Source organism: Tamandua tetradactyla, chromosome 1 (assembly GCF_023851605.1).
Source record: "Tamandua tetradactyla isolate mTamTet1 chromosome 1, mTamTet1.pri, whole genome shotgun sequence".
Lineage (NCBI taxonomy): Eukaryota > Metazoa > Chordata > Mammalia > Pilosa > Myrmecophagidae > Tamandua > Tamandua tetradactyla.
In genome coordinates this window covers 218,961,993-219,034,081 of record NC_135327.1, presented here as the reverse complement: position 1 = coordinate 219,034,081, position 72,089 = coordinate 218,961,993, and the positions used below count along the sequence as shown (strand labels likewise).

General features: G+C 40.4%; 1 pseudogene; it reads right to left on the bottom strand.

Moving 5' to 3' along the window:
- Positions 1-60,147: 60,147 nt before the first annotated feature.
- On the bottom strand, positions 60,148-60,858 carry LOC143682749 (ribosomal protein uL30-like pseudogene; annotated as a pseudogene).
- Between the last annotated feature and the right edge of the window lie 11,231 nt (positions 60,859-72,089).

The window sequence follows — 72,089 nt, the reverse complement described above, 5'->3', positions numbered from 1 at the left end:
GTATGGGTATTCTAAGAGCAGAATATGCCTGACAGAAACTTGTGTAGGTAAATTTCTCTTAGCTCACTGGGTGGGAAATCATTGCATTTTTTTTGTGGATCTCAAAGCAGGGGGACAGTGTCTAATGACAGAGGAGAGGAAAGGTTGAGGGAAATATTATCCCCAGGAAGGAAGGGGGTGGAGGTAAGATTTCACTTCAGAAAAGGATTAACCTTATTTATGAGATAAATCCCACCAGAGAAAATGGCATTTTATAATATATGAACCAACAAGAAGATAGCAGCTTTGTTCTTTGTTAAATTTTCTAATGCTTATACTTTTAAAAATTATTTATTTTAATTGATATATATTATATGTTCACATAACATGTCATCATCCAAAGTTTACAGTCAGTGGTTCACAATATCACCATGTAGCTGTGCATTTATCATCACAATAAACTTTTTTTCTTTTTTGTGTGAAAAATAACATGTATACAAAAAAAGCAATAAATTTCAAAGCACATCTCAATTAGTTGTAGAGCAGATTTCAGAGTTTGCTATGGGTTACAATTCCACAATTTTAGGTTTTTACTTCTAGCTACTCTAAGATACCGGAGACTACAAGAAATATAAATATAATGATTCAGCAGTGATACTCATTTGTTAAACCTGATGGTCTCTGTATAACTCCACTATCACCTTTGATCTTTCTCCCACTCTTTAGGGGTATTTGGGTTATGCCTATTTTAACATTTTCATGTTGGAAGGGGCTGTTGATAATATGGGATGGGGGATGGGACTAGTTGATGTTCTGGAGAGGCTGGGCCCTCTGCATTTCAGGACTTATCTGAAAGGGACCCATTGGGAGGTTGTAGGTTTCTGGAAAGTTAACCTAGTGCATGGAACCTTTGTAGAATCTTATATAATGCCCCAGGTGTTCTTTAGGATTGGCAGGAATGGTTTCGGTTGGGGCTTGGCAAGCTATGATAGGTAGCAATGTCTAACAGAAGCTTGCGTAAGAGTGACCTCCAGAATAGCCTCTCGACTCTATCTGAACTCTCTCAGCCACTAATACCTTATTATTACACTTGTTTTCCCCCTTTTGGTCAGGAGGCTAATGCCTATATTTTGATGTTCTCATCTTTAACTCAATGGTGAAGATTGCATATTTGGAAGGTTGAGCTTCAAGCCAATAAATGGCTCAGAAAACCCGTAGGTTTTTTTTATTATTACATTTAAAAATTCCCAATTATATTTGGTAATAGCACCTTTGAATAATTTTGCTATTATTGCCCACATAAAATCCATCCAATTCTGAAACACTGATCTCTAAAGAGTACTCTGCTGTGCTGGTTTGAAGATGTTATATACCCCTTAAAAAGCCACTCTTTTTCCTAATCCAATCTTGTGGGGACAGACCTACTGTTTAGGGTGGAAACTTTGATGGAAATGTTTCTATGGAGATGTGACACACCTAGCTGTGGGTATGACCTTTTGATTAGATGGAGATATGATCCCACCCATTCAATGCCGATTTTAATTACTTTCCAAGAGTCTTTAAGAAAGCCCACGGAAAGGGAAAGAGTTCAGAGCTGACCGAGGAGCAGACATTTGGAGATGCTTGGAGTGTCAGCAGAGAGAGCAGATACCTAGACAAGGATGTACGGAGATGCAGAGCCTAGCAGATATCGTCATGTACCTTTCCATGAGATGCTAAGCAAGCCAGAACCCAGAGTTTTGCTCCAGAGTTGCTAAGTGAAGGCCCACAGATGCTTAGAGAGGAAACCTCTGGAATCAGAAGCTAGAAGTAACAGACCAGGAATGAGGACCAACAGATGCCAGCCACGTGCCTTCCCATGTGCAAAACATTAGGCTTTCTTGTGTCAAGCTATCTTTCTCTGGTGCCTTAGTTTGGACATTTTTATGGTCTTAGAACTGTAAGCTTGTGACTTAATAAATCCCCTTTTTAAAAGCCAAACCATTTCTGGTATATTGCATTCCAGCTGCAGTAGCAAAATGAAACATTCCCTAATTCCATCCCTCCATATGCGGTATACAGAAACTTTAAAAACCTTTACTTTTAAAGGCCATTATTATTATTTTACATCAACACAAATCAAAGTTTTAAACTTTAGTTAGGCTGTAAGTTTCAGGGGGAAAGGGAGGTGCACTAATATAGCACAGTGGCCTCAGTTTTGGGGTCTGGAGTCAGAATATTTGGTTCAAAGACCTATTCTGTTAGCTGCATGAGTGACTCTGTGCTGGGCAAGCGACTTAGTCCCTTTTGAATCTCAGTTTCCTTAGCTGTAAAATGGAAATAATAATACCCATCCCTTGAAGTTCTAGTGAGGATAATACAGTGAGTTAATAAAATTTATTGCCCACCTACTATGTGTTAGGTGCTGAGAGTCCAGAGAACAAAATGTTCTCTGTCCCCCTCCTCTGTTTTATTTCTCGCCAAGAAATTTATTGCCCCTGACATATACTCATCTTGTTTTGATTGTTTTCTGTTTCTGCCCCCACCTCCAGAAGCAAAGGGGGGGTGGCGTTCTTCCTGAGGAAAGAGACTTCCTTGGGGGATCCCAAGACCCTGAGCTATTCCTAGCATAAAGTTAGTGTCAGAATGACTGGATGCATCAACTGGTGAGATGCTTCTCTTCTGGAAGCCCATCCCTGATAATGCTCAGAATCCAAGAGGCAGCTAAGGTGACAGCTTTCTCTTCCTCTGGTGCTCTTCTTTGCTATCTCTTTGGCTGCCTCAACAGGTGGGATCAGAAAGGTGGAGAATGCAGTCCCACCAAACACTGCCGATGCCTCAGACAGCCTTGAAGGAGGCAAGCATTCTCTTTCTTCTTCTGTCTTTGGGGCAACATTTTCTCATCTTCCGAGTGGGAAGATTAAAAAAAAATGCAGGCAAAAGAGAGAGAAGACCCTTCAGTTCTCCTTCTTCCAGGCTGTAGACTCGATCTAATGAGACAAGGCATTCTTTACATGGTTCATTAACTTCTAAGTGTTTGGATTAGGTCAAATCTCAACAATAACAATGCACCATTCACCACTGGCCTCTCGGCATTTATTTCCCTGGTTGGACTTTAGGGGCAGGAGTAGCTTGTCAAGGGCATGATTAGATATTCAGGGTCCTGGGGTACCCAGGTAGATACCATCATAATAGCATCCTACTCCCACACTGTTGGGCTAGGCCACCAACTCTCAAGCTCAGATTCTGTAGAGCAGTTGTCTTGCAATATGTGCCATGATAGAAGTATCTCCTAGTCACAAAACAGTAGGTAAATTTGGAAATTTTAAGAAAAACTGGATTCCTTTTTGAAAACTCTCAATCAACACTGGCTTATTAAAGGCTCTGAGAAGTCCTGCAGTCAGGAGGCCATTTCACCTTGGAATCCTGTTTTTGCACACAGCTAATGGTCTGCAGGGTGCACTGGGGAAACTCTATGCTGGGCAGTGAAAATACACTGAAGCGTAAGACCTACTCACTGACCTCAAACTTGAACATGCTGGGTTATAGGAAGGGAGGAACTGTTGTTTTCTGCAACATTTTGGCAAATACATGCATATCGCCCCACAAGACTTTAAAAATATGTTCTTAACAATACTATTTTGAGCTTCTCAGTGATGACCTGGATCTCCAGAACTGGACTGTGTGGGAACAGCGGGCAGCCCCTTACAGAAATCAGGTCATATATGATCAGCTTAGCGTCACTATATAACAGGAATAATTTTACTCTGGCTGTCTTTCAAAGTTTTATGAAGGAATTTCATTAAGTAGAACCTGGAACTCTGACAACCAATACATATATATTAGTTTTTTCAGCTCTGTCTAAATAGCCTCATGAGCTCCAAGCTATTGGTACATCTTTTGGGCCTGGGTTATCCATGGAATTTAATGGCTCAGGAGTCAGCTCTGGGTGTGTTATACCTTCTGTTATAATTTGCCTTTCTGTTACATTACATTAAACTAGTCCAATTCAATTGAATTTGTGACAAGAAATTATTTTCTTGCTCAAATATGTTTTTCCAAAGTTTTCCAAAGGCAGCAGTCACTTATTTATGTTTTTCTCCAAATAGGATTTGCTGAATAGAAATATAGAAAATGTTACATTTTCTTTTCAGATTTGAAACTCTCTTTAAAATGTCCTCAGCCTGAATAAAATATATATATAAAACAAACGCACTAAATATTCAACATCAGAGGACTGTTAAATAAGTCATGCTATATCCATGCAATGGACAACTGTACAACTATTAAACATTATTTTATAGAATAATGTTTTAATGACATGGAAAAGTTGTCAACATATATTTAGGGGAAAGAAAGCATATAAACAGTATGACATAGAAAAATATCTGTAAGGCTATTGTTTTGGTTTGCTAATGCTTCCAGAATGCAATATATCAGAAATGGATTGGCTTTTAAAAAGGAGATTTATAAATTACAAGTTCCAATTCTAAGGCCATGAAAATGTCCAAATTAAGGCACCAAAAAGAGGATACCTTCACTCAAGATAGGCCAATAGCGTCTGCAGTTCCTCTGTCACATGGGAAGGCACATGGTGACGTGTGCTGTACTTCTCTTCCAGTTTCTGATTTCAAATAGCTCTCCCAGTTTCTGGTGTCTCCTGGGGCATTTCCTTCTGTAGCTCCAAACATGGTCGTCTGAGTTGCCTCCAAAATGTTTCCCTCTTAAAGGACTCCTGTAAGCTGATTAAGAGCCTTTGAATGGGCTGAGTCACATCTCCATGAAAACAACTTAAACAAAAGGTCCTACCCAGCAATAGGTCTGCTCCCCCACCCCATAATTGTATTAGATGAGCATGGCTTTTCTGGGTAACATGTAACAGTCTAAACCCAGCGCAACAATACACCAACATGTTAATAATGCTTAGCTATAAGAAACAAGATTACAATATATTTTTTTCTGTTACTGGTGTTTATTTTTTGCTGTGGGATGTAAAACTATTATTTTTGGGTCTGTGGTGATTTTGCATATTTTGTTAGCAAAGGTGCTGATAGCCTTAGTTCTGGGCTGTCCTTTCAAGGAGTTTTGTATAATGAACAGCCTGGGACAATAGGCACAATGTCTCCCTCTGGAGCAAAGGGCAGGTGTATTAACTGTTCACTATAACAAAGATACTGTCTCCCTCTTGGACAAAAATCAGGAAGGTTTACTGCCCATTATAAAAGATTAGGGTTCCCTTAGATGAGGGTTCCGCTTCTGAAATGCAATACATTGTGTGTGCAGGTATCACTCTGGAGAAGTAGATGTTCAGGGAACTGGTGCCACTGCTGACATTCTCACCACTGCTATTGCCATGAGTAATAAAGTTCTTTGTCTCCAACCCAGGAGTCTCGTGTCAGCATCATGAAATTGTGGTATGCTAAATAATTAGCTTGCAAGCAAGGTAAAATCTCAGACCCATTAAGCTCATGACATAGTGAACATGTATTATTTTTGTATCCAGGAAAACAAACCATAATTACGATATAAATTTTGGGCAACCCAAGTAAATTTTTGGATAGGTGAGTAGAAGATTGTCAAAGGGACATCCAAGATTTGGACAAGTGATGAAATCTAATCTCAGTGGTGACCATGACAGGGCCTGATGCCATCCTGAGTAGTTATTTCTTAGTGAACAACAGAAAACCTTCAAGTGTAACTACGAAATGCCATCACTCTTCAAAAAGTATGTAAGATCAAGGTTGTTTTCTTCTGGGAAGGAAGAGGAAAAAGGTTTGAATATGATGCTAATCTGTGTAGCACATACAGGGCACAGTAAACATAAAGGGGGAGTATCCTTTGTCAGCCTCTGACTTTTGGTCCCCTCCATCTCCAGGTGTCTCTTACTGTCATTCCAACTACAATCTGCAGTATGCTTTTCATGTAGGCCTGGCTTCCCAAGTTTTGAATCTATCTTTCCTCCTCCCTTTTAATCCAAACTTCAGTGTGCTAACTCAGGCTTTCATGACTGATAGTGGCTTATCCCTCACCCCTCTCCTTAAGATTATTGCATTTTAACATAACACAACCTTAATAAAAAAAAAATAATTGCAAGTGCTGATATAAAGCATGGGAAGAAATTGGCAGGGTGGTGGGGGCTGGGCAGGAGACCCATCAAACTTCTAGTAGTCACACTGTGATATTAGGTACGGGGCAACCAAAACATTTATTCTCAGGTTGAAGTGAAGGTGATCATGTTACCTTTAAAAGCATTGCCAGATGCCCTGGTATCACAGGGATTTTCCCATGTTCTTTGCAGCTGCCCATAAGTCCCCACCCTGATGGTTATGGCACTATGGACTAGAGGTGGTTTCTTTAGCAGGAGGCCTGTGTGCCTGGGAGACTAGACTGAAATCCAAAGAGCAAACTTGCCCTACTGTGGGGCCGAGCTAAATTTGATCATCGTTTCAATTTAGAATCTTTCGACAGCTTAAAAATGTTTTTTTAAAATAAAAGGAAAAAAAACACAAAAGCTATAGAAACTCCTCAAGCCTGCCAGAACAATTTTCAGGTCATCACAGGAATGGATAGGCAGTGAATGAGGAAGTCTTAGAGCATATGAACAGTAGGCAACATGTGACCCCCGGCCAGCAGCCTCAGCATCATGAGGGACCTGGTAGAAGTTCAAATACTTGGGTCCCATTCTGGACTTACTGAACCTGAAACCTGAGGGATGGGGCCCAGCAATCTGTGTTTGAACAAGCCCCGTAAGTGACTGATACACGGGAAAGTTTGAGGGCTGTTGATTTAGAGTTTGTGAGACATGGCTGAACCTTACTTGAGGCCATGGCTCACTGCTCTGGTAGCTGCCCTGGGAGTTGGCCCTTCCCACCCCTGGAAGACCTTCTCTGCTCAACCTCATCTCCCTGTGATAAGCACAAACCAAAGGCTAACGCTGAGTGCAGTGGATTCCTGGGAAATGGGAGTTGGGTTGGCAGGACTCCCCCAACCATTAAAAGAATAAATAAAATTGCTCCCAACTTGCCAGTGTCCTCACAAAGGCAAGCAATTGCAAAGATGCATTGAGCCGCTCCCATGTGAGGTTCATTTCTGCCAAGACCCAGGCTGCTTAAAAAGTCCTTCCGCACCCACAGGCAGACAGCCCCCCCCCCCCCCCCCCCACACACACACACACACTTTCCTCTGGCTTTGGGAGAGTTGTCGGGAAGGCTGCTGGTTTATGCCATTTAGTTTTCCGGACAGACTGATTTTAAAAACCAAATCTCAACTTTCAAAATGTGACCCAGTGGTAAACGCGACATAGAAAACAGCTGTCCTCTATCTCTGTTTTGGTAAATCAAAAACGGAATTTTATCTGCTTATCCCACAGAAACACAAGAGAATTGAAACAGCTGCTCTTGTGTTGGCCTTAAAAAGTGCTAGCACTAGAAACTAGCCGAGCAGCTGTGGGTTTTGCTGGGTTGATTTAAAAACCCACTCCTGTCCTTTTTTCCCCTTGTGCATAGTCTACTAATCGTGGTGGGGGTGGGATAGGGAATGAAGATGAAAAATAGGACAGTAGCAGCAGAAAGATGGCAAATATGTAAAGGAACTGGGGGGCGAGCATAGATCTTTGTACCCAGGCAATGCTTCCCAAACCTTAATGAACGTGTGAATCACTGGAGAGTTGTTAAAATGCAGATTCTGATTCTGTAGGTCTCAGTGGGCCCCAGATTCTGCATTGAAATACCAGGATAATGCTGGGCCAACGGATATACTTTGAGAACTCGGAGATCAGTAGACATGATTAGGTCGCCCTCTAGTGACATTCCCATGGAAATCCAAGATGTGTTTCTACCTTAACAGAGAACCGGGTCAATTAAGATTTAAAAAAATAATAATTTAACATCAACCAGTTCCATCTGCCTATCTCATATTGTCGACACCCCTTTTGGACACACACACAAAAGTTAGAATGGGCATAGCCCAAATATTCCTGAAGACTGGGAGAAGGGTCAGAGAAGGAGGAGTTACAACACAGAAGTTAGATGTATCAAACAAATATGACTACTGAATCATTATACTGCTATTTCTTTTTACTCTCCAACAAAAAGTTTACATTTTTTTTATTCCACTCTTTTTAAAAAATCTACTACAAGCTTGTGGAAATTTCCCCGGGCATTGCCATAGTCCAAACTATGTATAATGTTTCCAGTTTTTTTCATGTGTTATTAATGTGCTGCTGTACACACATTTTTGGGAGAAGAAAGGGAAAGAATCTATCCTTTTGTACCCTAAAGTATGCTTGTACCCTAACTTAAAATTTTGGTGCACTTTGTCACTTGTTACATGTTGCCAGCTTGCTTTCCAGAGACTGAAACTATTTCTGGCTCACCCATAATACATTTGTGCCACTTTTTCACACGGTGCCTCCTTCTCTGGGTTTTACAATTTTTAAATATTTTTTGTTACTTTGACAGATGCGTTTAGGCTTTCTAGCCTATCAGTGCCTTTCTGCAAGTTGGAAGGTGGCAGCTGTAGAGTCAGAGCTTTGTGAAAAGTTAAAGGGGCCCTTGCTCTGGAAGGATGCAGCTCCTGGCAGAGCAGATGGTTTTGTGGTGCAGCCTGAGTTAGATTTCAGCCCTCTACTCCCACACCCCTAAAGTGCACACTCTGGACCTGCATCTGTGTGGTCTTGTATTTATCTAACAATCTCTGCTGAAATAGGTAAAATCGTAGCTTGCCTGCATATATAAAATGAACGTGTCAAAGATCTTATCCAACTCCTTAATTAATGAGGGTTCCGGAAAGACATTAATTTTGGCTCAAAAAACATTTGCACAGCTGGGAAGATCTAGGCAATTTAGCAAGGGAATATTAGGATAAGATTGCTGGGTTAGATAAAATATGGTTAATATCCTACAGGGTAATAAACCATAACTTTGGGGGTTATCTTTTCCACCAGACAGAAATGATTTGCATCTCTCCCAGACCTCTTTATGTTAACCTTTGAAGAGTCGTAAATGAACTGAAGCGTTGTAAACGAACATGCTCCAATATGGATGAACCTTACTGAGTGAAATAAGCTAGACACAGAAAGACAGATAATGTATGATTTGCAATTCCTGGAATAAGCAAATTCATAGAGACAGAAAGCAGAGTAGAGGTTACCAGGAGCTGGAGGGAGAGGGGGATAGAAATTTACTGTCTAATGGGGACAGTTTCCATTTGGTGTCTTAAAATGTTTTAGTACTGGAAGGTGGTGATGTTAGCACAACACTGTAAAAGTAATTAATGCCACTGAGAAATAATTAAAATGGCAAATTTATGTTATATATATATATATATATATATGTTGCCACAATAACAATGAGTTGCAAAATTATCAGGTGGTAGAAAGTCAAAAGAGAAAATCCATAATTGCAATGAGAGAACACTCAGAAGTGTCTTTTGCTTATTTCCAAGGTTCTCTGACACTTTTCTTCACTTGTAGTCAGAAATAAAGTACAAAAACTGTTCTCCATTACCAAAAGGGTGGTTAGCTTGCATATTTACGTAGGTGATACAAGCATATTAGTTAACCATGAAGCCAACTTGAGTTTGCTCTGTAACCCAGTTACAATATCCAGCAACAGCCAAGCCAGAGAAATAGGTCTGGAAATTTTCACAAGGAATCTCAGATTGTTCTCTTACTTGCTTTTCTCCTGGGAGGCTCCAAAACCAAGCCCAAGACTCTCTATGCACCCGACTTCCCCTGCAGTACATATACATTCTTACTTTCTTGAGGTCCCCAAAACTTGCCAAGGTTCCCAGTCTGCCAGGAGTGCCCTTCCCAACAAGTTGTTGGGGGGCTGGGTGGGGTGGGGCAGGTGGTGGGGCCGGCTTTCAGCCAGTAACGAGGCGAACTTTCCAGGCCTTGACTTCACATATCAGGTCAACACCAAGCCTTAATTGTGGGCTTGTCAGAGGTGACAGTGAGAATCATTCTCAAATATATCGCTCCAGGTATGGTCGGCATTGCTCAGTTGATTTTTTCCATTATTTCCTGGTAAAAAGGAGGATAAATTATCATCGAACCTGCACAAATGACTATAGTGTTAAGAAGAGTACGGAGATTCAGTTAAAGTTTTGTTTCAGAATTCTGAGAGGTCAGTGAGAGTCAGATACCATTAAAAAAAAAGGCTCCACTTTGGTTTACAAAAGTATAAGTTACTACCCTGAGAGTCAGTTTGAAAAGCATAAGTTACTACCCTGAGAGTTAGTTTGAAAAGCTTGAAAAGCAAAGGAAAGGCTTCTTCCTAGTTGCATGAAAAAAAAAATAAAGATTTAAAAATAGCACCCATAATATTCCAAACAAAAAACCCACAGTCACATTTCCCTCTTTAATTCATTCAGCCCAATGTAACTGAACCTTGGGTGGCTGAATCTTAGGTCAGCTGTCTGCTTTTAAGAAGTAGGTCTGGACCTGGAAGAAAAAGAGTCCTAGAAATCTCGACCCAGTTCATTGGTAAAGTGTGAACGTTGTCTAAGCAATGTCAGTTCAAAGCCTGTACGCAAGAGTCCAACCTTGAAGGATCAAGAGTTTAGACCGCATCACGGTCCTTTCTTGACACAAATCCTGGTCTACAGCAGATCCTTCAGACAAGGTCAAAGGCAGGTGGACACCTGTGTGACAGTGACACTGAATCGTGGTTAACTTATTACCCTACCCAATAGGCTCAGCATGGAAAAAAGCAAGTTCTCTATTGGGGTTACTAGAACACCGTTTCATAAAGCTTTAATCAACATATTGTAGACAAGCACTTTTACCTCTCCAAGACGTTTCCATAAAGCATACATTTTTAAATATTTACATTAGTAACCGTTTACCCATAAATTTATCTGATTGGACTTTTTTTTTTTTCATGCTGCTCTTATAATAGTTTTGAGCTAGCAAAGAAGTATTGTGACTACCACATACCTCATCATTTCTAGCATCTCTCATCTTATAGAATGCAAGAACAAATCTTTGTGAATTCCAAGAGCCATCTGGGAAATTTCAAAGATTATTTTCCGTGTAAAAGACAATCCCCCTCCCTTTAAAAAATGTTTAAGTCCTGATGTTGGGAAGACAAAAAAAACACGATAATCAGAAGATATTCAAACATTTGATTAACCTAGGATCGTAAGGGGCCTGGGAAGCAATACTTGTTATGTATTTAATCTATGTAGCCATAAAATATTTTAAAATGAACATAGAAGGAGGCAAAAGGATTGCTAGGAACCTTAGCTCTTTCACAAGTAATAAACCTTTTTCTTGTTTTGTTTTTAATGATGAAAGACATGAGATTATATATATATATACATTTACATAAAATGTAAATATAGCAGAGAAAGCTATTCTGAAAAGGTATAGAACCTCTGCTATACCTTAGCAAAGATTTACCTTTCTGTTATACCCTTCCCCTGGCAGATTACCCATAAAGTAAAGGATGACCTTTAACTACCCCTTGGAAAGAGCTCCAAGACAAGTGTGTCATTTAACAGCGAGAACACTAAGTTCTAACTTTGCATTAATACAGGACACGGCAGTAAACGGTCTGTGACACAGCAGTGACTTTGTGAATAAGCTCATCAACCCTACTCACCCCTGCCACCGACGGGGACTGAGTGGCCAAGATGAACCTGAAACAAAAACAAAACCACAAAAGCAGTGGAGGGGGAAACAACAACAACCATGGACTCAGTAAAGCTAAAGTTTCATCACTGCCTGAGAAGCCTCTGGAAGTCAACGAAGTGCAGCGAAGGCAGTTGAATTGCCTTGGGTGAGACCACGTGGACATCTCCACTGGACAACCTGTGAAACTGCTAAAGCAAATTTCCAAAAAGGTGAAATCATGACTCTGATGCAAACATAAAATGAACACATGCCAAAGATGTTATTACACTCATTAATTAATGGGGGAACCAGGAAGATGTTAGAATTCCCTCAAGGAGCAGTTGAGGGCCTGGGGACTTAGAAGCAGTTTAATAAAGGAATGTTAGGACAAGTTTGCTGGGTGAGGTAGAAAACTGGTTTATATCCTGTAAGATCATAAACTGCAATCTTTGGTGTTATCTTTTCCACTGGACAGTCATTATTTGCATCTCTATTGGACAAAAATCCACAAGTTAACCTCTGTCCCTACAGAGCTGTAAAATAGCCTAGTCAATAGAAAGTTAATCAAAGGTGCAAGCCAGCACTGCTCTAAAAGAACTTAGAAATCTTTGCCTATTCTTGTGCTTTAAATATTTTTTCTCTGTTCATCCCTGTTAAGGATCGCAGTGGGAACTACAGTTATAAAGATAATTAAGCAAGACATTTTCATTTATAGTATAGTTCTTTTAGCTGTTTTAAATGCCTTTCTTTTAAATTTTATTGAAGCTAATTACTTTTTTATTTGTTGATTTTGTCTCTGTTTCCTCCTATGTAAACTCTTTTTAAAATAATATTTTTATTGTGAAATAATACAGACATATACATATACAGACATATACAGTTCAACCATACTATACAATGACTCACAATATCATCACACAGTTGTGTATTCTTCACCATGACCATTTTTAGAACATTTGCATCACTTCAGAAAAAGAAATAAAAAGGAAAAAAAAAACCTCATACATCCCATACCTCTTACCCTTCCCTCTCATTGACCCACAGTATTTCAATCTACCCAATTTTTTCTTAACCTTTATCTCCCCCTATTATTTATTTATGTTTTTCATCCCCCCCCCTTTTTTTTTTTAACTCATCTGTCCATACCCTGGATAAAAGGAGCATCAGACATAAGGTTTTCACAATCACATGGTCACACTGTAAAAACTACATAGTCATACAGTCTTCTTTAAGAATCAAGACTATAGAAACACAGCTCAACAGTTACAAGTACTTCCCTCTAGCCTCTCCAATACACCATAAACTAAAAAGGGATATCTATATAATGAGATACAATGAGTTGTCCCCACAGTTTGAAAGAATATCAGGAATTCCCTAGATGGTGAAGTTTAATATTTTTTCCTTTCTCCCTAGTCCCCCAAGGGAACTTTTCAAATAATTTTTTATTCTCTGTCCAAATTACTCTGGGATATATCTGGGCATCACACTAGCCTGGACAAACCAACAAGATCTCACACCCTATTCAAGGTTCCATGTAATTATGGTGTTCAAGCAAACTGACCATACAAGTTAAATTAGATAATGTGCTCCCCATAATATACATTTTACACCAAATAAACATCTCTCCCTTTGATCTCACACAGAGGCTGACGTCTGAAAATATGGGCCATATCATCTTTTACCCAGCATTCTGATTTACCTTGGTCCTATCCAGATCAGCTTCATTCATATCTCTAGACCAAGTCTGAGTACTTTTTCAGCTTTTTAAACAGTTGCTGAATGAGGTAATACTGACTTTGACAGGTTCAGTTCTCTAACTTTGAGTCTTAGGTGTCACACAAATACCTGAAGTTTCAGGCAATGATCAGGTTATATGAAAATAGCTTAGTATCTCAGAATTTAGAAATATCAGTTACAATTCCTGAATATATGTGACTGCTGTAAGAGCGTACAATCTAGGACCCTTTACCATAGGCCCCAACCTGATAACCCATGCTTTTGACTTCAGTTCACCGAGTTTTTATATTCTAGTTAGTCCATTTCATTCAACGCATTGTCCTTACAGTTCATTCACCTAGTTACAAGTCTCACAACTTCATTCATTCTTGCAGCTGCTCAGTAGTCCATTTTATGTAAACACCGCAGTTCCCTCTTCCATTCCTTAGTCTTTGTACCCTTAGTCCACCTCCATCCATTGTAACTGGCCAGCACTGCCGCCATAAACAACAGTGCGCAAATGTCCATTCCTGTCCTCCCACTCAGTTCCTCTAGGTATATACTGAGCTACAGGGTTTCAGGATCATATGGTAACCCCACCCCCTAGCCTCCTGTGGAACCACCACACTGCCCTCTGGAGGAGCTGTACCTCTCAGCTTCCATACCAAATAGGTACATCTCTTTCTCCACATTTTCTCTAGCACTTGTTTCTCTCTGTTCATTTTTAACCAATTGTATGCACACATCATACAATCCAGCCTAAGTAAACAGACATGACTTCACCACCATACTCTCTTGAGGACATTTCCTTTTCTTCCACAAAGAATCCATACCTCTCCCCCATGCCACATGCTTATTGACATTTAGTTTTGGCATACTGCCTTTGTTACATTCAATGGAAGCATATTACAATGTTACTGTTGACTATAGACTCTAGCTTGCATTGATTGTACTTTTTCCTATATACCATTCATTTTTCAATACCTTGCAATGTTGACATTCATTTGTTCTCCCTCATGCAAAAATGTTTTTATATTTGTATATTTAATCACACTCATTGTTCACTCTAGGCATTCCTAAGTTACACCATATCAGTCTTCATCCTCTATCTTTCTTTTGGTTTCACATGTGCCCCCAGCCCTTCTTCCTCAATCACACTCACATTCAGCTTCACTGAATGTACTTATATTATTGTGCTACAATCAGGTAGTATTGTGTTATCCATTTCTGAATTTTTACAGTAATCGTGTTGCACAATCTGTAGCACCAATTGCCCAATCTCTACCCTCTTTCTATCTCCTGATAACCTGTGTTCTTAACTTTATCTGTCAAAGTTCACTCGTTAATATTAGTGAGACCATACAGTGCTTGCTCTTTTTTTTCTGACTAATTTCACTCAGCATAATGTCCTCAAGAATCAACCACATTGTTACATGCTTCATGACTTTATTCTGTATTACAGCTGCATGGTATTCCACTGTATGTATATACCACAGATTGTTTAGCCACTCATCCACTGATGGACATTGGAGCTGTTTCCATCTCTTGGCAATCATAAATAATGCTGCTATAAACATTGGTGTGCAAATGTCCGTTTGTGTCCTTGCCTTCAGTTCCTCTGAATATATACCCAGTAATGGGATTGCTGGATCATATGGTAATTCTTGCCTTGGCTTCCTGAAGAACCGCCAAAGTGCCTTCCAGAGTGGTTGTACCATTTCCATTCCCACCAACAGTGGATAAGTGTGCCTCTTTCTCCACATCCTCTCCAGTACTTGTCATTTTCTGTTTGCTTTTTTTTTATAACGGCCATTCTAGTGGGTGTCAAATGATATCTCAGTGTGGTTTTGATTTGCATTTCCCTAAAAGCCAGTGAAGCTGAGCATCTTTTCATGTGCCTTTTAGCCATTTGTATTTCTTCTTCTGAAAAGTGTCTGTTCGTGTCTTTTGCCCATTTTTTAATTGGGTTGTTTGCCTTTTTGTTGTTGAGTGGAAGAATTTCATATATTCTGGATGCTAAACCCTTACCTGATATGTGGTTTCCCAATATTGCTTCCCTTTGTGTAGGCTGCCTTTTTACTTTCCTGACAAAGTTCTTTGATGTGCAGAAGTGTTTAATTTTCAGGAGTTCCCATTTATCTATTTCTTTTTTCAATGCTCATGCTTTGTGTGTAAGGTCTAGAAAACCAACACCTATTGCAAGATTTGTAAGATATTTCCCTACATTTTCTTCTAACACTTTTGTGGTATTAATTCTAATGTTTAGGTCTGTTCTAGTTTGCTAGCTGCCGGAATGCAACACACCAGAGACGGATTGGCTTTTAATAAAAGGGGATTTATTTTGTTGGTTCTTCAGAGGAAAGGCAGCTAACTTTCCACTGAGGTTCTTTCTTACATGAAAGGCACAAGATGGTCTCTGCTGGTCTTCTCTCCAGGCCCCTGGGTTCCAACAACTTTCCCCGGGGTGATGTCTTTCTGCATCTCCAAAGGCCTGGGCTGAGCTGCTGGTGCTGAGATGAGGAATGCCGAGCTGCTTAAGCTATGCTACATTGTGCTCTCTCATTTAAGCACCAGCCAATTAAGTCAGACGTCACTCATTGCAGCAGACACGCCTCCTAGCTGACTGCAGATGTAATTGGCAACAGATGAGGTTCACATACCGTTGGCTTATGTCCGCAGCAACAAGGCTAGGTATGCTCACCTGGCCAAGTTGACAACTGAACCTAACTAACACAAGGTCATTGATCCATTTTGAGCTCATTTGTGTATAAGGTGTGATATATGAATCCTCTTTCATTCTTTTGCATATGGATATCCAGTTCTCCAAATGCCATTTGTGGAAGAGGCTTCTCTGTTCCTGATGGTTTTTTTTTTGAGTGCCTTATCAAAGATTAATTGTCCATAGACGAGAGGGTCTATTTCTGAACACTCAATTTGATTCCACTGGTCAGTATATCTATCTTTATGTCAGCACCATGCTGTTTTGACCACTGTAGCTTTGTAATATGCTTTAAGGTTAGTGGTGTGAGACCTCTCACTTCATTTTTCTTTATCAAGATATTTTTAGCTATTTGGGGCACCCTACCCTTCCAAATATTTTGGTTATTGGTTTTTCTATTTCTGCAATGTAAGTTGTTGGGATTTTAATTGGTATTGCATTGAATCTAGAAATCAATTTGGATGGAACTGACATCTTAAGTATATTTAGTCTTCCAATTCATGACCACAGTATGCCCTTTTGCTTATTTAGTTCTCCCATGATTTCTTTTAGCAAATTCTTGTAGTTTTCTGTGTATAGGTCTTTTGTGTCCTTAAATTTATTCCTAAATATTTTATTATTTTTGGTTGCTATTGTAAATGGAATTTTTTTCTTGATTGCCTTCTCAGATTGCTCATAATTAGTGTAAAGAAACACTACTGGGTTTTGGGTGTTGATTGTGTACCCTGCAACTTTGCTGTACTCATTTATTATTAGCTCTAGTGACTTTGCTGCAGAATTTTAGGGGTTTTTGACATATAGTATCCTATCATCTAGGAGCAAACAGTGAGAGTTTTAGCTCTTTCTTTCCAATTTGGAAGCAAATGCTCTGGCTAGAACTTCCAGCACAATGTTGAATAACAATGGTGACAGTAGGCATCCATGTCTTGTTCCTGATCATAGAGGGAAAGCTTTCAGTCTTTCTAACATCAAGTACGATGTTAGCTGTGGGTTTTTCATATAGCCCGATTATCATATTTGGAAGTTCCCTTCTATTCCTATCCTTTGAAGTGTTTTCATCAAGAAAGGATGTTGACTTTTCTCAAATACCTTTTTCTGCATCAATTGAGATGATCATGTGGTTTTTCTGCTTTGACTTACTGACATGGTATATTACATTATTTGATTTTCTTGTGTTGAACCAGGCTTGCATTTGGAATAAATCCCACTTGGTCTTGGTGTATAATCTTTTAATGTGCTGCTGTATTTGATTTGAAAGTATTTTGTGAAGGATTTTTGCATCTATATTCATTAGAGGTATTGGTCTGTAATTTTCTTTTCTTGTAGTATCTTTGTCTGGCTTTAGTATTTGGGTGATGTGGGCTTCATAAAATGAGTTAGGTATCTTTCCCTCTTCAATTTTTTTTTTGAAAAGTTTGGGCAGGACTGGTACTAATTCTTTCTTGAATGCTTGGTAGAATTCCCCTATGAAGCCATCTAGTTCTGGACTTATTTGTTTTGGAGCTTCTTGATGACTGATTCCATCTCTTTACTTGTGATTGGTTTGTTGAGGTCTTCTATTTCTTCTCAAGTCAATGTTACTTCATGCCTTTCTAGGAAGTTGTCCATTTCATCTACATTGTCTAGTTTATTAGCATATTATTGCTCATAGTTTCCTCTTATTACCTCCTTTATTTCTCCAGGGTCAGTGGTTATATCTCCTCTTCCATTTCTGAATTTATTTATTTGCATCCTCTCTCTCTCTCTTTTTTTTTTTTTTGGTCTACCTAAGGGTTCATCATTTTTATTGATTTTCTCAAAGAATCAACATTTGGTTTTGTGGATTTTCTCTACTGTGTTCATATTCTCAATTTTATTTATTTCTGCTCTGATTTTGTAATTTCTTTCTCCCATGTAAGCTCTTGATTCATCTTCTTTGAATCACTCAGAATGAAATACGAGCATTTAATAAATACTTTTGGTTTGATTCTTTATATGTTCTGAACAGGCAGCTTTTGTCATAAATTCTAATAAATATAATTTCTTGACTGTAGTTTTTCTTTTCACCTGTACAAAATATGTTCCATTATGCATTTTAATCAATTTTTAAAATATCTACACATCCCAGAACAGTTAGTATCTTTCATTTCTTCATCCATAAGTTTATTTCTCTTTCCCAGCTAGATGAAACTAACATTTTATAGATTTTAAATGTTCAATTTTCCAATCCCACCTACAATATTTTTCAGTTTGGGGAATAAAACAATTTCCAACAATATTGATTAACTAGTGCTTCCTTTTCCCCTGTGCTGTGTTACTTCTCGTTTAAAATTCATTAAGTCCATATAATTGCTGGAGTCAATTTCTGGAGAGTCTTTTTTTAATACACAGTTTTCATTGATCAACTTTCTTGGGCCTTAAGTTAAATTAATATTCAAGTACTTTGATTTTTTTTATTGTGGGGGAAGATCATTAAAAATTGAATCTCACTTTTTAATTATATTTTCTAGCTGCATTCGATTGATATAAAGAATGTGGCAAGTTTTCTGCTTTTCATGCAGGTGACTCCATTGAAGATGTAAATCCAAGTTAAGATTCCAGATCTTTAGGCCACAAAGCTTTTCCTTCCGCTTAGAGACAGTAGAACAAGGCAGTAGGGAGTTCCCAGGTCTGAATCCTGACTTTATTGTTTCTGGCTTTGTGACTTAAGGCAAATTAGTAAACCTCTCTGTGCCTTGATTTTCTTGGCTTAAAAGTGCCTCAATTAGTCTTAATCTCTTAGTTTAATGTAAACCTTTTAGAGCCATATCTGGCTGATAGTAAGCACTAAATAAATATTATTATTATCATCACTATTATTAAGGAATATCTAGCCCTTAACTAAAGTGAGGGCAAAAAACAATGGGCAAACAGAGCAGAGGATGAGGGAATTGGGTATCTTTGGATCACTGGCCCTGACCTCCCATTTGAACTTGATGTGAAGGATCTGCACACACTTGCAAGGCACAAAGTTAGCAAAATCACCTTCCAGAAATCAGGGACAGCCTTATCACAACCCTTTGTGCCATCCTTATCGCTGTTTTCATAGGCATGAATTTGTACTTAAGGATGAACAATTAGTAAACGTAACTTACAGGTAGTTCATTTTGTGTGTTCCACTTAAGCTAAAAAAGAAAAAAAAAAAGACTTTAACTACATGTTCCAAGAAGGAAACCTGTTTTCATCCTCCATATGCAAACTTGCTGTCATGGTCATCAGTTTTACCAGCGTTTATTGTATATTATGTTTTGCTTCAACGGGCATAATTTCATGCTATATAAGCCATGCAAGGAGGATTTTTTGGCAAATGCTATCAAATGGTTTCAATTAGCAAAGATGCCAGGTGTGTGGTGTTGGAAAATTGTAATGGGAAGATTCCAACCTTGTTCACAGAGCACCCGAGTTACCCAAAATGTAATTTTAACATCTGTTCAAGTCCTATTCATTAGAGGCCGTTTGCAGTATTGTGAATAGAATACTGATTTCCAAAGACAAGGCAATCAACAGTTGCTTGATTTGGAAACCAACTGGTTCCTGTTATTTTGCATGACAGCGTCAGTCTGTGGCTGCAAAAGATGCTGTTGTGGTTGGAATAAGAGAAAGTGGAACTGACTGCAGAATCATCTAGAAATCTGGTAGGTTCGATGGGAGAGCTGGAGAGAAGCCTTCCACATCCTTCTTATCCCCAGGTCCAGCCGTCTTCCACCTGCGCGCGGCTCGTCTCTACCCGCCCTGTCTGCTTTGCGGCATGGGCGCAGCTGCCTGCCTCTCACCTTGTCCCTCCAATGCCTTCCTACCTTGCTCCCACCTGAGTGATTTTTCTGACGTACAATTCTGATAATGTTACTTTCGCGATCCAATTTATCAGGCGCTCCCTGCTAACCACAGAATACAACTTAACTTAAACTTTGCCTGGCACATGCAAAGTCCTAGGAGCTAACCCTGTCTCCTTTTTCAGTCTCATCTCCCTGTCTTATCCCCCAGAGATGCAGAGCTGCCTGGGAAGCCCTTTATCGCCCTTCCCCTCCACTCAGATGCTTTCCTCTGGAGAGAATTCCCTGACCCTGCCTGGCAGACTTGGGGTGGAGAGGTTCCCTGTGCTCCTACAGCTCGTTGTACATTGCTCCATATTATTATCATTAATAAATGGAACATTATGTTGATACCGGTTGTTTGGTCTTTTTCTCACCACTAAAATGATAAGACCTTGAAAGTAGAGGCTCTTTCACTCATTTTCATCTTTGAATTCCCAGGGCCTGGCATGTTGTAGGCAGGCAACATCTACTTGTTGAATGGATTTTAAATTTTGAAATAAATAATGTAAATATAGACTTTCACAATACTTTAAGTAACAAAATATAAGTAAAAAATGTTTAAACAACAGTAGCCATCGTTCATTGCATATTTACTATCTGTCAGGTACTTGCTAAAATACATCATATTTGTTACGCCAGTGTTTCCCAAAATTCAGAGTTTTGTATGCCATCTTCATGATTTTTACCACTTATACTATTCATTATTAAATGTAATTTTCTTTAATTTGATTCATATTTTACTAATATAAATGTATTTTAAAAGAGAAGTTTATGTTTCCACCACATGCGGAAAACTGTATCACTTATACATAGAAATAAAGAAGTACAGCATGTAATATAAACAACAGTACATTTAATCAATTTACCAAAATGCTCCCCCATAAGATGGAAACTTTTTAAAGATCAGTCCAAGAAATAAAGGTTCCCAGCTCAATTTAAACATTGTGTCTGAAAAAAAAATGAGGCTTTACATCAATGAGAATTTTTTTCTAGGTTTCATGTAAATTAACACCAAGAAGTCTAATTCATACATATTCATAGTTAGAAAGGTGATTACCTATAATTTACCCTTTTGACAATTCCTAAGCAAAGTGATGTGACTTTTGTTCCAAAAACTTTGGTTAAAAGAGGCCATTTGAAGAAATTGCTAGACTTTGTATTTGTGTCAAGTTATTTGGTGATGATGCTACAAATGCTGGAGAAAAATATTTTGTATGCAACTCAAGGCTGCCAGTAGGATTGGAAAAAATGCTTATGAAAATCTATTAAGTTGCTAAAGTCTTTATTTCATTCAAATTTTTCTCAGCGGTATTGACTGAGATAAAAACCAATTTGTTCAGATACCAAAAGGAATGAAACGCACCTCAATCAAGGGGGTGTCCCTCCCCAGATCTTGTTTTATGGCCATTGTGCACACTTTGCCTTGCCTAGGAAATGCTTTTTTTGTGGGAATAAATTCAAGTATCTCCGATATGCAAATGTATCTGTAAGTTCTACTAATTTGCAAAGCCACCCAATGTGCATATCAGACGAAATAGTAAAGGTTTCATTCAGACTTTCTTCTCATGATTTGGATGGTAGAACCAAAAATGTGAAAAAGTGGCTATCTGATGTCCCTGCCCCTTTCCACATAAAACTGAACAAAATTTTTGGAATTCATTTAAACTGAATTTTAACATCTTTATTAACCACCGAAGTACTTCTTGTTACCTTTAGATATCTGAGGGCTTCCCTGTGCATCGGATAGTGTGCAGATTTTGTGTCTGGAGTGATAGCTTGAATAAATGGACCAGGTCCTTTTGATCTCAGCCCTAATTGTGTTCAGCATATGATCATCAGTGTTCATGCTAATAACCCACACTCACTGTATGACATTCTCGTGCTTGTAAGGAGCATGGCAGAAGATTTAGTTGCTGAAAATTTAAGACACACCTTAAATGTCCCTCTCTCAGATGACGTATCCTAATCCCTGGAACCTGTGGATATGTTAGTTTACAGGGCAAAAGGAATCCTGCAGATGCAATTAAGGTTAAGGACTTGGAGAGCTAGAGATTATCCTGAATTATCAGCATGGGTCCAATCCGATCACACGAGTCCTTAAAAGTGAAGAATATTTAACGGCTGGAATCAGAGAAAGGTGACAAGGAAAGAAGAGTCAGAAGGGTGTGACTTCGTATAGGAAAATGACACAACCAAAAGAATGTTTTGATTCCAATCATTACCAAATAAAGTACTCAAACCAATCATAATAACCACCCCTCGTTCCTCTGTTGTTTTAAGTAATAAGCACGCCAAACCAATACTGATGTGAGGATTTTCAGCCATTACAACCACCTCTCTGGAGTCCTCCCCTCTCAATTTAAATGAGATAGCCAGAGAGTTCTACACCCCATCAGGCAGGGCCTACATCCCCCAACAAGCCAGAAGCAGCTACAGAAGATGGACCTTCATCCCTCAGCATCCCTTACAATTAAGGGGCAAGAACTCTCTTTGGGGGAATTTGAGGCAGGCTAGAACAGGGGGAGAGGGGAGAGAAAACCGAGAAGGAGCCCTCAAACAATGTTAAGGCCAGCAGGCCCTGTGCCTGGCACAGACACCCCACCCAGGGGCTATCCACTTACATGAGACACTTGTAGCAGCCAACCATCTGAAACCAAATGACCCCCACCTGAGTGAGTCATCTACAGAGAAGGTGGAACCAGTGGACCCACCCAAATGCACTATACCACCAGGCACTATCCTGGAGAGAAGGGGGCATAGGAGAAAAAGCCCAGTAAGGAAGCTTTAGAGGGGATGGTGTAGAAATTGGGGGATGTGGAACATTTTTTTAAGATCTCAACCTTGGTCATATCTCAGGGTTTCTCTGGTGGCCGTGCCATGCCTCTTATTCACTTCCACTTTGTGCCTTCCTTTGGTCCTCAAGTAGTTGGGGAGCTCAGAGAGTCCAAGACATGGGCCAGAAGGAGCCCTTAAGATCCTCAGTGGTCACCAGCCTCACCCATCCTGGGTGAAGAATGCCCAGGACAGTGTTGGGTCTCTGAAGGGAGGGAGTGGAGCAGGGAAGAATGGAATAGCAGTCGATGTGGTGCAATTCTTTGTTTACAACTTTTTCTTTTATAAAGCCTTGCTTCTCAGCCTAATACACTGATGTGACTAAATTAGGGAAAACTAAAGTAAGGTGTTTTTAATTCTGGCTAACTAAAATTAAAATGCATTCCCTTCATAGTGAGACATAGCAAAAATATTTCCAATAAAAAAAGAAGACTTAATGGGGAAGTAGAAAAAGTGGCAGTGAAAGAAAAGATTTAGGTGTGATTTCTTTTCAAGACTTAAGAAATATGAGCATATTTATTAAAGAAAAGAAGTCACTGGATAGGGAGCAGTTAGAGAGATATAGGAAAAAGAGGGAATACTTGAGAAGCAATGTGTTTGAGGAAACAGACAGAGAGAGAGATGGATCCAGAGCACGAGAGCCTATCTCAGCCTTTGATGGAGGGAGAACCACCTCTTTCCTTATGGAGGGTCAGGGGCAAAGGAGGTATGTATAGGTTCAGATAACAAATAACCAAGTGAGAAGGGGACAGAGAATTAGGAGATTTCCTGCTTGAAAGATCTACTTTTCTTCATGAACTAGGACAATGTTCCATGCGGAGAGAACACGGCACAAACGGTTGAGAGCATTAGGAGGATAAAGGCGGTAGCCACTAGGCAGGAACATGAACTAGTACTGCTGACATGTTGAGGACACTACTGAGAGGCAAAACCAGAAATGCGTAGCGTGTATAGAGCTGTCAGGATCCTAAGCCATTCTACTCAAACAGCCTCGCACTTCCAAGGAGAACGGAAGATTCTTTTTGTGGATATAGTGAGATAGGAGTTGAGATGGTCTTGAAATTGCTGCCAACTTATTTAGCGGCATTTGTGACTCTTGGTACCTCCATGATGTGTGCAACCAACATTTTACAATTAAAAAGGGAGCTGCAACTATAAAAACAGTTGAAGAACCACTAAGGGACTAGGGTGTTAGAAGAGACACTTACATGAAGACTACTCCCCGCCCCCCAAGACCCAGCAATGAGAATACTGCCTAAAGTTGGGGTGGTGGACCAGGGGCCCGTGTGTGAGAGAAAAGCTGGTGTACGTGGTCTCAGCCTCAACAGTATGTGATATTTTTTTATGGGGCTGTAATAAGGAGCTGGGAGCATTTAAACACTATTGGTCTGGTTCATAGACTAGAGGAGAAGAAAAATCATATATTCAATTGTTAGTGAATCAGAAAAAAAAATGCCATTTGGCTCTTCTCTTTGGCTTCCAAAGGAGTGTCAGAATTTCTCCCTGTACTAATTTGCTTTTTGTTAAGTCAAAAGCCTTGATGATATTGGCCAAGGGCTGAGAGAAGTGCATACTCTTGGAAGGTGAGGTGTTGGTGAGATGAATTGTGTTCATGCGCACGTGTGGCCATAGAACAAATGCTCCCTGGAACTTGCAAAACTCATGGGAAATCTTTAATTAAGCAAATGTGTGATCCAGAATTACTGTTTATGCACATCATCCAACAGAATAGGTCTCCTTGGCTGACCTCTGGTTACTCTAAAAAAGCATTGCATTCTTCATTTGTTAGTTTATTTTCATTTCCATCCATGTGAATAACTAGTTCCTTTCTATTTTGACTACATCTCTGGTGGAATCTGTGTTTGGCTAGATTATTTTTTTAAACCTTTGAGATAGAAAATATTCTCATTAAAGTTTATCATATACAGTGCATATATTTTTCCCCATTCTGATGCTCTCCTTTTGATATTGTCATGTCATTTTCTTAGTTTTTGTATTTTTATAGTGGGTATGTCTCTCAGACCATAAGCTCAGGTGTGCAAGAAATATTATTTTCTTAATTTTTTATAACTCAATTTCCCTTTTGAGTACCATTTTTTTCTGGGCTGGTGGGAGATATATGACAGTAGTTTTTACAAAGTGTAAAGGCATTGTATGGGGTCTCTCTATCATCAAGTCACTAGTCTGGGTAGGGGTCCCCCGAGAAGCCCATTGCCTCTCTCCATGTGCCCTCTCAGCCTTGGCTGGGCTCTGATGTCTTAAGACCTCCACTGCCTTTGGTCCTGTCTGCCTTGAGGCACCCGCAGCCATGTCTCTGTCAGGGTTTGTTGTCTCTCCAGATTGCTGTCAGGAAGTGGGGCATGGTTCCCTGTGCTCTGGGTTGCACAGTCCCACTGCTCTCATTTCTCTTGCTGGGGGGAAACCTTTCTTGTCTCAGGATTTCATTCTCTCTTCATGTTTCCAGCCATGAGACTTTGTCCATGATCACAAACACACTTTCCAGCCTTGGAATTTAGCTTTCCAATAACAATAGCTAGATGGAGAAGGATTCAATCAATTTTAGTTTTTTGGACCTGGAGTTTTCTTTAGGAAAAATTTTTAGCCATACATTCAATTTCTTTACTAGATATAGGACTATTTGTATTCTCTATTTCTTCTTGAAAGAGCTTTGGTAGTTTGTTATTCTTTTAGAGCCCATAAAATCTTTAGTCATGGCCTCTCTTTTATTTCTCATATTGGTGATTTGTGTCTTTTCTCTTTTATTCTGGCTAGATGTATATCAGTTTTGCTGATCTTCCCAAAGTGTCAGCTTTTTATTTTATTCATTTTTTTCTGTTGATTTTCTAATTTTCATTTACTGATTTTTGTTTGTCATATTTATTATTTCCTTCCATTTACTTTGGATTTATTTTGCTCTGAATTTTCCAGTTTCTTAATATGAGAGCTTAGATACTGATTTTAGACCTTTTTTCTTTTCTAATAAAAGCATAAAGTTCCCTTTAAGCACAGCTTTACCATATCCCACACATTTTGTTATTTTGTGTTTTCATTTTCATTTAATTCAAGATATTTCTAAAATCACGTGTTTTTACTCTTTCATCCATGCATTTAGTCTTTTTAAATCTGTAAACATTTGATTTTCCAGACACGTTTCTGTTACAGATTTCTATTATCATTTCACTGAAGCCAGGAAACATACTTTTATTTCTTTCTTTCAAATTTATTAAGATTTATATTATGGTCCAGAATACTGTCTTTCTTGATCTATTTTCCATGTGTACATAAATGTGTATTCCATTGTCTTGAAAGTATTAGGACATGTTGGTTGAAAGAGTTGTTGAAATCTCCAGTGTCTTAAATGGTTATTTATATATTTTTATAACCACTTAGAGAGGATTTTCAAGCTATCATGGAGAATTTGTCCATTTTTCTTTTTTAGGTCTATCGGTTTTTGCTTCATGCATTTTGAAACTCTGTTGATAGATATATGATTTAGGATGTTGTTTTTCTTGATGAATTAAGCACTATGACATTACTAAATATACCATTTTATCCTTGGTAATATTCCTTGACCTCTCTTATGCTTTGATATTAATATAGCCATTACAGTTTAATTTTGATTAGTTTTTGCTTGACATATCTTTATATGCTTTTTATAAGCATAAAAAGTTATCTGTAATTTTATATTTAATATTAATTACTAGTAGATAGCATATTTTGGAGCCTTGCCTTTTTATCCAATTTGATCATCTCTGCCCTTTCATTGGAGTTTTTAGACAATTTATTTTTAATATAATTGTTATGGTTGGTGTGCCAGTTTGAAACTGTGTGTACCCCAGAAAAGCCATGTTCTTTAATCCTCATTCAGTGTTGTTGGGTGGAATCTTTTTGATTAAGTTGTTTCCATGGAGATGTGGGACCTTTTTTTTGATTAGGTGATTAGATGCATCTCTACCCATTCAAGGTGGGGGTAACTAACTGGAATCCTTTTAAGAGGGAACCATTTTGTAAAAAGCTTCAAAGCTGATATAGCCAGAGACCTTTGGAGATGCAGAAATAAAATGCCCCCCAGGAAAGCCATTTGAAAGGAGAAGCTGGGAGAGAAAGCTAACAGTCATCATGTGCCTTCCCTGCTGACAGACAAACCCCAAACACCCTTGACCCTTTCTTGAGTCAAGGTATCTTTCTTTGGAGGCCTTAGTTTGGACATTTTTATAGCCTTAAAATTGTAAATTTGCAACTTAATACATTCTCTTTTTAAAAGCTTTTCAATTTCTGGTATATTGCATTCAAGTGTCTTTAGCAATCCAAAACAGTTGGGTTTTAATCAACCATCCTCCTTTTAGTCCTAAATATCCCATCTTTACTTTGTTTCTTTTCCTCATTTTCTCTTTGCCTTTCTTTGGATTTTTTGAGTATTTTTTAATAATAAAATCATATGTCCATTATTGTCTTATTATACACCAATTTATTTTTTAAGTGATTACTCTAGATTTAAAATATGCATCTTTAAGTTATCAGAGTCTTCTTTCAGCTAATAATATATCACTTCATGTATAGTGAAAGAATCTTGCAACAGCATATCTATTTCTTCTTTATCCTCTGTACTTTGTCACGTGGTTCACGTCTATGTATGTCATAACCCCATTATATGTAATTAATGCAATTGCATATAATGCAATTATTTCTGCTTGAAACACTCTTTTAAAGAGATTAAAGAGGTTAGAATGAGAAAAAAGTATTTTTATATTGACTTAGATATTTACCATTTCCTGTGCTCTTCATTCCTTTATTTATATCCATCTGGAATTATTTTCCTTTTGCTTGAATAACTGCCTTAAACATTTCTTCTAAGGAAGATACGCTGGTCATTAATTATCTCATTTCTTCCTTGTCTGAAAATCCTTATTTCACCTTCAATTTGTATTTTCTCTGATTATAGGATAAAAAAACAATTTCATAATTCTCATGGTTAGGTTCAGGTGTCAACTTGGCCAAGTGGTGGTACCTGTTTGTCTGGTTGGGCAAGTGTTGGCCTGTCTATTGCAGTGAGGACACTTCATAGAATTAAATCAAGATCATGTCAGCTACATCCACAGCTGATTACATTTGTAATCAGCCAAACAGGAGTGTCTTCTGCAATGAATAATGCTTAATCTAATCATGGGAAGACTTTTTTTTTTTTTTTTTATTAACGGAAAGAAAAAAAAAGAAATTAACACAACATTTAGAAATCATACCATTCTACATATGCACTCAGTAATTTTTAACATCATCACATAGATGCATGATCATCGTTTCTTAGTACATTTGCATCGGTTTAGAGGAACTAGCAACACAACAGAAAAAGATATAAAATGTTAATATAGAGAAAAGAAACAAAAGTAGTAATAATAGTAAAAAAAAAAAAAAAACCCTATAGCTAAGATGCAGCTTCATTCAGTGTTTTAACATGATTACTTTACAATTAGGTATTATTGTGCTGTCCATTTTTGAGTTTTTGTATCTAGTCCTGTTGCACAGTCTGTATTCCTTCAGCTTCGATTACCCATTATCTTACCCTGTTTCTAACTCCTGCTGGACTCTGTTACCAATGAAATATTTCAAGTTTATTCTCGAATGTCCGTTCACATCAGTGGGACCATACAGTATTTGTCCTTTAGTTTTTGGCTGGACTCACTCAGCATAATATTCTCTAGGTCCATCCATGTTATTACATGCTTCATAAGTTTATTCTGTCTTAAAGCTGCATAATATTCCATCGTATGTATATACCACAGTTTGTTTAGCCATTCTTCTGTTGATGGACATTTTGGCTGTTTCCATCTCTTTGCAATCGTAAATAATGCTGCTATAAACATTGGTGTGCAAATGTCCGTTTGTGTCTTTGCCCTTAAGTCCTTTGCGTAGATACCTAGCAATGGTATTGCTGGGTCATACGGCAATTCTATATTCAGCTTTTTGAGGAACCGCCAAACTGCCTTCCACAGTGGTTGCACCCTTTGACATTCCCACCAACAGTGGATAAGTGTGCCTCTTTCTCCGCATCCTCTCCAGCACTTGTCATTTTCTGTTTTGTTGATAATGGCCATTCTGGTGGGTGTGAGATGATATCTCATTGTGGTTTTGATTTGCATTTCTCTAATGGCCAGGGACATTGAGCATCTCTTCATGTGCCTCTTGGCCATCCGTATTTCCTCTTCTAGTAGGTGTCTGTTCAAGTCTTTTTCCCATTTTGTAATTGGATTGGCTGTCTTTTTGTTGTTGAGTTGAACAATCTCTTTATAAATTCTGGATACTAGACCTTTATCTGATATGTCATTTCCAAATATTATCTCCCATTGTGTAGGCTGTCTTTCTACTTTCTTGATGAAGTTCTTTGATGCACAAAAGTGTTTAATTTTGAGGAGCTCCCATTTATTTATTTCTTTCTTCAGTGCTCTTGCTTTAGGTTTAAGGTCCATAAAACCGCCTCCAGTTGTAAGATTCATAAGATATCTCCCTACATTTTCCTCTAACTGTTTTATGGTCTTAGACCTAATGTTTAGATTTTTGATCCATTTTGAGTTCACTTTTGTATAAGGTGTGAGATACGGGTCTTCTTTCATTCTTTTACATATGGATATCCAGTTCTCTAGACACCATTTATTGAAGAGACTGTTCTGTCCCAGGTGAGTTGGCTTGACTGCCTTATCAAAGATCAAATGTCCATAGATGAGAGGGTCTATATCTGAGCACTCTATTCGATTCCATTGGTCGATATATCTATCTTTATGCCAATACCATGCTGTTTTGACCACTGTGGCTTCATAATATGCCTTAAAGTCCGGCATCGTGAGACCTCCAGCTTCGTTTTTTTTCCTCAGGATGTTTTTAGCAATTCGGGGCAACCTGCCCTTCCAGATAAATTTGCTTATTGGTTTTTCTAATTCTGAAAAATAAGTTGTTGGGATTTTGATTGGTATTGCATTGAATCTGTAGATGAGTTTAGGTAGGATTGACATCTTAATTATATTTAGTCTTCCAATCCATGAACACGGTATGCCCTTCCATCGATTTAGGTCTTCTGTGATTTCTTTTAGCAGTTTTTTGTAGTTTTCTTTATATAGGTTTTTTGTCTCTTTGGTTAAATTTATTCCTAGGTATTTTATTCTTTTAGTTGCGATTGTAAATGGGATTCATTTCTTGATTTCCACCTCAGCTTGTTCATTATTAGTGTATAGAAAAGCTACAGATTTTTGAATGTTGATCTTGTAGCCTGCTACTTTGCTGTACTCATTTATTAGCTCTAGTAATTTTGTTGTGGATTTTTCTGGGTTTTCTACGTATAGTATCATATCGTCTGCAAACAGTGATAGTTTTACTTCTTCCTTTCCAATTTTGATGACTTGTATTTCTTTTTCTTGTCTAATTGCTCTGGCTAGAACTTCCAACACAATGTTGAATAATAGTGGTGATAGTGGACATCCTTGTCTTGTTCCTGATCTTAGGGGGAAAGTTTTCAATTTTTCCCCATTGAGGATGATATTAGCTGTGGGTTTTTCATATAGTCCCTCTATCATTTTCAGGAAGTTCCCTTGTATTCCTATCTTTTGAAGTGTTTTCAACAGGAAAAGATGTTGAATCTTGTCAAATGCCTTCTCTGCATCAATTGAGATGATCATGTGGTTTTTCTGCTTTGATTTGTTGATGTGGTGTATTACATTAATTGATTTTCTTATGTTGAACCATCCTTGCATACCTGGGATGAATCCTACTTGGTCATGATGTATAATTCTTTTAATGTGTTGTTGGATACGATTTGCTAGAATTTTATTGAGGATTTTTGCATCTATATTCATTAGAGAGATTGGTCTGTAGTTTTCTTTTTTTGTAATATCTTTCCCTGGTTTTGGTATGAGGGTGATATTGGCTTCACAGAATGAATTAGGTAGTTTTCCCTCCACTTCGATTATTTTGAAGAGTTTGAGGAGAGTTGGTACTAATTCTTTCTGGAATGTTTGATAGAATTCACATGTGAAGCCGTCTGGTCCTGGACTTTTCTTTTTAGGGAGCTTTTGAATGACTAATTCAATCTCTTTACTTGTGATTGGTTTGTTGAGGTCATCTATTTCTTCTTGAGTCAAAGTTGGTTTTTCATGTCTTTCCAGGAACCCGTCCATTTCATCTAAATTGTTGTATTTATTAGCATAAAGTTGTTCATAGTATCCTGTTATTACCTCCTTTATTTCTGTGAGGTCAGTAGTTATGTCTCCTCTTTCATTTCTAATCTTATTTATTTGCATCCTCTCTCTTCTTCTTTTTGTCAATCTTGCTAAGGGCCCATCAATCTTATTGATTTTCTCATAGAACCAACTTCTGGTCTTATTGATTTTCTCTATTGTTTTCATGTATTCAATTTCATTTATTTCTGCTCTAATCTTTGTTATTTCTTTCCTTTTGCTTGCTTTGGGATTAGTTTGCTGTTCTTTCTCCAGTTCTTCCAAATGGATAGTTAATTCCTGAATTTTTGCCTTTTCTTCTTTTCTGATAAAGGCATTTAGGGCAATAAATTTCCCTCTTAGCACTGCCTTTGCTGCATCCCATAGGCTTTGATATGTTGTGTTTTCATTTTCATTCACCTCGAGGTATTTATTAATTTCTCTTGCAATTTCTTCTTTGACCCACTCGTTGTTTAAGAGTGTGTTGTTGAGCCTCCATGCATTTGTGATATTTCTGGCACTCCGCCAGAAGGAAATTTATTGATTTCCAACTTCATTCCTTTATGATCCGAGAAAGTGTTGTGTATGATTTCAATCTTTTTAAATTTGTTAAGACTTGCTTTGTGACCCAGCATATGGTCTATCTTTGAGAATGATCCATGAGCACTTGAAAAAAAGGTGTGTCCTGCTGTTGTGGGATGCAATGTCCTATAAATGTCTGTTAAGTCTAGCTCATTTATAGTAATATTCAGATTCTCTATTTCTTTATTGATCCTCTGTCTAGATGTTCTGTCCATTGATGAGAGTGGTGAATTGAAGTCTCCAACTATTATGGTATATGTGTCTATTTCCCTTTTCAGTGTTTGCAGTGTATTCCTCAAGTATTTTGTGGCATTCTGGTTCGGTGCATAAATATGTATGATTGTTATGTCTTCTTGTTTAATTGTTCCTTTTATTAGTATATAATGTCTTTCTTTGTCTCTTTTAACTGTTTTACATTTGAAGTCTAATTTGTTGGATATTAGTATAGCCACTCCTGCTCTTTTCTGGTTGTTATTTGCATGAAATATCTTTTCCCAACCTTTCACTTTCAACCTATATTTATCTTTGGGTCTAAGATGTGTTTCCTGTAGACAGCATATAGAAGGATCCTGTTTTTTAATCCATTCTGCCAGTCTATGTCTTTTTATTGGGGAATTCAGTCCATTAACATTTAGAGTTATTACTGTTTGGATAATATTTTCCTCTACCATTTGCCTTTTGTATTATATATATCATATCTGACTTTCCTTCTTTCTACACTCTTCTCCATGTCTCTCTCTTCTGTCTTTTTGTGTCTAACTCTAGTGCTCCCTTTAGTATTTCTTGCAGAGCTGGTCTCTTGGTCACAAATTCTCTCAGTGACTTTTTGTCTGAGTCACTGAGACAATCTCTCAGTGAGAGAATTAATTTCTCCCTCATTTTTGAAGGACAATTTTGCTGGATATAGGAGTCTTGGTTGGCAGTTTTTCTCTTTTAGTAACTTAAATATATCATCCCACTGTCTTCTAGCTTCCATGGTTTCTGCTGAGAAATCTACACATAGTCTTATTGGGTTTCCCTTGTATGTGATGGATTGCTTCTCTCTCGCTGCTTTCAAGATCCTCTCTTTCTCTTTGACCTCTGACATTCTAACTAGTAAGTGTCTTGGGGAACGCCTATTTGGGTCTAATCTCTTTGGGGCGCGCTGCACTTCTTGGATCTGTAATTTTAGGTCTTTCATAAGAGTTGGGAAATTTTCAGTGATAATTTCTTCCATTAGTTTTTCTCCTCCTTTTCCCTTCTCTTCTCCTTCTGGGACACCCACAACACGTATATTTGTGCGATTCTCATTGTCCTTGAGTTCCCTGATACCCTGTTCAAATTTTTCCATTCTTTTCCGGATAGTTTCTGTTTCTTTTTGGAATTCAGATATTCCATCCTCCAAATCACTAATTCTATCTTCTGTCTCTTTAAATCTATCATTGTAGGTATCCATTTTTTTTTTCCATCTTTTCTACTTTATCCTTCACTTCCATAAGCTCTGTGATTTATTTTTTCAGTTTTTCTATTTCTTCTTTTTGATCAGCCCATGTCTTCTTCATGTCCTCCCTCAATTTATCGATTTCATTTTTGAAGAGGTTTTCCATTTCTGTTCGTATATTTAGCATTAGTTGTCTCAGCTCCTGTATCTCATTTGAACTATTGGTTTGTTCCTTTGACTGGGCCATATTTTCAATTTTCTGAGCGTGATCCATTATCTTCTGCTGGCGTCTGGGCATTTAGTCAGATTTCCCCGGGTGTTGGACTCCACAGGTTGAAAGATTTTTCTGTGAAATCTCTGGGTTCTGTTTTTCTTATCCTGCCCAGTAGGTGGCGCTCGTGGCACACGTTTGTCTACGGGTTCCACCAGTGAAAGTTGCTGTGGGTCCTTTAACTCTGGAAAACTCTCGCCATAGGGGAGGTTCGGCAGCCGAAGCATCTTAGAAGAGTGCCAGCCGGCCCGGGGATCCAAACGCAGGGAGGGTCGCCGGCCGCCGCATCACGGGAGAGTGCCCAACCGAATTTCCTAGTCGGCCTGGGGCGCCAAGCATGGCGGGAGGGCGCCAGCTGTCACAGCCCGGACAGTGCACTGTTCCCAGTCGGACCGGGGAGTCACGTGTTTGGAAGGGACCTCCCGGTCACCGTTTTCCGCAGTCTGGGGATTTCCGACCCAACTGTCTCAGTTGGTCCGGGGGGTCTCGCGTGGTGGGGGCGCCAGCTGCCGCGGCCCAAGGGGACCGCCTGCCCAATTCTGCCAGCTGGTCTGGGAAGGAGGAAGGGAGGGACTCCAGCCGCTTGCCGTCCCACCCGGGAAAGCCTGCGCCCCTCAGTGATCTCACCGGAGCTGGTTCTCCCAGACAGTCAGCCCTTCCAGGATGGGGTACGCTGTCCCTTTGATCTCCGTCGTGGCTCCGGGAGCTGCTCTGTATTGTCTCCACTCCCCCAGTAACTGTTCTGGAGGAGGAAAGGTGAGGGTGGCAAGGCTGTCGAGGCCGGTGGCGGAGGAGCCGGTGAAGGCGGAAGAGGGCACGGTGGTGGTTGGAGAGCCGCCGGAGCAGGAGGGGGAAGAGGGGAGAGGAGGGCGGGCGGGCTGGCTGCTGCTGGGCATGGGCGCCGCGCGCCGGGCTGGCGGACAAAGAGGGGAGAGGAGGGCGGGTGGGCCAGGCCCATGGGAAGACTTTTAAGGAGGATTCAGAAGAGACAGGCTCTTCCTGTCTCTGCTGTTGAGCCTTTCCTGTGGAGTTCGTCCAGACCCTCCATCAGAATCGTCGGCTTCACAGCCTGCCCTGCGTATTTTGGACTCTGCATTCCTAAGGTCACGTGAGACACTTTTATAAATATTATATTTGTAAGTGTTCCCTGTTGATTCTGTTTCTCTAGAGAGCCCTAACTAATATAATAATGTTATTCTGTTATTTTCTGACTTGCATAGGTTTTGATGAAAAATTTTTCTGTTATTCTTTTCTTGTTCCTCTGCCCATTATGTGAATTTTTTCCCTTTGGCTGCTAGAGGTAGACTATGCTAAACATCAAGTCCAAAATTTGATTGTAAGGGTGGCAGAGTTACATGAGAGACTGAATTCACAGCTCCAGAAGGTTTCCTTTGCTAAAGTTAGGGCCCTGAGACATGGGATGGGGATATTTTGGATAGATGCACTTTTAAACACTCTGGCCAACAGAAGAAGCACCACCACCCCCACCCAGCTAGAGGAGAGCAGATTCCTATTGCCTAGAAACTGTGTGTTTTGGTTTGCCAAAGCTGCCAGAATGCAATATACCAGAAATGGATTGGCTTTTACAAAGGAGATGTATTACGTTACAAATATACAGTTCTAAAGGCCATGAAAACATCCAAATTAAGGCATGAAGAGGAAGATACCTCCTTGGAGGAAAGGCTGCTGGCATCTAGGGTTCCTTTGTCACACGGGGAAGGCACATGGCAACATGTACTGGTCATTCTCTCCAAAATGTCCCTGCATTTTATCCTCTCATAAAGGACTCCAATAAGGGGATTAAGAGCCACCTTGAATGGGCTGGGTCGCAACTCCATGGAAACAACCTAATCAAAAGATCCCACCCAATAACAGGCCTGTCCCCACAAGATTGGATTAAAAGAACATAGTCTTTTCTGGGGTACGTAACACTCCAAACCAGCATACCACGCAGAGGGGTGCTGAGGCACATGTATTGCAAAATGATGTTTGTTCTTCTCGAAGTCTGCTTTTGTTTTCACTCATTGCTTCCAGACTGATTAATAGGTTTGGATTTCAGAATGGCCTGATGAGAGAAGCACTATCCTTGTAGGACCTGGGTAATATATGCCAGCAGAAGGCTGGACAACAAGTGTGGGAGTGGATCTGGAAGGTATTGGCTGAGGGCAGAAGATGGAATAGAAAGCTGGATAGGGAAGAGTTTATTGATATGGGGACTCAAATCAGTGCTCATTCCTCACGACTCAGGATGTAACAAACTGGCAAGGATGCGTGTGACCACTGCTAATGTATTGCCAGAATGGCTCCTGGAATCTTAGATATGAGATGGAGTTTATTTTATAAAACTTCCCTGGAAGAGTTCTGAAGATTTAGAGAGCTAATCATGCTAGAATGGATGAGCATGCAAGACCAGATAACCCACCACCTCATTAGTTCCTTAGGAGGACCTTGTCTTCCTTAAGGTGGTAAGGAATGAAGGCATTTCACAGAAGAGGAATTGTAAATGGCCAAAACACATTCAGAAATACACTCAATCAGGCTATACAAATTAAGGTCACAAATAAGCTACAACTTTATATTCTTAAGAAAATTCAGGTGGAGTATTTGTCCAGTTGAGATGATCTACTACACACCACCTTATCTTTCTGAGGTCTTAACAAAGAGTCTTAAAACCACCGTTTCACCCTGAGACCATTTCTTACTTGGAAATCCTTTTGCCAGCTGTAGAGTCAGGAGATGTGAAATGTTTTCACTTTTCAACTCAGCAGGCCTTGCCTGGCTCCTTTATATTTCCTCTTAATCGTGCTTAAAAAACAAATATTATCTTATTTTTTGTTTTCCTTAGGGTGTCAGGCACAGCTAAAATAAGCTAATTGTTACTTTCAACTTTCTGCTTTGAAATCTCCTTAGCCAGATCTGAAACATCATTAAATACATTTTCTATCAGCTAAGTTAGTGTGGGAGACACTTTTGCCAATAGTTGAGCTGCTACATTACACAGCTAACCATTTTTCCAGCTATGATGGCAATTTTTTTTCATTGCTTTTCCTGCTTCCAATAACCGTTTGCTTGCCATTTTTTCAGGCTTCGCTAGCAGTTGCATTTCCAATACAAAGCCAATGCCACATATTTTAGGTGACAACAGCATACAAGTTTGTAAGTTGGCATCATAAAGGAAAAGACTGACAAGTTTGACAATGAACAATCTTGCACGATATTACTGTGCACATGTGCAAATGTTTCTGTAAGATTCCCAGATGTGGCAGTTTTGAGAGAAAACATAACTACAAACAGCAAGTGCATATTTAAATAAACAACAACAACATCTGGTTGACTCCTTGAAAGCCTTGAAGGAAGGTTAGAGACCAGGGGTCAGTTCCCAGCACTACTTTAAGATGCTGTAGAGCAAGAGTCTACACACAAGCTGGCAGGAGGAGAGAGAGAGTCCAGGAGAATTAGCTGACTGTCCCTTTGGAGCTGTGAAGCCTTCCACCTATTTCAGGTTTTCATCACCTGCTCAGACTCAGGTTTTTTGAGTTTGGGGTTTTCTTTGCTGAGCCTGCTCAGCCCCTCTGGGAATCAAAAGGCACTGAGTCTATCAGGGGCAGGTCTGAGAGGCTGAAGGGCCATCTAATGGTCAACACAGATGAAGGAGTAGAGACATTGAACACATCTCAGAGTAAGAATGATGAAATTTTCTCCTTTTTTGATTTTGCCATGGTCAGCCCTGGGATGTCAGTGATATGGGGGTGCCTTGGAGCCACATGTCAACAGGTGCCCAAATGGGTGGGCTTGGCTTGTGCATCTAAGGGGACAGCTCATGACCTTTGGGAAGCCCCGATTCTGCATGATCATCCCAGGCCAAGGTGTCTCTTCTCCCTCACCCTCACTTTGGGCATGTCTTTCTTTCTACTAGGGCCTGTGGAATGCACACAGTGCAGCAGATACACTGGAAAACATCATAAGTTCTTTCTAAATGAGTTTTCGAGCTCTACACTCACTGAATTTAAAAGCCTTTTTCCTAAGAGAGAAAGGAAAAGTTGAGAAGGAAAACGTTTGCAGCTGGAGCCTGAATTAGCAAGTTTGTCTCCAAAGACCGGAAACCACCCGGCACCAGCAGACGTTGTATTGAATTTTATATGGTTTTCAGAAATTGGTGAATGCTTAGCTGACTGGCAAGTTTTCATTGTTTCATACAATTTTATCTAAGCTCAAGCAATCACACATTTTTTTTTAAGCAAGGAAAGGCATATACAAAATTATTGTCATATCTTTTCTTGATCAAGCTGTACTTTTGATAACTCTCCTGAGCAAAGCACATAGTATTAGATAATGTCCATTATTGGAGTACACAACTGAAAGCAACTTCACACTAGAGCCTCGCTACTCAGTGTGGTTCTTAGAGCAGCAGCATTGGCTTCTCACAGCCAGTTAGAGATGAAGAATCTTGGGCCCCAGTCCAGCCGCACTGAATTAGAACCTGTAGGTTAACAAAATCCCCAGGAATGTTCATTAAAGCTTGAGGAGCTCTGCCAGGAACCTTTGTTTCTTAGAGGGTGATCTTTAGACATCCCTCAGCAGAATCGCCTGGAAACACTTCTTAAGGATGCACACTCTGGGTCCCGCCCAAGCCCTAGTAGAGTTATCCCGAATGATTCTTAGGCAGACTGGTCGAGACAAGTGTTCTAGGTGTCTGGTTGAAAAGCTCCTCTAACGTTTCCCATTAGCACCCCAACCCCCACCAACCCTCTCCAGTGAGAACCACAGTTCTAAGAATGTGGTTTCCCAACAACCATGCAATGGGGAAGAGAGAAATAAGAGAAGAGAAACCGTCTGCACTAGTGGGATTTGAGATGCCTTTGGCCTCACGTACCCAGTTTGAGTGGATTTTTAAGGGCATTTCTATCATCCCCACTTCATTCTCTCAATTTGTCTCTCTTTCGCGCGGCGCGCGCGCGCGCACACACACACACACACACACACACTGGGAAGAGGAAGGGAGTTCAGGGAGGACACCTTTGCATATACATCTGCTGAGGGATGAACTCTAAACTGCCTAGAAGTTCCTCCCTGCAGTGGCTGCCCTCCCACGCCCGCCTCTCCGGGACGGTCAGGACCCCGGTCCCTTCTTGCTCAAAAGCTTGGCTGTGGTTAGGAGACCTGCGTGCCGAGGAGACCTCGGGAGGATTTCTCTCACCAGCTTGTGGCCGTGTTACAAGTTTCTTGGTGCCTGGCGCTGGGCTCTGCAGACAGCACCGCGGGTCCCAGGAGACCCGGGCGGGTCAACCCGCAAGCGGTTTTCAGGCAAAGTGGGTTGCGGAAAGTGGATTGGCGGGCTTAGGTCTTTCTGACCCAGCAGCAGCACTGGGTCAGCTGAGAGCGTTGTCGCGTTGACCTGCGATAAAGGCCAGGAGCCCGGGAAGGAGAAGGCGCGCTGCACTGGGACGCCCTGTGTATACAAGGGGTTCTCAATCACATGTTCATAAGACTCACCTGGGGAGCTCGTGATGTTCCGGAATGTGCATCAGCACGCTGAGGGATTTTGATGTTTTTTGATGCTCGTGGCTGGAGGACCAGACTTTGAGAAACAAATGGCTGGCACAGTGATCCGTAAACACTTGCTGTGTGCTTTCTCCTCATACAGGGTCAAACTGTCTATCTATTTCTTTAGATTTGTTCTCCCCCCCCCCCCCCCCCTCCGCATGGGCAGGCACCGGGAATCAAACCTGGCCTTCCGGCATGGCAGGCGCGATCTCTGCCTGCTGAGCAACCGTGGCCCGCCCTGGAAACATTTTCAAAGCGTTACAATCACACGGTAACATTTCTAGAGCTAGTCGGTGCATGGACCTGCTTCCCCGTCCCCGCCCCCTTTTTGTAACGCCACTAGAAGCCCAGTCACCCGCATTGTTTTGCACTTTCCTTCGTCACCTAACACGCCCCGTTGCTTTCCACGCTCTCTGGGCAGTTAAGCACGTTCTCGCCTCCCCAAAGTCGGTCACCAGGGGGCACCAATTACTCCCTCCTGGCACTCACAGGGCCGCCTGGAGCTTCCAGGTGCAACCGGTCAGGCAATTAGCCAGTATTTGAAGAACGAGACAATACTTATCAGCCAGAACCTTTCTGCCTCTGGTTGCATTAGGATGATTCCCAGCCCTCATAATTACAGTGGTGTTTCTGCACGGAGATGTGAGGACCTTTGCCTGAAGGGGTTGGTGTGAGCATCCCTGAGCAGAAGGCACAGCTGGGAATAATGCAGCAGCTGTGTAAAGGCCCAAACCAGAGCTGCTGGCTCAATACCCCTTTCCACCAGGCGCCAGGTCTTTGCGATGCTTTACTTCTTTCTCCAAAATTTGGTTCCAAAAGAAGCTAGTGAACATCCACTAGTCATGGATACCCACCTCGTGATTCCCCAAACATCCTCGGCGGGAATTGGAAGCTCCCTCTCTGTTGGAGATTTATTTCTTCAGTGGCAAAGAGGTCCCACATTTAAACCCATACTACACCCAGTGGGGTGATGTAAACGGTTAGCAGCCAGCTCTCCAGAAGAGGAAATAATCCTATTGGTAGTGTTTGCCCATTTCTTTCTTTCTTTACAAAAATTAAAATCAACATTTACTAAAAACACAAATTAGGTATTAGATAGCAAGGTTTTGGTTTACAATAGGATACCTTAAAATAGTATCCTCACAGGATTTGATTCACAGAAAAACTAGCTTCCCCCCCATCTTTAACTAGAATGTTCAGGCAACAAGGGAGGGGAAACAGTTACATGTGAAATCGGGTAGCAGTATGTTTCTTGTAATCACAAGGGTTTGAATCTAACATGCCATCGGATTGTATCTCTGGGAGCTGATCCTCCTCCACCATAGTCAGATCATGCAGGGAATTGCTAGATATTTCCTTTAAAGCTGATTTCAAGACACCAGCATGATGTCACTGAATACCCCCATTTAAACACAATGATGTAATGGCCTTTACAGCATCGGTTACAGTAATGGTAACTACAGTAAAATGATTAGTACGTGAGCTATGACTGTTTATCATCTTCGTTTTAATATAATTTATTTCACTGTAAGTTTATATAATTTCCTTTTTAATAATGGTTGTGCTTAACGACCAGCTCGTAAAATTCCTGAGAGTTTAATAATTGACTTTCATGAGTCTACCCCTGGCTAGACATACTGCCTGTTTTCTTTTTTCAAATTAGGCCACAGTGCACACTGGGGGAGTGTCTTAATGCCTCAAAATAAGAAGACTAGGAAATAAAGGGCATGCATGCATGTCACCTTACTTGGAAAAATAAAAAAATAAAAAAACAGAAAAAATACTAAGCTGTGAATCATTTTGCCAGTCCCCCTTCTGACTGCATCTTCCTGGCAGTCAGTTTTGAGTTTGGGAAGTCACCGTTTTATCTTGTTTTTTTTTTAACATTGTTCTGAGGTCTGTGTTTACATGATCTCATTTAATTCTCTCAACATTGTAGTTACTATTATTGTCCTAATTTTGGCGATAAAGACATTGAAGTTGACAGATTAACCAACACAGCCAGAATTTGAGCCATTGCTATCTGGGCTTCAGTTGTCACCCAAGCGCACGCTGGCATCTGCTGCCCTGTCTGATCCTTGATGGTTGGTCCATAACTGTGTTCCTTGTCAGCAGATCTGGCTCTATGGAAGCTCTGTGCACGGCCTCTTTGAGGAGAGGGATTTTCAGCTGCCTGCCAATGCCGTTTCTGGCCATGCAAGCTCTGTAAGCATCTCAGGCCCCTGTCACCTAGAAATGCCACGGGGTCACTCTTGGAATGGTTTCCTTGTAAAAGGTTTAGGAGGCGAAAGGGTGAGAAAGAAGAAAGGTGCACCAGGAAATTTAAAGTGTGTGTGGGGGGGGTATTTCTGTGCTCCGGGGCAGAACTCACCAAACCCAAGATGGAGGGAGGTGAGTGCGCATGTGGGCTTCGTTGCGGGCAGCTTTTAAGGATGGAGGTCAGGTGAAGTCTGGAAGGGGTGGTTCATTAGTTCTGGAAGTCAGGTTGGGAGGGGTGACACAGCTTCCGCAGCTCCAGTGGCAGTGCCCTTCCCCGTTCCCCCGACCTAACATTCCAGCCTTTTTGTGATAATAGGGCGCCGAGATCTTTCTGGCTACTTCCTGCTGTAATGGGGCAGCGTGGGGTTATAGGCTGGAACCGTCATGGCCAGGGAAGTGGGGAGGCTGGCTGTAGGAATCTGGTGAGGAAGGCAGATGAGGATAATGATGCAGGAGCATTTGGTTGGCTGCTACCCAGGATAGTTCCTTCATGTGTCCCTGAAGGAAGTTGAGGAGGCAGGGAGCTAGGAGAAAAAAGAGACAGATTAGGATAACTGGTTCTAGTAGCGGGAGGAGCCATGTTGCAAGAGGAAAAGAAAACCAGCGTAAGGCAGAGTTGGTTCCTTTTTTCTGTGGTTGAGATCGTCTCTTAGTTTGTTTAGGGTTTGAATATTTTGTTCCACCAGACCTGACTCGTTGACATAACAGCAGCATTCCTCTTGGAGGAATATACACGTTCTTCCTTTTTCGGCTGTCAGCAGGTCTAAGGCCTATCAATTTTGAAGTTACCTGGGTGACTAGCTAGCGAGGTGAGTTGGCATTGTAGAGAGGAGAGGCGTTCTGATGTCAATTCCAGGGCTACCTGTAGTCAAGTCTCAAAGTTTTGAGAGGTTAAAATACCACGTCCCAGTGCCCCTCCCGCTGCGGCTGAGGCTGCGACCAAAGCGGTTAGGCTGATGCCTACCAGGATAGGAAGAAAGGCGGCCCTTTTTGAGCAAGGAGAGGGCAGTAGACAAGTTAGTTCGGACTCCCCATAGAGGGTCAATTGAGGAACAATAGTTACCAGGAAGCATGGTCCTGGGGCAGGGGAGTTAAGGCACTTGGTAAGAGTTCCGTTACACCAGAAATATCGTCCTTTGGGGGCATGGGTGGTGTTGTGGGTAGTGATGTTAGTTTGGCACTTGCTATGAAGTTTTGTTTGAGGGTTTTTTATCCAGTGTAGTGAGGCTCCTAATTTGGCAAGAAGATCTTGCCCCATTAGTGGGCTGGGGCAAGAAGGCATTACTAAGAAAGAATGTGTAAATGGGGTACCCTTCTATTAAACATGTAAGTGGTCCAGTAGTTAAGGGGTGCGAAGGATGGCCATCTATGCCCATAACCATGACCTGGGAAGGAAGGAGTTGACCTGAGTTAGAGGGGAGGACAGAAAAGGTAGCACCTGTGTCCACTAAAAAGGAGGTGGACTTACCCACTACCTTGATTGTTACCCTGGGCTGGACGAGGGTGATCGGGGTCACTGAGGCCGGGCGTCATGGGTCGTCGGTGGCCAGGCCCAGGACTGCCAGCAATGGGTCAGGGGTTGGAAGGACAGCCCCTCCACAGCCAGGCACCGAGGGGCAGTCACTTTTCCAATGTCCCTTTGTACCACAGAGAGGGCATGGTCCCTTGGACAGTCGAGGATTGGGGCACTGGCAGGACCAGTGTCCATCGAGGCCACATTTGAAGCACTTTCCTGGTGGTGGATTAGTCATAGCCGGCTTCTTCTCTGTTGAAGTGAGCCACAGAGCCGCAATCAGGGATTGGGTTTGTAAATTCGCCCTTCGGCGGTCCTGGGATTCCTTTTCTGCCCTCTCTAGTTCATTACAAGTATTAAAAATTTTAAAGGCCGTGTTTACCAGGTCACAGATAGGGGCCTCAGAGCCGTCCTCAGTTTTCTAAGTTTATGCCTTATATCTGGAGCCAGTTGGGATATAAAGTGTGTGGCTAAAACAGTTTTACCAGCCTCCGAATCGGGGTCTAGGCGGGTATATTGGGAGAGGGCCTCTGTGAGGCTGTGTAGAAAGGCGGCCGGGTTTTTATTAGGACCCTGGGTAATTTCCCTTAGCTTGTGGAAGTTTACTACTGTATGTGAAGCTTTCTGCATGCCGGCTATGAGGCATGTAAGCATTTTGTCCCATCTAGTCTGCCCGTTCCTCCCCGCTGGAGTGTCCACCTGATATTCCCACCCTGGCTCCTGGCCTGGCACAGCCTCAGCCCCCACCGGCATGGTGTGGTCGGTTACATGCACCTGGTTAGCAGGAGCCCTGGCTGCATTGAAAATGTGGTCCACTTCACCTGTCCTTAGGGAAGAAGAGCAGATTACACGAATGTTATGCCAGGTTAAATCATAGACATTAGCTAGATATTGAAATACCTTAGTATTGGTGGTCGGGTCACTGGAGAATGAACCTAGCCATTTCTCAATATTAGAGAGGTCAGCTAGGGAGAAAGGGGTGTGTACTCGAACTAATGCCTCAGGTCCCACAACTCCCTGTAGTGGACAGTAAAGAGTTCTTTGTGTGGGTATGAGAGCTTATAGGTGAGGAGGGCAGTGGGGGACTGGATGGAGATGGAAGGGGAGGATAAGATGGCGGCTGGAATGCTGCTGGAGCGGGGGAAGGAAGAGGGGGGTAAGATGGCAGCAGGAGTGCCAACGGTGCGGAAGGGGAGAGAGGAGGGCAAGATGGCGGCTGGAACGTTACTGGAACAGAAGGAGGAAGAGAAGGAGATGATGGCGACTGAGATGTCGCAGAAGCAGAAATGGGGAGGGAAAGGCGAGATGGCGACTGGAGCACTGCTGGAGGGAGGAGAGGGTAGAGCAGGGGAGAGGAGGATACAAAGGGAGGGGCGGGAGCGCAGAAGGAAAAAAGCCTGGACATAAGGAATTTCAGCCCATTTGTCGTTCCTCTGACAAAAGTTGCAGAGGTTCATAAGGATATTAAAATCGAAAGTCCCCTCCTCAGGCCAATGAGAACCATTATCCAATTGATACTGGGGCCAAGCCTTTTTGCAAAAGTAAGTGAGGCGTTTTGGCCGGATGTCTGGAAGTGAATCCAGTGTGGATAGGTTAGTCAGGAGACAACCCAGAGGAGTAGGAGGTTTGGTTTTTGAGGATTTATTGCCCATACTGACGGGTCTCAAAGGAGAAAGGACTGGCCCAGGGGGTGTCGGCGTCCCAGCCCTGAGAGTCCTCGGAGCTCTTACGAGTGGGGGCTCGTCGAGTGGGGGCTCGTCTCCCCAGGGGACGTCTCTCCCTGGTTTGAGGCCCTTTCAGGTCCTGGACCTGAATTTGGGAGGGAGAGGAGAAGCGGGGCGTCCGCACAGCTTTTCAAGTCCCGGGAAAGGGTGTGAGGCTTGCGGGCGTCCCCGTTCACCTCAGCCCTCAGAAGAGAACCTGACGTGAATTCACGATTTTCGGAGAGTAATTAACAGACAGGCTCTGTGGGAACTGTGAGACCCGGCAGCAGGGCTCGGAGGGGAGGGACTTACCCAATCTCTGGTGGATGCAGCGGGGGCGAAGGATCCCTTGTCGCTGGCTATGTGGAGGAAGGAGGAGAGAGGAAGCCGGGGCGCCTCTGGCCAGGCAGGCGGCACCCGTGCTCCTCTCCCGGGTTTCCGGCACCAGATGAAAGGTTTAGGAGGCAAAAGGGTGAGAAAGAAGAAAGGTGCACCAGGAAATTTAAAGTGTGTGTGGGGGGTATTTCTGCACTCCCGGGCAGAACTCACCAAACCCAAGATGGAGGGAGGTGAGTGCGCACGTGGGCGTCGGTGCAGGCAGCTTTTAAGGATGGAGGTCAGGTGACGTCCGGAAGGGGCGGTTCATTAGTTCCTGAAGTCAGGTTGGGAGGGGGCGACACAGCCTCCGCAGCTCCAGTTGCAGTGCCCTTCCCCGTTCCCCCGACCTAACACCTTGGTCATGGTGTACTATACTTTGTACATATTGTTGGAATTGATTTGTTGAATATTTTAAAAGACTTTTTGGTATCAATGTTCTTGAGGCACAATGGTCTATAGTTTTCTTTTCTTGTACTGCCCTTTCATTTGTTTCTTCTTGAAAGAGTTTTGGTACTTGGTGCTTTTTAAGGAATGTGTCCATTTTACCTAAGTTGTCAAATTTATTGGCATACGTTTTGGGAAATATCCCCTTATTATCTTTTTACTTTTAGTTGATTCTGTAGGGGTGGTCCCTCTCCCATTCCTAGATTTTGATAAACTGCATCTTAGTCTTGGCCAGAGGATTTTTTTTTTTTAACGTTTTTTATTGTGAGATATAAAATATATACAAAAAAAGGAATAAATTTACAGTACATTATAACAAGTAGTTATAGACCAGATTTCAAAGTTTGGTATGGGTTACAGTTCCACAATTTCAGTTTTTTCCTTCTAGCTCTTCCAAGACACTGGAGACAGAAATATCAAAATAATAACTCAGTAGTCATGCTCATTTATTAAATCCTGACTTCTCCTCCTTTTCCTTTGATCCTTCTCCCAATCTTTGAGGATATTTGGGCTTTATGCATTCTAATATTTTCTTGTTGAAAAGGGTGTTGACAATATGGGATGGGGGATGGAACTGGTTGATGTTCTTGGAGAGATTGGCACCTCTGGGTTTCAAAAGTTATCTGACCTAGGAACCATCTGAAGGTTTTAGGTTTCTGAAAAGTAAACTTAGTTCATCAAACTTTTGTAGAATCTCAGATAGAGCCCTGGGTGTTCTTTAGGGTTAATAGGAGTAATGTTGGTTTGGGTTTGGCAAACTGTGTCAATTAGCAATACCTAGCTGAAGCTTTGCTTGAGAGTAGCCTCCAGAATAGCCTCTCGACTCCATTTGAATTCTCTTAGCCGCTGACACCTTATTTTGTTACATTTCTTGTCTCCCTTTTGGTCTGGAAGGCATCATCCATACCACAGTGCTAGGGTCAGGCTTATCCCTTGGAGTCATGTCCCATGTTGTCAGGGAAACTTTCACCCTAGAATGTCATGTCCCACGTAGGGAGGAGGGTAATGATTTTCCTTGCAGAGGTGGACTTAGAGAAGCCACATTTGAACAACAAAAGAGGTTTTCTGGAAGCAACACCTAGGCACAATTATAGGTAGTCTTAGCTTTTCCACTACAAAAATAATTTTCATAAGGGCAAGGCTTATGAAATAGGCAAGGGCTTGGCCTAGTTTCTTGGGACTCCTTAATGTTTGAGAGAGTACTAGGAGTTTCCCAGGGGAGAAAGTATAATAGTTCCATTTTTTTTTTCAGTCCCTCAAGGGATTCTATCAATACTTTTTAATTTTCAGCCCACCATAGTCTGGGATGTATCCGGGCATTACATTAAGCTATACAGAATTACAAGAACTCATTCCTGTTCTGGGCTCGTGTGTTTGGTTTGTTTAAATGAGCTATCCAGGCAGGTTGATTTAGGTTGTGTGTTACAGAAGATTTAGGTTCTAGACACAAAAGGTTCTCTGCCTTCGGTCTCATACAGAAGGTGGGGCTCTAGAATGCATCCACTATCATCCTTTACCTGTATTCTAAGTTACCTTAGTCCCCCCAAGTTGGCTTCTTTTTTTTATCTCTAATTGAATCCTGACCTCTTTTTCAGTTGCTTTAACAGTTGTTGTATGTAGCAATGCTGGCTTTCAGAGCTGCAGAACTCCAGTTCTGATCTTTTGTGTCACCGAGGTACCCAAAAGTCTGGGGAAATGCCAGCCTATATACATATAGCAGAGCAGCAGTTCAAGAATCTAGAAATAGACTTACAACTTTGAACTAAGTGTGACTGTTTAAAAGCTTACAATCTAGGCTCCAATTATAAGTAATTTCTGAAAGAGACCTTAGTACATTTGTTCCTTTGTGGCTTATTTTGCACAACACAATGTCCCCAAAGTTCACTCACTTCATTGTGTGTTTCACGACTCCATTCCTTTTTGTAACTGCACAGTATTCCATATGTATAAATCGCAGTTCGCCCTTCTGCTTCTTAGTTCCCTTCAGTCCCCTCCATCTATAGGGTATCACGGATAATGTTCAAAACAACCAATCTGTGTCTTATAGTATCTTCACTTTGTTGTATAATCATTAGCACCCTCAATTTTAGACAATTTTCATTGGTCCAAAGAGACAAAGAACTGATAAACACAGCCTCCCACCAAATAGCAAATCTAAACCTTCCCTTAACACTTGTTCCCCACCTCCCCCCAACAATTATTTATCCCTGGTATACTGTGATATTGTTGATTTCTTCCTGTTAACTATAGGCCATAGCATGCGATATTAGTTTCCCCCCATACCCCTCTTGGTGACTCTTTGTACAAGATCAAACCTTTGTAGTTTGTGCAAGAACTAATTTATAATCACAGAGGTAATTATAAAACACGACTCTATACAACCCCTTTCAATCCTGTCCACTTTCAATATCACAGTGCTGTTTATAACCCCACTAATGGACTACCTTCACTTCTATCCATTCCATTACATTTAAGTTCAATGTCAATATATAGCCTTTCCCCCATCTCTAGCTTCTGTGAACCCCTAAGACCCCTATATTCTACGTTGTTAGCCTCTGAGTTGACCTTTATGAGAGTCCTAATAGAGAAATCATACAGAATCTATCCTTTTGTGTCTGGCTTATTTCACTCAGCATTATGTTCTCAAGGTTCATCCATGTTGTCATATGCTTCAGGACCTCATTTTGTCTTACTGCTGCATAACATTCCATCATATTTATATACCACATTTTGTTTATCCACTCATTTATTGATGGGTACTTGAATCGTTTCCATCTTTTGGTGATAGTAAATACTGCTGCTATGAACATGAGTGTGTAAATGTTTGTTCGTGTTACTGCTTTTAGCTATTCTGGGTATGTTCTAGTTTGCTAGCTGCTGGAATGCAATATACCAGAAATGGAATGGCTTTTAAATGGGGGAATTTAATCAGATTTCAGTTTCAAGGCTGATAAAATGTTTCTATAGAAATGTCCAATCTAAGGCATCCAGGGAGAGATACCTTGGTTCAAGAAGGCCAATGAAGTTCAGGGTTTCTCTCTCAAGTGAGAAGGCACATGGTGAACACAGTCAGGATTCCTCTCTCAGCTGGAAGGGCACATGGCAAACATGGCATCATTTGCTGCCTTTCTCTCTTGGCTTCCTGTTTCATGAAGCTCCCCAGGAGATATTTTCCTTCTTCATCTCCAAAGGTCACTGGCTGGTGGACCCTGCTTCTTGTGGCTATGCCGTTCTGCTCTGCTCTCTCTGAATCCCTCATTCTCCAAAACATTTCCTCTTTTGTAGGACCCCAATAAACCAATCAAGACCCACCCAAATGGGTGGAGACATGTCATCACCTAATCCACTTTAACAACCACTCTTGACTAAATCACATCATCCAAGAAGATGATCTGATTACAATTTCAAACATAGAGTATTGAATAGGGATTACTTTACCTTTACGAAATGGGATTTTTATTAAAACATGGCTTTTCTAGGGTTTGAAATGGGATTTCAAACCAGCACAGGGTATAGACTGGATATTGCCAGGTCATAGGGACACTTGGTATTTACTTTTCTGAGGAACTACCAAACTGTTGTCCACAGCAGCTGTGCCATTATACATTCCCTACCAGCAGTGATTAAGTGTCCCAATTTCTCCACGTCCTCACCAACATTTGTAGTTTCCTGTTTAATAGCCATGATTCTTGTAAGTGTGAGGTGGTATCTCATTGTAGTCTTGATTTGCATTTCCCTTATAGCTAATGAAAATGGGCATCTCTTCATGTGCCTTTTAGTAACTTGTAGTTGCTCTTTGGAAAAGTATCTATTAATTTCCTTTGTCCATTTTTAAAAATTGGGCTGTTATTCTTTAGTTGTTGAGTTTTATCTTTTTTTTGTATTTATGTATAAAAGATATTAAGCCTTTGTCCGATATGTGGTTTCCAAATATTTTCTCCCATTGTGTTGGCTGCCTCTTCACCTTTTTTCAATGTCCTTTCAGGCACCAAATCTCTTGATTTTGAGGCGTTACATTTATCTATTTTTTCTTCTGTTGCCTGTGCTTTAGGTATAAAGTTAAAAAGCTACCTCTTAATACTTTTCTCTTGCTGCTTTCAGGACTTTCTGCTCCTCTTCAAAATTTAACAATCTGATTAATATGTGTCTTGGTGTAGGCCTTTTGTGGATTTATTCTATTTGGGTTTTTTTTTTCTTCTTTGATAAGTGTATTTATGTTTTTATGATAATTGGGAAGTTTACCCCATTATCTCTTTCTTTTATTAATTAAAAAAATTAACTAACACAACATTTAGAAATCATTCCATTCTACATATACAATCAGTAATTCTTAATATCATCACATAGATGCATATTCATCATTTCTTAGTACATTTGCATCGATTTAGAAAAAGAAATAGAAAGACAACAGAAAAAGAAATAAAACGATAATATAGAGAAAAAAATAAAAAAAAACAAAAAAACTATACCTCAGATGCAGCTTCATTCAGTGTTTTAACATAATTACATTACAATTAGGTAGTATTGTATGGTCCATTTCTGAGTTTTCGTATCCAGTCTTGTTGCACAGTCTGTATCCTTTCAGCTCCAATTACCCATTATCTTACCCTATTTCTATCTCCTGATGGTCTCTGTTACCAATGACATATTCCAAGTTTATTCTCTAATGTCAGTTCCTGATGGTCTCTGTTACCAATGACATATTCCAAGTTTATTCTCTAATGTCGGTTCACATCAGTGGGACCATACAGTATTTGTCCTTTAGTTTTTGGCTAGTCTCACTCAGCATAATGTTCTCTAGGTCCATCCATGTTATTACATGCTTCATAAGTTTATTCTGTCTTAAAGCTGCATAATATTCCATCGTATGTATATACCACAGTTTGTTTAGCCACTCGTCTGTTGATGGACATTTTGGCTGTTTCCATCTCTTTGCAATTGTAAATAATGCTGCTATAAACATTGCTGTGCAAATGTCTGTTTGTGTCTTTGCCCTTAAGTCCTCTGCGTAGATACCTATCAATGGTATTGCTGTGTCGTATGGCAATTCTATATTCAGCTTTTTGAGGAACCGCCAAACTGCTTTCCACAGTGGTTACACCATTTGACATTCCCACCAACAGTGGATAAGTGTGCCTCTTTCTCCGCATCCTCTCCAGCACTTGTCATTTTCTGTTTTTTTGATAATGGCCATTCTGGTGGGTGTGAGATGATATCTCATTGTGGTTTTGATTTGCATTTCTCTAATGGCCAGGGACATTGAGCATCTCTTCATGTGCCTTTTGGCCATTTGTATTTACTCTTCTGAGAGGTGTCTGTTCAAGTCTTTTTCCCATTTTGTAATTGGATTGGCTGTCTTTTTGTTGTTGAGTTGAACAATCTCTTTATAAATTCTGAATACTAGACCTTTATCTGATATGTCGTTTCCAAATATTGTCTCCCATTGTGTAGGCTGTCTTTCTACTTTCTTGATGAAGTTCTTTGATGTACAAAAGTGTTTAATTTTGAGGAGCTCCCATTTATTTATTTCTTTCTTCAGTGCTCTTGCTTTAGGTTTAAGGTCCATAAACCACCTCCAATTGTAAGCTTCATAAGATATCTCCCTACATTTTCCTCTAACTGTTTTATGGTCTTAGACCTAATGTTTAGATCCGTTTTGAGTTAACTTTTGTATAGGGTGTGAGATACGGGTCCTCCTTCATTCTTTTGCATATGGATATCCAGTTCTCTAGGCACCATTTATTGAAGAGACTGTTCTGTTCCGGGTGAGTTGGCTTGACTGCCTTATCAAAGATCAAATGTCCATAGATGAGAGGGTCTATATATGAGCACTCTATTCGATTCCATTGGTCGATACATCTATCTTTATGCCAGTACCATGCTGTTTTGACCACTGTGGCTTCATAATATGCCTTAAAGTCCAGCAGCGTGAGACCTCCAGCTTCGATTTTTTACCTCAAGATACTTTTAGCAATTCGGGGCACCCTGCCCTTCCAGATAAATTTGCTTATTGGTTTTTCTATTTCTGAAAAATAAGTTGTTGGGATTTTGATTGGTATTGCATTGAATCTGTAAATCAATTTAGGTAGGATTGACATCTTAACTATATTTAGTCTTCCAATCCATGAACACGGTATGCCCTTCCATCTATTTAGGTCTTCTGTGATTTCTTTTAGCAGCTTTTTGTAGTTTTCTTTGTATAGGTTTTTTGTCTCTTTAGTTATATTTATTCCTAAGTATTTTATTCTTTTAGTTGCAATTGTAAATGGGACTCGTTTCTTGATTTCCCCCTCAGCTTGCTCATTACTAGTGTATAGAAATGCTACAAATTTTTGAATGTTGATCTTGTAACCTGCTACTTTGCTGTACTCATTTATTAGCTCTAGTAGTTTTGTTATGGATTTTTCTGGGTTTTCGACGTATAGTATCATATCATCTGCAAACAGTGATAGTTTTACTTCTTCCTTTCCAAATTTGATGCCTTGTATTTCTTTTTCTTGTCTAATTGCTTTGGCTAGAACCTCCAACATGATGTTGAATAACAGTGGTGATAATGGACATCCTTGTCTTGTTCCTGATCTTAGGGGGAAAGTTTTCAGTTTTTCCCCATTGAGGATAATATTAGCTGTGGGTTTTTCATATGTTCCCTCTATCATTTTAAGGAAGTTCCCTTGTATTCCTATCTTTTGAAGTGTTTTCAACAGGAAAGGATGTTGAATCTTGTCAAATGCCTTCTCTGCATCAATTGAGATGATCATGTGATTTTTCTGCTTTGATTTGTTGATATGGTGTATTACATTAATTGATTTTCTTATGTTGAACCATCCTTGCATACCTGGGATGAATCCTACTTGGTCATGATGTATAATTCTTTTAATGTGTTGTTGGATTCGATTTGCTAGAATTTTATTGAGGATTTTTGCATCTATATTCATTAGAAAGATTGGTCTGTAGTTTTCTTTTTCTGTAATATCTTTGCCTGGTTTTGGTGTGATGGTGATGTTGGCTTCATAGAATGAATTAGGTAGCTTTCCCTCGGCTTTGATTTTTTTGAAGAGTTTGAGGAGAGTTGGTACTAATTCTTTCTGGAATGTTTGATAAAATTCACATGTGAAGCCATCTGGTCCTGGACTTTTCTTTTTAGGAAGCTTTTGAATGACTGATTCAATTTCTTTACTTGTGATTGGTTTGTTGAGGTCATCTATTTCTTCTTGAGTCAAAGTTGGTTGTTCATGTCTTTCCAGGAACCTGTCCATTTCATCTAAATTTTTGTATTTATTAGCGTAAAGTTGTTCATAGTATCCTGTTATTACCTCCTTTATTTCTGTGAGGTCAGTGGTTATGTCTCCTCTTCCATTTCTGATCTTATTTATTTGCATCCTCTCTCTTCTTCTTTTTGTCAATCTTGCTAAGGGCCCATCAATCTTGTTGATTTTCTCATAGAACCAACTTCTGGTCTTATTGATTTTCTCTATTGTTTTCATGTTCTCAATTTCATTTATTTCTGCTCTAATCTTTGTTATTTCTTTCCTTTTGCTTGCTTTGAGATTAGTTTGCTGTTCTTTCTCCAGTTCTTCCAAGTGGACAGTTAATTCCCGAATTTTTGCCCTTTCTTCTTTTTTGATATAGGCATTTAGGGCAATAAATTTCCCTCTTAGCACTGCCTTTGCTGCATCCCATAGGTTTTTATATGTTGTGTTTTCATTTTCATTCGCCTCGAGATATTTACTAATTTCTCTTGTAATTTCTTCCTTGACTCACTGGTTGTTTAAGAGTGTGTTGTTGAGCCTCCCCGTATTTGTGAATTTTCTGGCACTCTGCCTATTATTGATTTCCAACTTCATTCCTTTATGATCTGAGAAAGTGTTGTGTATGATTTCAATCTTTTTAAATTTGTTGAGACTTGCTTTGTGACCCAGCATATGGTCTATCTTTGAGAATGATCCATGAGCACTTGAGAAAAAGGTGTATCCTGCTGTTGTGGGGTGTAATGTCCTATAAATGTCTGTTAAGTCTAGTTCATTTATTGTAATATTCAAATTCTCTGTTTCTTTATTGATCCTCTGTCTAGATGTTCTGTCCATTGATGAGAGTGGGGAATTGAAGTCTCCAACTATTATGGTAGATGTATCTATTTCCCTTTTCAGTATTTGTAGTGTATTCCTCACGTATTTTGGGGCATTCTGATTCGGTGCATAAATATTTTTGATTGTTATGTCTTCTTGTTTAATTGTTCCTTTTATTGGTAGATAGTATCCTTCTTTGTCTCTTTTAACTGTTTTACATTTGAAGTCTAATTTGTTGGATATTAGTATAGCTACTCCTGCTCTTTTCTGGTTATTATTTGCATGAAATATCTTTTCCCAACCTTTCACTTTCAACCTATGTTTATCTTTGGGTCTAAGATGTGTTTCCTGTAGACAGCATATAGAAGGATCCTGTTTTTGAATCCATTCTGCCAGTCTATGTCTTTTGATTGGGGAATTCAGTCCTTTAACATTTAGTGTTATTACTGTTTGGGTAATACTTTCCTCTACCATTTTGCCTTTTGTATTATATATATCATATTTAATTTTCCTTCTTTCTATACTCTTCTCCACCCCTCTCTCTTCTGTCTTTTCGTATCTGACTCTAGTGCTCCCTTTAGTATTTCTTGCAGAGCTGGTCTCTTGGTCACAAATTCTCTCAGTGACTTTTTGTCTGAAAATGTTTTAATTTCTCCCTCATTTAGAAGGACAATTTTGCTGGATATAGAATTCTTGGTTGGCAGTTTTTCTCTTTTAGTAATTTAAATATATCATCCCACTGTCTTCTTGCCTCCAATTTCTGCTGAGAAATCTACATGTAGTCTTATTGGGTTTCCCTTGTATGTGATGGATTGTTTTTCTCTTGCTGCTTCCAAGATCCTCTCTTTCTCTTTGACCTCTGACATTCTAACTAGTAAGTGTCTTGGAGAACGCCTATTTGGATCTATTCTCTTTGGGGTGCGCTGTACTTCTTGGATCTGTAATTTTAGATCTTTCATAAGAGTTGTGAAATTTTCAGTGATAATTTCTTCCATTAGTTTTTCTCCTCCTTTTCCCTTCTCTTCTCCTTCTGGGACACCCACAACACGTACATTTGTGCACTTCAAATTATCATTCAATTCACTGAGCCCCTGCTCAAATTTTTCCATTCTTTTCCCTATAGTTTCTGTTTCTTTTTGGAATTCAGATGTTCCATCCTCCAGTTCACTAATTCTAACCTCTGTGTCTTGAAATCTACCATTGTAGGTTTCCATTGTTTTTTTCATCTCTTCTACTGTATCTTTCATTCCCATAAGTTCTGTGATTTGTTTTTTCAGTCTTTCCATTTCTTCTTTTTGTTCATCGCTTGCTTTCTTCATGTCCTCCCTCAATTTATTGATTTGGTTTTTGAAGAGGTTTTCCATTTCTGTTTGTATATTCAGAATTAGTTGTCTCAGCTCCTGTATCTCATTTGAGCTATTGGTTTGTTCCTTTGACTGGGCCATATCTTCAATTTTTCTGGTGTGATTTATTATTTTTTGCTGGTGTCTGGACATTTAATCAGATTTCCCAGAGTGTGAGACCCAGCAGGTTGAAAGGTTTTCCTGTGAAGTCTGTGGACTCTGTTTTTTTTATTCTGCCCAGTAGGTGGCACTTGTCTGTCTGCGGGTCCCACCAGCAAAAGATGTTGTGGCTCCTTTATTAATGCCACTATTGGTGTTTGGTTGGACCCAGTCCCTGCCACTGTCGAAAACTCCCTCCTCTCCCTCCGGGCAGCTGCCTGTGGGGGAGGGGCGCCGGTCACCGGCCGCTGCGGCTTGGGGAACTTGCTAATACGATACTCGCTGCCGGACCGGGCAGCTGCCTGTGGGGGAGGGGCACCGGTCACCGGCCGCCGCGGCTTGGGGAACTCGCTGATCCGAGACTCGTATCCGGTCCAGGAAGCCACTTGCGAGCGAGGGGTGCTGGCCGCCGGCCACCGCGGCTTGGAAAACTTGCCTCTCCGAGACTCTCAGCTGGCATGGGAAGGAGGGAGGGAGGGAGGGGCGCTGGCCGCCAGCTGCTGTGGCCCAGGGAATCGCGCGCCGCTCAGGGAGCTCACCGCAGCGGAGTCTCACAGCCGGTCCAGCCAGTCCAGACTGGGGTACGCTGTATGTCTGGTCCCTGCCGTGGCCCCTGGAGGTGTTCTTCACTGTTTCTGGTCACCTAGTAGTTGCTCTGGAGGAGGAACTAAGATGTGCATACCTTACTAAGCCGCCATCTTGGCCCCAACTCCCCGCCATCTTGGCCCTGACTCCCCCATTATCTCTTTAACTAACTTTCCTTTGTTCTTCTCTCCTGTCTTCTTGCTCACTTATTCTTCCTTCAGCCTCTTCAAATTTGCTGTTGTTTATCCCTAATGCATTTTATATTCTACAATATTTTTCATCTCTGTGAGATCTGCTACTTTTCTATTTACTCTTTCTTCTTCATGCTCTTCCAATGTGTTCTTGGTATCCTTTATGTCCTTATGAACATCCTTGATTAGTTGTTCCAAATGCTGTTTCCCTTCCAATGTTTTAATTTGGTCATTTGGCTGGGCCATATTTGCCTGAATCTTCACATGCTTTGTAATTTTTTGTTGTGTTCAGGACATTTGATTATCTCAATAAGGTCGTTTTGCAGATTGGTTTCCTTCACTCATCTAATGTTTTGTATTTGCTTAGGTTTGCTTTGAAGTTCTTCTTTTGTACTCGGTTTGTCAGTAACTCCCCACCATACTGAGGCCCAGATCTCAAGGAGGAGGTGCAATTCTACTTGAGGCTTCCCCACAGATGGTGGGGGGGAATTGAGCCACCTCTTCCCCTCAGGCCTGCCTCTCCCTGACAGCAATGGCCATCTAATCAAGATGGAGACCCAGTGTAATTCCAGCCAAGGCTGCTTATTTTGGTACACTCTGAAAGCAGCTAACCCTGGAGTTGGGGAGAGAGCAGTGTGCGCCTCAGCAGAGAACCCACTTATGGGCCCACAGACTCCCACTTGTGATGACCTTGGGTGGTGGGACTGGGTATTTCCACTGCTCCTGCCCGCAGCCAGCCTGGAAATGTCTGGTGGTTGGTCCCAGCACATGGCAGGTGGCTGGTCCCAGTGCCCGATGGGGCAGCTGGTCCTGCACCTAGTCGGGCAGCTGTTCACAGCACCCGGCAGGGTTTCGTATTACAGTGAGTGGCTGGGCATGCTTCCCGGTTCCCCATGGGAGCTCCCAGCTGCAGAACTACATGGGGAGATCTCCCAAGCCAGCTCCAGGGTAGTCTGGAGTGGAAGGACCGATGCTCCTTTAGACCTGCACCACTCTCCACGCTGCTGTTTGCCCCTGAGCTATGCTCAAGTACACTCACCCCATCTCAATTTCTCCACTTTCTCATCCAGGACCTCTCTATACAATTTAAAAGACCCTCTCTGGTCACTCAGACAGTCACAGTCATTTCTCTTCCCTTCTCTTATTGCTCCACAGAGCAGGGGTGAACTCATCCTATCCTATTCTGCCATCTTCCAGGAAACCCCAGTGGTCACTTTTCCTTAGCTAGAGGCTTATTAATTTTTAATTTTTAAATTTTTTTCGGTGCATGGTTCAGGAATCAAACCCAGGTTTTCCACATGGAAGGTGGGCATTCTAACCACTGAACTACCTGTGCACCCAGGCTTATTAATTTCATTAATTTATGTAGAGAACCATTTATGGCTTTTGTTGATTTTCTCTGGTATTTATTATTTATATTGTATTTGCATTTTTATTTAGTTCAAAGTATGTTCTAATTCCTTTGGACTACTTCTTTTGACCCATGTGATATTTAGAAGGATATTTATTTTCCAAATACTGAGGATATTCTATATCATCTTCTGGTAATAATACTAATTTTATTCCTTTGTGGCCAAAGAAAATACTTTGTATGTCTTAAATCCTTTCAGATTTGTTGAGATTTGTTTTATGGCTCACAATATAGTATATCTTCATAAGCATTTTGTGTGCCTTTGAAGCAAATGTGTATTCTGTAGTTGTTGGATAGAGTGCCTCATAAATGCCAATTAGTTCAAGTTGGTTGATAGTATTCTTCAAGAAAAGTGCTCCCTGGTATTTTGTCTACTTGTTCCATCAAGTATTGACAAATCAGATATTGAAATTTCCAATTATAGCAGTGAAGTTGTTTATTTCTCTTTTCAATTCTATTAGTTTTGCTTCATGTATTTTGAATTTCTAAAATTATGTATATAAATGTTTAGAATTATTGTGATTTCTTGATAAAGTGATCCTTTTATCATTATGAAATGTCCTTCTTTAATTCCTAGTAATATTCTTTGCTCTGAAATCTACTTTGCTTTCTATTAATATAGCTGCCCTAGATGTCTTCTGATTCATTTTAGTATATCTTTCCCCGTCCATGTACTTTAAGCCTAATGTATCTTTATATATAGAGTGGGTTTCTTCTATGTAATAAAGCATAGTTCTTTGTTTTGTTATTTTACAAGTTTATTTGGGGCTTATAATATACATCTTTAATTTTTCACTGTCCACCTTAGAGTGATATTATACCACGTTAAGTATGGGATAAGAATCTTACAAGAGTACACTTCTTTTTGGCTCTCCTATTCCTTGAGTTTTATGCTATATCGTACATTTTACTTCTATATATGTTATAAATCCATAATAGATTGTGATTATTTTGCTTTAAAAATAGTTATCTTTTTTAATTAAAAAATTTTATTAGAGAAGTTATAGGTTTACAGAAGTATGCAGAAAATAGTGTGTCGCGTTTATTACCACTTTGCATTAGTGTGATAACTTTGTTACAGTTGATGAAAGAATATTATAATTGTATTATAAATTGTAGCCCACAGTTTACTTTAGGGTTCCCTGTTTGTGCTGTACTGTCTTACTTTTTTTTTTTTTTTTTTACTGGTGACATATCTACCATCTAAACTTTCCCCCTTTAACCACATTCACCACCATATGAAGTAGTATTAATTAAAAAATTACTTTTTAAAGGAATGAAATACCCAAGCATTTTAAAAAGTGATGAACAGAAAACCCTAGAACCTGAGCACCAGTGAAGAGAGGCAGGGACCAGAGACTTACAGCAAAGAGGTAAAGTTCCCACAAACACTTTCTAGTCAGTCTCCTTAGCTTAACCAAGCTCCACAGTACCTACTCTTATTCCTTAAAACTAGTTTTTATGTTTTTGTCTTCTCGACAACACCTAGAACATACCAGGTATATTATACACTGAATGTCTTGGACAACCCATATGAGCATACACTAACTTACAGATTTTGTAATATAGTAGGTATAGCTTTTCTAAGAAAATCATAGTCCCACAAATTTGTTTAGGGAATTGTATATCATGGTACAATAAATAGCGGTGTACACGTTTTATGACTTCTTATCAATTCTAAATTGAAAATTTATTTTGTTTGATCCTTTTAACAACCTCTGAGGTAGACAGGCTAGATGTTAGTAGTTATTTATGGGCAAGATAGAAGTACAATTCCTGTATTTAGTACAAGATAGATCTGGGACATAAACCCTTGGCTTCATTCTTCACAACTACTTCTTTTCATGGGTTTGGATACATTATTTTAAGGTAATCTGATTTTATAATGCTTTGTAGCATAAAGAACATCCACAAAAAATCTACTCGAGTCAATCAGACTAATTACCTCATAACCTGGCACACTTTAAGGCATTGTTATACCTCTGACTCAATTTTACAGCTATGCTCACGGGATCCATGGGTCAAAGCTGCAGCAAAGCTGATCTTAAGGGACCAGGGAACACCAGGTTAAGCATGTTTGCAAGTCTTAACCTGGGCCTGGTAGACCCTCTAACGAACTGCTTAGATGGGACATTAAGGCAACTGAGTGATGGGAGCACAGGGAATGTCCGCTTAGGGGTGGACACCTGCAGGATCAGACCCTTTTTCAGTTGTAATGTCCCCAGAAGTCCTGTAGCTGGTTTACAGCATCATTACCAGCACAGTAGAGGGCAATATTGAAGTTTAGAATATGCAAGGAAAGGGCAAAAAGCACAGAAGGGGCCATCTTAATTGCTTGTGTGGGGCTTAAAAGGGCAAAAAGTGCTAATTTCATCCATGCCAAACCAAGAAAGTGGTTCACTCCTTCCTTGATCCAGGTTTTATACAGAGGGCTGACCATTAAGGAAACAGGAAAATTTCATCCTGAAGCCCAGGGGGAACAAGTGATGGGCATTTCCACATGTTGTGGACATGGCAGGGGCCTTAGCAGTCCACCATGGTGTTCCTTGTATGAACCATCCATTGGCTTGAAGGGGAAAAGCCATCTCTATAGCAGGACATGGAACCAGAGACCAGCAAGGGCAGGGCCTGTGTGACCAATCCTGATAGAGCAGGACTTCCTCACATTAGGTGCATAGGTCCCCGAGTATAAGGGTCTACAAACACCCTAAAATTCCAAGTGAATTTTTGAGTGGATTTATGTTTTCCTGAGGATCCCATAGATTTTAACCAAGAATTGGTTAAAATCCTAGAAGAAGTCAGTCTTTTCTCTTCAGACTAAGCAGACTAGGGGAAGGAAGCCACCAGGTGCCCTCTTAGAGCCAGCCCTATTGGAGGTTTCGTAGCTGTCAGGAGAAAGGCTGAAACATGGACTCATGGCAGTAACAACTGAGCACTCATTTTTGTGTTCTAACTGTACTTCAAGTTCTTTCTAAAACCAGACCCTAGGAAGGAGTGCCTAGGTTCATGTATACCCTGGACTTGGTCCACTCTACAGGGTGTCAGGAGTCATGTACACATGCATGGGTATTCACCCACGTTAAACCCCAGGACAGAAGATGTGACAGCAGACCTCCTTCCTCCATGGCAGCTGTGTGTCCTTTGTGGATTTCAGAAGTAGGAGCCACTTGGAAAAGCCACTGAACTTTTCCTCAGAACTAGGTGTGATAGGAGAGTTGTCTCCCATGTCCATCACCCACTCTTTGGCCTGACCCTTCCCCTCCAGTTTGTGATGATAGAGCAGAAAATAATTTTATTAGAGATAATTAGTAACAACGGAAAACACAAACATATGCCTCCAATGCAGTATGTTTTCAGAGATTCTGGGTCTAGTTCAGCGGCCAAATGAGTTGATTGATGCTTTCACTCTGTTAACTGGATAAGCCCATCCATCACCTTGAGGAAGCCTGCTTTATTCTTGGTGGCATGATGGGTCACCAAAATGTGGAATGGGCACAAGAACTAGGAGATCCTCTCGAATACTTCCCCAGAAAGGCATTTTCATGAATGAGATCGTCCAACCAAATGACACCAAACCTTCTAAGGTTTTCTACTCCGTTGCTGCATTGTCTGTCAATGGTATTTTCTAATTCTTGACCTTGGCTTGCCCACATTTCAGAATGAACTCCTGGAAAAACTTCAGAATTGGAAATCCCATGGTCACAATTGGTTCTACTGCACACAGCATTTTTACGGTTGTGGGGGTCACTTCTGCAAATACACCACTGACAATCTTCCTCAGGCAAAGTCTTTCAGTGGTCCTCTGCACCAATAAACCTACCCCATTGATTCTATGGATGTGTGCTACAAAGGCCAAGGAATGTTTATTTGGCATTTCCAAGCCATGAGGTTTCATTTCTAGCTGTTTGAGGCATATCCTGTCATGTTACTGCCGCTGAGAATTAATTAAGGATGATTCCAGTTACTTACACGTGAGATGTTTCCCTTACCTCTGCTTCTTTTCCAAAAGTACCTGCTTTGCCTGGGTAGCTTGAGGGCGTGATAAGCCTTCATCTTTTGCAGGAGATTTTCTGGAACCAAAGGGATCCTTTTTCTTGGCTCTTCCTCTGCCATCTCTTTGAGTCTGCAGTTTACTGTTCATGCACTCTCAATGACATTTTAAAGAAATTTTTAAAATAAGAAAAAAAGCTTCTTTATGCCTACCTGCCTATTTACCATTTCCAATATTTTCTATGAGTAATTTGTATATACACAGATTTCTATCTGGTATCATTTTGTTGGCATAAGGACTTCCATTTTTCTGGTAGTGGAGTTCTGCTTGTGATGAATTCTTTCAGCTTTTGTATTTCTGAAAATATTTTTATTGCACCTTCATTTTGTTTTACTTTTTTTTTATTGTATAGTATCACATATATACAAAGCAAAGAAATAAAAAGGAAATAGTTCTCAAAGCACTCTTCAACAAGTAGTTACAGGACAGATCCCAGAGTTTGTCATGGGCTACTATATGATCCTCTCAGATTTCCTTCTAGCGGCTCCAGAATATAGAGGCTAAGGGCTTACATATAATTTCTTATTATCACAATCATCTTTTTTCCTTCTTTTTTTTGTGAAAAATAACATACATACAAAAAAGCTATAAATTTCAAAGCACAGCACCACAATTAGTTGTAGAACATATTTCAGAGTTTGACGTGGGTTATGATTCCACAATTTTAGGTTTTTACTTCTAGCTGCTCTAAGATACTGGAGACTAAAAGAGATATCAATTTAATGATTCAGCATTCTTATTCATTAGGTAAATCTTATCTTCTCTGTATAACTCCACCATTACCTTTGATCTTTCCATCCCTCTCTTTAGGGATGTTTGGGCTATGGCGATTCTAAATTTTTCATGTTGCCACTAACATGGGGCCTGCCACTAATATGGGGTAGGAAGATGGAACTATTTGAGGTTCTGGAGAGACTGGGCTAGGTTTCAGGACTTATCTTGACCAGGGACCCATCTGGAGGTTGTAGGTTTCTTGAAAGTTACTCTAGTGCATGGAAACCTTGCAGAATCTTATATATTGCCCTAGGAATTCTTAAGGATTGGCTGGAATGGTCCTGGTTGGGGGTTGGCAGGTTATGATAGGTAGCAAGGTCTATATATGAACTACTTCCAGAGTAGCCTCTTGACTGTATTTGAACTCTCTCTGCCACTGACACTTTATTAATTATACTTCTTTTCCACCTTTTGGTCAAGATGGAATTGTTGATCCCATGGTGCCCGGTCTGGATTCCTCCCTGGGAGTCATCTCCCACATTGCCAGGGAGACTTCCACCCCTGAATGTTATGTTCCATGTAGGGAAGAAGCCAATAATTTCACTTGCAGAATTGGGCTTGGAGAGACTGAGGCCACATCTGAGCAACAAAAGAGGTCCTCTAGAAAGTAACTCTTAGGCATGCCTATAGGTAGTCTAAGCTTCTCCACTACAAGCTTCACAAGAGTAAGTCTCCTGATTAAGGGTATGGCCTATTGATTTGGGTGTTCCTAAAATTTGACACAGTATTAGGGGATTCCCTGATGATAAGGTTTAATAGTTCCATATTTTTCTCCCATCCTTCAGGGGACTTTGCCAATACTTTCAGATTATCTGCTTAATACACTCTAGGATTATCCAGGCATTACAATAACTATACAGGATTAAAGGACCTCTTTCTTATTCTGTGCTCCCTGTATTTCAGTTGTTCAAATGAACTATACAGATAGGTTGAGTTAGATTATGCACTACAGAAAATTTCAGCTCCAGACCAAATAAACCTTTCTTCCATTGGTCTCATAGAGTATGTGTGGTTCTAAAATATAGACACTGTGTTCTAGTTTGCTAGCTGCTGGAATGCAATATACCAGGAACAGAATGGCTTTTAAAAAGGGGAATTTAATAAGTTGCTAGCTTACAGTCCTAAGGCCAAGAAAATGTCCCAATTACAAGTCTATAGAAATGTCCAATCAAAGGCATCCAGGGAAAGACACCTTGGTTCAAGAAGAATGATAAAGTTCAGGGCTTCTTTCCCAAGTGGAAGATACATGGCAAATACAGTCACAGTTTCTCTCTTGGATCTGAAAAGGCACATGGTAAACACGGTCAGGGTTCCTCTTTCATCAGGAAAGGCACATGGTGAACACTGCATTATCTACTAGCCTCTTCTCCTGCCTTCCTGTTTCATGAAGCTCTCCAAGAGGCATTTTCCTTCTTCATCTCCAAAGGTCACTGGCTGGTGGGCTTCTATTTCTTGTGGCTATGCAGTTCTGCTCTGCTCTCTCTGAATCTCCTTCATTCTCCAAAATGTTTCCTCTTTTATAGGACTCCAGAAACTTATGAAGACCCACCCAAATGGGTAGAGATATGTCATCACCTAATCCAGCTTAACAGCCACTCTTGATTAAATCACATCTCCAGGGAGATGATCTGATTACAGTTGCAAACATACAGTATTGAGTAGGGATTATTCTGCCTTTACAAAATGGGGTTTTGATTAAAACATGGCTTTTCTAGGGGACATTCGTCTTCTCAAACCAGCACATCCTACCTCTAGACCCTAAAAAAGACATGTTTTCCCCATATACAAAATACATTAATTCCATAGCAATATCACAAATCCTTTAACCATTTCAGTAGCAACACAAATGAAATACAAAGTTAGAAACGTACAAACTCCTATCAAAGTTAGTTACAGGCATAGTCTGTTCTAAGGCAAAATTATTCTTTGTCTCTGGACCAATGAAACTCAGAACAAGTTATTTGCTGCCAATATACAAAGGAGGAACAGTTATTTTACATAGACTCATTTCCATAGGGAAGAAAGAACACAGGGATCACTGGACCCATACAGTTTTGAAAACCTGCAGGGCAAAGTCCATTAGATTTCAAAGTCTAAGAGTCATTTATCTTCAGGGCTTCTGAAAGCATCAGTCCCACCCTTTCCAAGGGCCTATGCAGAGGCCTGCCTCTCTCAAATGCAACGTTGGGGGACACTGGGGAGACCACCTTTTTTTCAGCTCTACCCTCTCCAAGCATCGGGGCTGCACCTGGGCTCTCTGCCATCTCCAGGGCACATGCTCAACCCCACCATGTGGTGGCAGCCAGGCTCTCCCCAAACCCCAAACACTCTTTCCAAGACCTGAGGTGACATGACTCTTCCACTGCAAGGAGGTGGAAGGCCCATCCTTTGCCTTCAGGGCAAACTCACCCTCTCCACAGGCTTGGGTGAGTCCACTCCCCTGGCCCAAGGCTTCTTAACTTCAGGCCTCAGCCTCCATGGTTTTGCCTCTGAAGTTATTTTACCTCCAATGTGTCCCTTCTCTGAACCCCCCAGTCTGGCAGTGGCTCTGCTTATACAGGTCCCACAGCACTCTCATTGGCTTTCTATGCAGTAGCCTTGGATCATGCCCGTCAGACATAAGGAGTTTCCATAAATCCTTCCTGGATAACTGCATGTCCAATCCTGGCTTTCTCTGAAATGTCTGACTGGTTCCACATTTGGTTAAATCCTCACACAGGGCACTATTCTCTGGGGTCTCCGTTTCTGGAGGCCCAGAATTTTTCAGAACTTCAATTTCTGGTTTCTTTGTACCCAAGAGTTCAGTTTTCAGCTTCTCTCTCTCCTGTTGCATTTCACTATAAGCTGTGAGGAGAAACCAGGCTGCATTTTCCACATTTAACTTGCAGATTTCTTCTGCTAAATATCCAAGTTCACGGCTTTTAAAATCTGCCTTCTAGCCAAAGCCACTAGTAAATTTTGCCAGATGATCTGCCATTTTAAAACAAGGCTCACCTTCCTTCCAGTCTATAACATGTGTCTCATTTCTGTCTAAGACTTTATCAGAAGTGTCTTTAGAGTTCACATTTTTACCAACAGTCTCTTATCTGTCCATACAGTGGATAAAGGGAGTTTCACATGGTCACAACTTAAAAGCTATATTGTTCTACAATCAATTTCAAGAATCGAGACTTTTGGATTATAGTTCAACAACTCTAGGTACTCTAGTATACCAAAAACTGAAAAAGTATATCTATACACTGCATTAGAATAACTTTCAGAATGACCTCTTGACTCTAGCTGAAATCTCTCAGCCACTGAAACTGTTTTTTTTTCTCCTCTTTGGTCATGAAGACTTTCTCAATCCCATGATGCCAGGGCCTGGCCCAAGCCCAGAGTCATGTTCCGTGTTTCCAGGGAGATTTACCTTCCTGGGAGTCATGTGACATATAGGGAAGAGAGCAGTGAGTTCACTTGTGGAGCTGGCTTAGAGAAAGAGGCCACATCTGAGAAACAAAAGAGGTTCTCTGGGGCTGACTCTTAGGCATAATTATAAGAAGGTTTAGCTTCTCCTTTGCAGTAACAAGTTTCATAAGGGCAAGCTCCAAGGTCGAGGGCCTGGCCCATCAATTTGGCAGCCCCCAGTGCTTGTGAGAATATCAGGTCTTTCCCAAGTGGGGAAGTTTAATATTTCCACCTTTTCCACCAGTCTCTCAAAGGGACTTTGCAAATCCTTTTTTATCTTATGCCCAGATTACTCTGGGATGTATCAGGGCATCGCACTAACCTGTACAAACCAGCACAAAACCTCACTCCCTATTCAAGTTTCCATGTAATTATGGTGTTTGAATAAGCTGACCATACAAGTTAAGTTAGATAGTGTGCTACAGAAAATATAAATTTTGCACCAAATAAACATCTCTTCCTTTGGTCTCACACAGAAGTTCAAGTTTTAATGTACAGTTAATATAATCATTTTACCTTTAGTCTTATTTACCTAAGTCCTGACCAGAACAGCTTCATTCATATCTTTAATTGAAGTCTGATCACTTTTTCAGTATTTCTGATAGTTGCTGTATGTGGTAATGCTGACTTTAATAGCTGCAGAACGCTATCTCTGGGTCTCAGGTGTCACGCAGGTACCTAAACAACCAGGTTATACACAAAGAGCTCAGCATCTCAGAATTTAGAAATAACAGTTACAACTTCAGAATAGATGTGACTTCTGTAAGCGCCTACAATCTAGGACCTTCACAATAGGCTTTTCCCTGGTAACCTATGTTTTCAAATTCAATTCTCAGAGTTTGCAAATTATAGTTAGCCCATATGAGTGAGGCATTATGTCTTTTTGCTTATTTCACTCAACATACTCTCTCAAGGTTCATTCACCTAGTTGCATGCCCCCAAACTTCATTCCTTCTTGCAGCCACTAATATTCCATTTTATGTATACACCACAGTTCCCCCTTCCTTTCTTCAGATGATGTACCCTTAGGCCACCTCCATCCATTGCAGATCTTGAACACTGCTGCCATAAACCCAGTTGCATCTTCATTTTTGAAAGATAATTTGGATAGTGTACTTCTTTGAAAATATTTATGTACCCCAGAAAAGTCATGATTCAGTCTTATGCGAGCAGCTGTTTATTTTAATCCTGATTCAATAATGTAGGCTGGAAATTTTTAATTAAATTACCTCCATGAGATGTGACACACAGTTGTGGGTATGATCTTTTGATTAGGTGATGTGACTTAACCCATTCCAGGTGGGTCTTGATTTGTTTACTGGGATCCTTTAAAAGGGGAAATACTTTGGAGAAAGGACAGAAGCCTCAGAAATGACAGAAGTCTCAGTGCCAACAGAAAGTTCATAGCAGAGCTGACACAGATGCAGATATGTGGAAAACAGAGAGACAGATGTTTGGACATGCTTGGAGCTCAGCAGCTGTTGCCATGAGATGTTAAGCAAACTAGAACGTGGAGAGAGCCAAGGGAAGCCAAGAGATGAGAGCCAGTCCTGGAGAAGTAAAGTGAGGAACTCCCACAGGAACAGAGGCTGAAAGCAACAGAGCCCAGGAGCAAGAGACCAGTAGATGCCAGCCACGTGACTACCCAGATGACAGAGGTATTCCTGACCCACTGGCCTTTCTTGAATGAAGGTAACCTCTTGTTGATGCCTTAATTTGGACACTTTCACTTCCTTAGAAGTGGAAACTTGTAACATATTAAATCCCCCTTTATGAAAGCCATTCCATTTCTGGTATAGTGCATTCTGGGAGCTTTCAAACTAACACAGGTAGGTATAGAATTCTAGGTTGGTAGTTTTCATTCAGTACCTTAAACATGCTCTCCACTGTCTCTTAACTTGCATTGTTTCCATTGTAATATCTGCTGTCATTCTTGTCTTTGTTCCTCTGTATATAATGTGCCTTATTTACTAGCTGTTTTTAAGATGTTCTCTTTATCATTAGTATTAAGCAATTTGATTATGATATGCTTGGTAACATTTTTTCATCTTTTTGTCCCTGTGGTCTGTTGCTTTTTTAAGATCTGTGAACTGTTTTTATCAAATTCGGTAATTATTTCTTTAAATATTTTTGTCACCCTACCCTTCCTGTAGTCCAATTACACATAAATTAGAAATTTCCCTACAGCTAACTGATTCTCTTTTCATGCTTTTCTCTCTTTTTTCCCTCCATGTTTTGTTTTGCATTGTTTCTGTTGGTATGTTTTCAGTTTACCCAACTTTTTTTTTTCTGAAGTGTCATCTGCTCTTATACATTGTTTTTTTCACATCTTAAAGTTCCACTTGGGTCTTTTTACTATTTTCAATATCTCTATTTATCATCCTCAAGTTTTCCAATACCGCTGAAAACATGAAATATAGTTATACTAGAAAATTTTATGTTTTCCTCTACTTATTCTTTCATATGTGTCATAGTGATTTTTTTTTTTTCTGCTTGAGTTGTATTTTCCTGCTTATTTGCATGACAGGTAATTTTTTATTGGATACCAGAAATGATGAATTTTGCCACATTGGGTGTTAGATAATTATGCATTAAATTTTTTTTCTTGAACTTTATTCTGGAAAGTATTGAAATTACCTGAGAATGATTTGATCCTTTTGAGGCTAGCTTTTAAGATTTATTAAGCAGGCCCAGAGCAGCTTTAACCTGGGGCTAATTTTACCCCATTACTGAGGCAATAGCCTTCTGTCTTAGTTTCCAGGAACCAAAACAAATACTATACAATGGATTGGATTAAATGATGGGAATTTATTGGCTCACCATTTTGAGGCTAGGATAAGTCCAGCACTGAGATGTCAGCCTGGCAATGGCTTCTCCCCAAAGACTGTGGCATTCTGGGGCTGGATTCTAGGAACTCTTCATTCTTGACTTTTCTGTCACATGGCAATACACATGACACTGTGTTCTCCTTTCTCCTCCGGATTCCATTGACTTCTGGCTTCTTCCCTTTTTCTCTCTATGTCTGAATTTCATTTTGCTTATAAAGGGCCCCAGTAATCTGGGTTAAAGTTCATGCTAATTCAGTTGGGCCACACCTTAACTGAAGTAACATTTTCAAGAAATCCTATTTACAATGAGTTCAAACCCATCAGAATGCAGATCAAGACCAAGAACACATCCAAGTTAGGCACACGGTTCAATCTACTGCACCTTCTGAGGGCTTTACCTGAATAATAAACTTTTTCACACCCTGTCAATTGCGAAAAAGAACTGTTCCCAATCCTGTGGAATCTTAGAGAATAGTGCCCTCTAAATCCTTCTGGGTTTTTTCCCCATCTTTGTGTAGTTTTCCTCAAACACATGAAATGCTAAAGAAACAGATGAATACTCAAGCGGGACCTCTGCAAGTCTTTAGAATTCTCTTTCTTTGCAGCTGTGCCCTGCAATACTCATCTTGTGAATGCTAGCTGCTATGGCCTGTGTGGACTCCCAACTTCATATCCTTCACTGTGTGTTTTAGTTTGTTAATGCTGCCATAAAGCAACATACCAGAAATGGGATGGCTTTTAAAAAGGGGAATTTATTAAGTTGCACATTTACAGTTACAAGGCCATAGAAATGCCCAAACTAAGGCATCTGGAGAAAGATACCTTAACTCCAAAGCAAAAGTTGATGACATTCTCATTTTCTCATGACCGATGGGTCAGGAACACCTCTGTCAGCTGGATAGTCATGTGGTTGGCATCTGCTGGTCTCTTGCTCCTGGGCTCAGTTGCTTTCAGCCTCTGTTCCTGTGGGGGTTCCTCACTTTACTTCTCCAGGACTGGCTCTCATCTCTTGGCTTCCCTTGGCTCTCTCAAGGTTCTTTTAACTGGAAGGCACATGGCAATGTCTGCTAGCTTTCTTTACCAGCTTCTTCAAATTGCTTCCTCAGGGACTTTTTCCTTCTGTATCTCCAAATGTCTCTGGCTGTTTGGGCTCTGTTGGCACTGAAGCTTTTTCCAAAATGTTTCTCTCTTAAAAGGGCTGCAGTAAGCAACTACACCTTGAATAGGTGAAGGCACATCTCCATGGAAACCACCTAAGCAAAATTACCACGCACAATTGGGTGGGCCACATCCCCATGGAAACAATAAAAAAAGATCCCCCCCCCCCAGCAATATTGAATGAGGATTAAAGAACATGGATTTTCTGGAGTACACAACAGTTTCAAACTGGTACACTGTGATACTGTCCGAGTTCCTTCTCCCTGTAGTACACCCTGGGAACTCACTCCAAGAAGTGAGCAGGGGAAATCATAAGGCTCACTTCATTTGTTTCTTCTCCCCAGGGCCTGATGTCTAATATGTAATAGTCATTGTTTTATATATTTTGTTCAGTTTAGTTTTTTCAGGTGGGAGAGTAAACCTGATCTCTGTTATTCCAAATGGCCAGAATTGGAAATACATACTCAGAGTTTCTTAAAAATATATTTTTATTGACAAATCTTCACACACACATTCCATACATTGGGTACAATCAATGGCTCACAATTTCATCACAGAGCTGTGTATTCATCACCATGATAATTTTTTAGAACATTTGCATCATTCCAGAAAACGAAATAAAAAAAAGAAAAAACTCATACATCCCATAACCCTTACCCCTCCTCTCTATTGACCTCTAATATTTCCATCTACCCAATTTGTTTTACCCCTTAACCCCCTATTATTTATTTACTTTTATCCATGTTTTTTTACTCATACTGTGGAACAAAGGAGCATCAGACACAAGGTTTCCATAATCACATAGTCACATTGAAAAAGTGATATTTTTATACAATCATCTTTAAGAATCAAGGCTAGTGAAACACAGCTCAGAAGTTTCAGGTACTTCCCTCTAGCCACTCCAAGGCACCATAAGCTAAAAAGGGTTATCTATATAATGCATAAGAATAACCTCCAGGATAACCTCTTGACTCTTAGTAATCTCTCAGCCACTAAAACTTTGTCTCATTTCCTTCTTCCCCCTTTTGGTCAAGAAGACTTTCTCAATCCCTTGATGCTGGGTCCTGGCTCATCCAGGGAGTTCTGTCCCATGTTGCCAGGGAGATTTACACCCTTGGGAGTCATAACTCATACAGGGGAATGGGCAGTGAGTTCACCTGCCGAGCTGGTTTAGAGAGACAAACCACATCTGAGCAACAAAAGAGATTTCTGGGAGTGACTCATAGACTAATTTTAAGTAGGCTTAGCATATTTTTTGCATGAATAAGTTTCATAGGGGTGAACCCCAAGATTGAGTGCTTGGCCTATGGATTTGGTTGTCCCCACTACTTGCAAGAATATCAGAAATTCTCCAAATTGGGTAGTCAAATATTTCTTCCTTTCTGCCCAGTCCCCCACAGGGGCTTTCCAAATATTTCCTTATCCACTGTCCAAATTACTCTGGGATATATCAAGGCATCACACTAACCTGGACAAACCAACAAAATCTCATGCTCTATTCAAGATTCCATGTACTTATGGTGTTCAACTAAACTGATCATGGAAGTTAAACTAGGTAATGCACTACCCAAAAGATAAATTTTGCACCAAATAATTGTCTCTCCCTTTGGTCTCACACAGAAGTTGAAGTTTTAAAATATGGGTGATATCATGCTTTACCCTCTGTTCAGATTTACCTTAGTCCTATCCAGATCAACTTCATTCATCTCTCTACTTGAAATCTGATCCATTTTTCAACTTTTTAAACAGTTCTTATATGGGGTACTGCTGACTTTCATAGCTTCAAAGCTCTAACTCTGGGAATAAACAGCTTATATACAAATAGTGCAGTATCTCAGATTTTAAAAATAACAATTACAACTCCTGAATATATGTGACTGCTGTAAGAGCTTACAATCTAGGACCCTTTATAATAGGCCCCAACCTGATAACCCATGTTCTTGATTTCAGTTCATGGAGTTTTTATATCATAGTTAGTCCATATGAGGGAGGCATGATAATATTAGCCTTTTTGTTCCTAACATTTCATTCAACATACAGTTAAGGTTCATTCACCTAGTTGCATGCCTCACAACTTCATTCCTTCTTGTAGCAGTTCAGTAGTCCATTGTATGTATACACCATAGCCCCCTTCCATTCCTCAGTCCTTGTACCCTTAGGCCATCTCCATCCTTTGTGTATAAAGAGAACACTCCTGCCATAAACATCAGTGTGTCAATGTCCATTCTTGTCCCCACACTCACTTCCTCCAGGTATATACTGAGCAACGGGGTTTCCAGATCAAATGGTAACCTCTCCCCTAGCCTTCTGTGGAACAACCATACTGCCCTCCAAGGGACTGTACCTCTCAGTTTCTCTACTGACAATGAATAGGTACACCTCTTTCTCCGCATTTTCTAGAGCACTTGTTTCTCTCTGTTCATTTTTATAGATTTATTCACACATCATACAATCCAACCCAAGTGTATAACATGCCTTCGCCACCATACTCTATCTGAAGACATTTCTTTTCTTCCAAAAGAATCCATGCTCCTTTCCCAATGCCCCCACCTGTTGACATTTAGTTTTGGCATAATGCCTTTAAATGTTACTGTTGTCTATAGACCCTATCTTGCATTGATTGTACTTTTCCTATATACCATCCATTTTCAACACCATGCAACATTAACATTCATTTGTTCTTCCTTATGCAAAACCTTTTTTTTTTAAATTTGTACATTTAATCACCGTCATGGTCCACTGTAAGCATTCCTAAATTATACTGTCTCAGTCTTTATCCTCTATCTTTCCTTCTTGGTTTCATACATACCCCCAGCCCTTCTCCCTCAATCATACTCACATTCAGTTTCATTGAGTGTACTTATATTATTGTGCTACAATCAGGCAGTATTGTGCTATCCATTTCTGAATTTTTACAGTCAGTCCTGTTGTGCAATCTGTATTCCTTCAGCACCAATTGCCCAATCTCTACTCTCTTTCTATCTCCTGATAACTTGTGTTCTTTACTTTATCTCTCAAAGTTCACTCATTAATATTAATTCATATTAGTGAGATCATACAGTATTTGTCCTTTTGTTTCTGGCTAATTT